Below are 72,089 nucleotides of genomic sequence, written 5' to 3'. Positions count from 1 at the left end.
CCCAAGTCCTAGAAGTGAAATCTAGTGAACTTTCCATAAGTTGAACTATTTGTGCAAAATTACAAAAGTTGTAAAAGTTACTAAAAAATGTAACTTGGTTGGATAGGAGTGTGAAATCTAACTAGAAACCTTTTAAACTTCCTAAATATGTTTTACATTCTCATATACCCAAGCATGGGTAGTTATAACTTTCCAAACCTTCATTTTCACCTTTATACAAAAATTACAAAAGTTTCTCACATAAATTTTAAAGTAAGTTTACAACTTTTGAGCAATTTTTTCTCTTTACATCTTTTGGTCAAATGGGTCCATCTAGGACTATTCTAAGACCCTAGTTAAGATTCCTATGACCTATTAGGTAAAAACATACCTAATTTCCTTATCCCTAACAAATTTTAACTTATTGAGCAACTTTTGGCTCATTGAGTAACTTTTGACCAACTTAGGAATTTGAGTGTTTTCCCATCCTAAAAACCTTCTAACCTTCCAAAATATACTTCCCCATGCTCAAATACCTAACCATGGATAGTTAATTTTTTCAAAACTATCATTTTTAACTTTTTACAAACATTGCAAAAGTTACTCAAGGAATTTTTTGAGTAGCTTTGCAACTTTAGAGCAATTTTTGCTCTTTACATATTTTGATCAAATAGGTCTATCTAGGACCATTCTAGGACCCTATTTAGGATTCCTACAACCTATTAGGTTTAAAAAAATCTTATTTTCCAAACCGTAACAAGATTTACCTTAGGATTCCATATTTTTGTAATTATATTCAATCTAATGAACCAACTAGATATTCTCAACATTTTAATGTTTTAAGTATTGCCTCGTCGTTTGACTCACAAACCTTCCAAAGAGTCTTATTATGTGGTTTTCCATAATATTTTATCAAGTCAATATTTGACATGACAACAAGGTTCACATAATGAAGGATGTTCCTCTTTTTTTTTCCAATCCTTGAATAACCACAAGTTAGGGTTTTTATAGAACATCATCTAGGCCATGTGTCGGTTATAACCACTACACCTATATGGTACTCTAAATGTTCGCCATCCATAAATGAGTAATCTAAATTATTTTCCTGGACATAATGCCACAAATAATAATTTGTCCCTTCTTCATCATCTTCAATTGCAATAATAAGAAAAACATGGTCTACAATGATAAATGTACAAAATATGGTCATTAATTAGACAAATAATTAGGTAAAAGTTATAAAGTTACATATCGAATTTACAAAGATATATATATATATATATTACTAGGTTGCACTAGATTAGACAAGTAGTCAAATTCAATGGATAAATCCATCTCTACCATTTCCAATGCTTGTGGGGGATGATAGGTGTTAATTGGGTCCAAAACTCATATATCCCATTTCTCCACCCATTCATTTGACTCACACCCATGTCAATTTTCCTCCACATGATGGACAATATCATGTAATTTTTCATGTGTGGATACTCCATGAACCAAATAAATCTACAAACCATAGACTCACCTTCCTTACCTAGACCCATTGTAGTGTTACACCATTGAACGATGCATTTTGTATCTATCAATATTTCTACATCTTTTTACTTTAGTTATTCATGAGATAAGACTCTTTTGATGCATGTATCTATTAGAAATAGGAAATACTAAGAGGGAGGGGGTGGTGATTTAGTATCTTGCAAGCTTTTGTTACCAAATGGATGCTATTTATTACTTTGAACCATGCATAATAAAGTAAACAAGTAATGTTGAATAGTAATAATAACCATGCATAAAGAGAACTGGTAACACCATATTTTGTTAACTTGGGAAACCCTAGCTAAGGGAAAACCCTAGTGGGGATGACACCCACAAGATGATGTACTAATATAAATGTTCCTTGTTAGAGGATGGATCCTGTTATGAGTCTATAAAATCATTTAGTACATAGGAGTCCATGTTAGGAGAGTTTGAATCTTTATTAGGAGATTCCAACCCTGTAAGGAGTTGTAGTACAATGGATGCAAAAAGAGTTCACTGACCAAACATGCACTTCCAATTACAAGAAGAGCTCACTGCTCAAACAATTAATTAATGCTCAAGTAAATAGATGCTGTACCTTCTTTCTAGTTGATCTCTAACCTCAACTCAATCTTGTATCACAAGATTGCTTCTGCATATCCTACAAAAATTCACTTTCAATCACATAATTCACATATCACTTCACACATGACTTCACAAGATGCCTTTGCATAAATATTGTGACTTTTTACAAATAACTGCTAGGTTGGCTAGGACCACAATATACTTTTCCAACTTAGAGTAAACATCTAGGATATCAATCCTAATTGGTAAAGTAATTATTTGTAAAAAAAATAATTTCTTTACTTTTAATTCTTCTATTTTGTTCACTAATAAATTGTGAATGTCTCATTTCCATACAATCTATACTGATGTTCAATGTTATAAACATCATCATCAACATGTATACTATTTTCATATGAGCTCTCTCTCACATATACCGTATAGAAATATTATACATCAAAAGATGAGTATCTTTATTTCTAAGGTTTTCTACAACATGTACATCATGTGTTTCCATTAATGAAAAAAAATGCATCACTACATATGGCCAATTTTCAATGATCTCCCCTTTGGAATTGATGCCAACAAAGTAAGGAAAATTGGTTAAGTAACAAAGCTTTATCAAAACTTACAAAAATTATTATCTATTACATATACTTCATATTAAAAATTCTCCCCCTTTCAATATGACTGCTAAGCACATAACTTACTTATATTTTCTTCTATAGCTTCTCGCCCTTTGACATCAATGAAAAAAGTTAGAATGTCCAAAAACTGTCAAAAAGTGATGTCTATCTGCTATCAAAAAAACTTTCAAAACTATCAAAATTTATGTCTTGTTGCCTCTATCTACTATTATCTTCATGCAATCATCAAAGTTTATTGTTATACTACTCATACCTTTCTCCCATGTGTCACTTTTCTACTTTGACAGTAGTGAGCATTACACATAAGGAATATGATGCAATCTCAACTACATTAAGATCAGAGTAGGTAAAATTTGAATAAGTGTCCTTTAATTTGATACATTCCTTCAACTATCTCTCAATGGCTGATATCTTCAGATCAATACACTCTCTAAATTTTGATAGTCTTCCTAGAACTTTGTCTTTTACTGACAACTTGTTTTGCAAACTCATCAACTTTGCAAGAGGGTTGTTGTATCTAACTAGTTAGATCTTCAATCTCCTTAAGCTTCCCTTGAATCTTACTATCCAAATCTTTGGTCAACTTATGAGATAAAGTGAATTTTATGTATAGTACCTTGGCAACTTGTTGACATTTTTGGAGTTCCTTGATACAAGTATCAAGACTCAACAAATTATTTTGAATGTTTTGACAAATGGTGCTAAATAGATTTGCATTGTGTGAAATTTGAGCCTTCGACTTAGCAACATTCAAAAAATTTATTAACTCGTATTCAAAGAATTTTACAACTACTTTACCTCTCTGTTTATGGTTGGCTTTTGTATGTTTAGCTATGAGGGTGTTGTGCAATCTGCCAGTCACCTCCATTAATTCACTCAATAAACTCTTGATTTTTCTATTCTTTTCAATTAACTTGTTCAAATATGAGATCAAGTTAGATTGATCATCATCATCACCAATAAGGTCAGAAAGAGAGGATAAGCTAAATTCTTTCACCTCATCTTTCACTTGTTTATTCTCTGCTAACATCTTTGATTTTCTCTCTTCCTCTTCCTTCTCCTCTCTTTCTTTTCTTTCTTTTTCTTTCTTTTCTACTTGCAAGTTTTCTTCTTTCAATTTATTCTCCTTTTCTTCTTCTATCCTCTTTTCTTCTTCTTTTTGTTTCTTCTCCTCTTCAAGCAATTTTATCTTGGCTTCTTCAATCTTCTTCTTTTATCTTCTTCAATCAGTCTCAACTGATCATTAATATCTTTTGAGTGGGCTTGAAGCTGATCAAAACTTGTGAAAGGATTATCATGAATATTAATTGTAACACTTGTTTAATCAATTTGCATAGTATCACCAGTTATTGGTACTTCTAAAGGTTTTTCTATAGTGGTAGGAACCAACTCTACCTCAATCATGATTTTATTGATAGCTGCAATAGTTTCACTTCTTATTAAATTCTTATCACCAACCATGAATAGAATTGGCCTCATTTTGTTTCATAGATAGGGTGCTAGTTTACTCATTAATTTATTAATTTCTTCTTCATCTTCAATCGGGCACATAGTTCTTATCATCTATTTCTAAAGTTTTATCTCTTCTTCCCAAACTGGTGTCTTCTTCACTATATGTTTTTCATAGACTTTCTGATTGACAAAAACTTTAGTGTCTTTAAGTTTCAAGTTATTAAGAATCATACATCTCACAATAGATATATCAATCTATTCTTTGTCAATATCACTATACAAATCATAAAAAATATTTATCTAAAAAAAGTTTCCTTCATTAACAATGGATTTGTTAATTTTCTCTATCTTTGGTTTCTAGGGTTGGCTATTTTTACCTGCTGGATACTTAGAAATAATAACCTTCACTGGCTATTTATTTTCTTGTTCCTCTACTTCTTCATCACTAGGATCTTCAATTTTCAAAAATGTCTTCTTTCTTTTCTCTAGTCTAGTCTCTTTCCTTTGACTACCTTTTAGATCCACTTTGTTGCTTCATTGATACTACAACATATGGGATACTCTATTTTATAGGAGTTTCTGCAATGGATACACTAGATGCTAAGACAACTGATAGAGGTGTCATATACATTACACCTTGTCCATCAGTTTGTTTCAATCTGGAGATTATTTCTCTAACTACATGTTATTCTTCTTCTGACATCCCAACCTAAAATAGTGCTTTCTTCATTGTTAGATTATGGTGACTAATCAAGAAATTATTGTACATACTTCATATTTTATCACGATTCGTAGATTTGTCTTTCGTAGATTTGTGCCGACATGTTATAACCCTAAAGCAGTTTAATATTTGTATAAAAGGTCTTAGGGTTAGGGATTGTAATATAGTGTGATTTGAAATTGCTTCTTGTGGTAGTATTGAGCTGTAAGGGATTATAGATTGTAATTAGGTTGTAATCACTAGATTGTAATAAAATTAGACTTGCTGTTTGGTGGACATAGCCCAGGGATTGGTTCAATCTTAGTGTGTTGTGTTCATTTCTATGTGATCTATTATTTTTCTGTTATTGGTTATATTTTCACGTAGCCTTTAGTCTTGTTTGTGGTTTTATCCTAACAAGTGGTATCAGAGTGAGGTTGTCTTTTAGTTATCCTCTGCAAGAAAGTCTCACGGTTAAGTGGGAGTCTCATGGTTGAGTGGGAGTGATGGAAGATGAGGATAAGCTAAGGGTTGACAGGTTTAATGGGTAGAACTTCCAGTTATGGAAGAAGCAAATGGAAGACTATCTTTATCAAAAGGATTTATGGAAGCCATTGAAAGGCAAAGCCAAGAATTAGGGATCTATGTCAGATGCTGAATGGGATCTTTTGGAAAGAAAGGCACTCAAAAGAATTTGATTATGCTTGGCACCATTGGTGGCATTTAATATTACAAAAGCAAAGACGATAGAAGAGTTGATGAAAACCCTAGTGATACTGTATGAAAAGCCCTCTGCTTCAAATAAGGTATTTCTCATGAAGCGTTTATTTAATATGAAAATGGCAGAAGGTGGATCTATTGTAGATCATTTCAATGAGTTTAATACTATTACTAGTTAGTTATCTTCTCTGGGTATAAATTTTCATAAAGATATTAGGGCTCTCTTGATTTTGTGTTCTTTTCCTAAAAGCTGGAATAGCTTGGTAATGGCAGTGAGTAATTCTATTCCTTGATCTAGTACCCTAAAATATGATGATGTGATCAGTGTTGTTTTGAGTGAGGAAACTCATAGGAAATCCTTAGGTGGATCTACATTAGGAAGTTCTTTGAATGCACAAAGCAAGAGTAGAACAACTGAGAGAGGAAATAGCTCTAGAAATCATGGGAAATTAAGACGAAAGTCAAAGGGGAAGAGGTCTCAATCAAGAGGACCAAACAACTATTGGTATTGTGGGAAACCAGATCATAAAAAGAAAGATTGTTGGAATCGCAAGAAAAATGAAGGAGATAAATCAGATGGAGAGAAGGAGGAAAATGTGGTAAGTAAAAAATTTGGAGAGGATACTTTGCTTCTATCTTTAAAAAGTGTTGATGATTCATGGGTTTTAGATTCTAGTGCTTCATTTCATGCTACACCTCATAGAGGTTATTTCATTGATCATGTCCAAGAGGATTTTGGGCTTGTTTATTTGGGGGATAATGAACCTTGTCAAATTGTTGAAAAGGGCAAAATTAAGATTAAGTTGTAGAATGGGAATCATTGGCTACTACATGAGGTAAGACATGTTCCAAGGCTAAGTAGGAATTTAATTTCAGTAGGGCAACTCGGTGATGAGGGTTGTGTAGTTACTTTTAATGATAAAAATTGGAAGGTTTCAAAAGGTTCCCTTGTAGTAGAAAAAGGTGTGAAAGGAGGAACCTTATATCTTTGTATAGGTCATATTGTTCCTTCTACTTTGATTGTTTTAGAGAAAAATGAACGTTCAGGAACAATTGTTGTAGTTGAGTAGGGGGAACAAATAGCTGCTGTAGATTTTGATACAGCATTGTGGCACAACAGACTTAGGCACATGAGTGAGAAAGGTATGAAAGTACTTTATTCAAAGAAAGTTTTACCAGGTCTAAAATGTGTTAATATGGATTTTTGTGAAAGTTGTGTGTATGGAAAACAAAAGAGAGTGAGTTTTGTAAAGGTTGGGAAGGAAAACAAAAAGTAGAAATTAGAGCTTGTGCATACAGATGTATGGGAACTAGCTTAGGTATCCTCCCTTGGTGGTTCTCATTATTATGTTACAGTTATTGATGATGCAACTAGAAAAATATGAGTTTTTTTTCTTAGATAGAAATTTGATATATTTTAAACTTTTAAGAAATGGAAATGCTTGGTTGAAAATGAGACTGGTAAGAAATTAAAATGTCTCAAATTTGATAATGGTGGTGAGTATTATAGTCATGAATTTGAAGATTATTGCTCCACTAATGGTATTCATAGACAAAAAAACTGTTCCAAGGACTCCATAGGAAAAGGGAGTGGCTGAATGCATGAATATGACTATAATAGAGCACGCAAGGAGCATGAGGTTGCATACTAGGTTGCCCTTACACATGTGGGTGGAGGCTATCAATATTGCAGTATATTTGATTAATAGAGGCCCCTCTACTCCTTTGGGCTATGGTATTCTAGAGGACGCATGGACTGGTAAGAATGTGAGTTATTCTTTTCTCAAGACCTTTGGTTGTGAAGCTTTTGCTCATATAGACTCTGAAAATAGAACCAAGCTAGAAGCTAAACTAAAGAAATGTGTCTTTTATGGATATGGCATTAATGAATTTGGTTATAGGCTTTGGGATTTTGAAAATCATAAATTTGTTAGAAGTCGGGATGTCATATTCAATGAGAAAGTGTTGTACAAAGTTCTGGTGCAGCAACATGAGACAAAAGAAGATGATTATGCAATGCTAGATGATACTCCAAAAGCTAATGTACCAGCCATTCCTCATGATGTGCAACAACCGCAACAAAAAATAACACACACCCCAGTGAATGTTAGATGGTCAACAAGGCAAATTAGACCTCCACAAAAATTTTCTCCCTCTTTGTATTCTATTTTACTTACTGATGCTGGTGAACCTGAAAGTTATGATGAAGCTATGCAGGTGGATACTAAGATTTAGTGGGAGTTTGCAATGAAAGATGAAATGGAATCTTTGCTAAAGAATAAGACATAGGATTTGTGCAAATTGCTTTTTATATAATAAGTGGGTTTATAGGTTGAAAGAAGAGGAAGGAGGTAAGAAAAGATTTAAGGTCAGGTTAGTTGTAAAAGGATTTGAACAAAAAAGGAAATTGATTTTGATGAGATATTTTCTCCCGTTGTTAAAATTACTTCTATTCATACTATTTTAAGTCTTGTGGCTACTAAATATTTGCATTTCGAGAAGCTAGATGTTAAAACAACCTTCCTTCATGGTGATTTGGATAAAGAAATATATATGGCTCAGCCACAGGGATTTGAGGTCAAAGGTAAGGATTACTTAGTGTGCAAATTGAAGAAAAGTTTATATGGCTTGAAGCAAGCACCTCGGCAATGGTATCTAAAATTTGACAGGTTTATGCATGAGCATGGCTATAATAAGTTTCATTCAGATTATTATGTATATTTTAAGAGGTTGGATGATGATAGCTACACTATTTTATGTTTATATGTTGATGATATGCTTGTAGCTGGGTCTAACATGGATCATATTAAGGGGCTGAAATGCTAGTTAGCACATGCATTTTCTATGAAGGATTTGGGGGTAGAAAAATAGATCCTTGGTATGAAGATTTGTAGAGATAGGAAGAATAGAATATTAAGGCTATCTCAAGCTAATTATTTTGAGAAGGTGTTGCAATGTTTCTCTATGGAGAATGCTAAAGTTGTCAACACACCTTTACCTAGTCATTTGAAGTTGACTAAGGAGATGTGTTCTAAGACATAGGAAGAGGAGGATAAGATGTCCAAGGTACCCTATGCTTTAGTTGTAGGAAGCTTGATGTATGCTATGGTATGCACTAGGCCAGATATTGTAAATGTAGTGGGAGTCATTAGCAAGTATATGAGTCATCTAGGATTTGAGCATTGGAATGCTGTCAAGTGGATTCTCAGATATTTGAGAGGAACATTCAATAAGTGTTTACATTTTGGGAGCTCTACTACTAATTTGTAGGGCTATGTTGACTCAAATTTGGCAACGGATATTGATACTAGGCATAGTACTACAGGTTATGTCTTTACTATTGGTGGGCCAGCCGTGAGCTGGATTTCTAGGTTACAGAAGATTAATGCTCTATCTGCTATAGAGGTAGACAAGGAGATGATATGGCTCCAATTCTTATTGGAAGAATTAGGACATCCTCAAAAGGATAATTATTTGTTCACAGATAGTCAGAGTGCCATTCCTCTTGCAAAGAATTCAGCTCTACATTCTAAGACCAAACACATGTAGTTGCAGTACCATTTCATTTGAATAGTTTTAGAGGATGGATAGTTAAAGCTGGAGAAGATCCATACAAATGAAAATCTAGTAGATATGTTGACAAAGGTTGTAGCAATGGAGAAGTTGAACTCATTTTTAGCTTCGGTTGGTCTTTTAGACTGAACATGAATAAAAGAACAACAGAGTCCAAGGTGGTTTGATCTAGTGGGTGCCCCATGTGGTAGTGGTATTGCTATAGGATCAGTCTCCAAGTGGGAGATTTTTTTTTTTTTAGTGTGGAGCTTGACCAGTCCCTAAGTGAGAGATTGTTAGGTTATGGTGATTGATCAGGAAAGTATTGTACATACTTCATAATTAGTGGGGCCAAAAAAAAATATTTGGGCCCTATTTTATCGAGATTCATAGATTTGCCATTTGTAGATTCAGGCTAACATATTATAACCTTAAAGTAGTTTAATATTTGTATAAAAGGGCTTAGGGTTAGGGATTGTAATATAGTGTGATGCAAAATTTCTTCTTGTGGTGGTATTGAGTTGGAAGGGATTACGAATTGTAATTAGGTTGTAATCACTAGATTGTAATAAGATCGAACTTGCTATTTGCTGGACATAGCCAAGGGATTGGGTGAACCAGATTAAATCTTGGTGCCTTGTGTTCATTTCTGTGAGATCTATTTTTTTTTTTTTATTGGTTATATTTTCATGTAGTTGTTTATTTCTGTCTGTGGTTTTATCCTAACATTCATTATACTTGCAACCTTCTTATGAGACACTTTCCCTAATGATGCTTGATATGCTAACTAAGTTATCTCCTTATATGTTCCAAATCTATAATATGCTCAATTTATTATGATTTCAACATTAAATCAATATAACCAATAGCTACATCATCACTTAACTCATAAACCAAGGACTCAAGAAATTTTTCTTGAGGTTCTACCACTTCAATATAGGTTACTTCTATATCCACCATAAAACATATATCTTTCTTAAATCTATCAACAATTGTAGGTGCAATTCTAAATCTCTATTTCATCTCATTCTAAAATGTCCTCATGATTGAATTACCACTATCCAAGATTTTCTCTATAAGATGCCTTCTACATACATTTGTTATGTTAGCCATAGTGCATCTCTCACTACTCATAATCTCTATGATTGATAAAAATGGAAATCTCTTAAGTACATGAAATAAGACATGATTAATTAGAGATTAGAATTTGAATAAATCTTTCTTAGTTCTTTTAATCTTCTCTAAATTCTCAAGGAGTTGTACTCTCAGAATCTCACTTAAATTCACTTGTTCCTTTTCAACACAAATCTTGAAGGCTATGCAAATAGAGCCTACTAACAACTCATCACTCTTGGGACTTGCACAAATAAAATATTCAATGATTCTTCTCATGAATCTTACATCATGCTCTTTGATGTGTTGATCACCATTGTCATACCATTATAAACTGCCTTAGTATCACTTTCAACCTTTTTTCTTAACTAATTTCTCACCAATAAGTACATTTCCTTGTTTGCTAACACTAGTAACCTCATGAATAAGGTCAATCAAAATGTCAACTACATCTTCTCCCATCTAAATCTTTCCATTATGAATTCTACTTAATATAATCTGACTCCACTCTTTGGTATCAAGTTCGCAATAAAAGTAATATCTAAGTAAGTCTAAATTCTTCAAATGCTCATATTTAGGCTTAACAGTTATGTCATGATTGAAAAAAATTTCCATATCTTTGTTCAAAAATTTTCCTCCCATATTTTCAAATTTACTAGACAAGTAGCTTCCTACATCTTCCAAGTAAACTACATTGTTCGGAGTGGTTGATAAAGCTAGATTTCAATTTTCCTCTGAGGGTTTCATAGGAACAACCTTTAATTTGGGTCTCTCAACATTGTCAACATTTTGAACTACATACATATCCATGTTTACACCAAATAGATATTTATCGAAGAATTTCTGTGCAAAAATGATAAATACCTTTTTAAACGTAGTGTTTTTCTCAAAATCACATTGTCAATTCACTTTTGAGTGCTCTAAGCTTTTAAGATTGCAATGTGGATATAATCAAGTTTTTACTCTATTTATCCAGCTAGAACTTGCATTAATTGCATACTTTATCAAAAAATACTTTATTAATTTCATTCTAAAATAAATATCTACTCAAGATTATCTATTTGATCTTCAAATGTTAATCAAGATTCACTATAGCTTCCTTTCATCATGATAATGCTCCACAAAACTTCACTCCACAAAATTTTCTATGAGAACATGGATTTCATCTTCTATCATAGAATAAACTTTCTCTTCTATAATTGTAAGTTTTATTTCTTTCACGACTTGTTTTGATAAGCTCTAAATATTTAATGTAAACTCATTTAGATACATCTTCTCTCAGCCTTCTTATGCATGGCTTGATCTATAAATGAAATTTCCAATTCTAGTGGTATCAACAAGCTTAATTCATCTTGGTTGAATCAAACTCAATTGCTGACTTCAATTTTCATGTCTCAGCATCATCTAACATTTCTACAATAATATTTAATCCTTTTATAAATGCCTCATCGATTTTTTCTTCAAGCTCACTAACTACATTTTTTTGATCTTCATTGTCTTACGCTATTCTAGAGTTACTTTCATGATTCCTTCTATCATTTTTGAACTTTCTTCAATTTTTGTTTCTTTCCATTTTGCAGTACTTTGTTGTATGTCTAAAGTTCAACTTCTAGGATTCTGGTAATCAATAGGTGCTTGACAATTATGGGCTATGGGTGCAAAGTTGTTACTCTTATATCACACGATCTACTTTCTTTCTTCATAAGGTCTACTTTCTCTTGATGTCCTCTCATTAGATATTCTTCAATCTATAGTGTTAGTATTTCTAAATATTCTACCATTTCTTCTATCATTATCAAATTTAGGTTTCCTATAATCAAATGCACTATGACCAATACCATGACACTGATGATAGTAAAATTTCATAACATGATTAACAGACTTATTTGTACAATCTCTTTTCATATGACAAATTTCATTGCATGAACAACACTTACCTCTAAATTAATATTTGGTTTCCTTAGGACATTCCACTTTCTTATGTTTATTCAATTTCATAATTTCTTTCTCTTGTTAAACTTCTTTTGATTTATTAGAAGATTTACTAGATTCAGTTTTATTATCATATTTATATTTTTCTTTTAGATTAGATCCACTTTCAAGTTTCTTCATAAACATGTTAAATAGATAACCGAGACTAGTCTTATCATAGGTAGGTCTTTTTACTGATATTGATTCATCAAGCCTTTTAGTTTTGAGAATTCATCATCACCATTTTCAAATTTAGTAGATTCAATTTGAGATATTCGATCCTATCCATCAATAGTCTAATGTATACTTTGGAGTCTTCATATCTATCTTTTAGCTTATCTCTTTCTTCAATTAGGAGATCAATTTGTTCAAGTTCCTCTTCAAATTTTTTTATCAACTATTCCATATCCATAGGGATGTTACTCACGTTGTTAAGCCTCCTTTGAGTAATTGTGCGATGATAGAAATCATTAGAAATACAACATACTAAGAGGGTGGGGGGTGGTGAATTAGTATTCTATAAACTTTTGTCACCAAATGGATATTATTTATTACATTGAACCATGCATATGAAAGTAAATAATTAATACTAAACAATAATAATAAACATGCATAAAGAGAACTCATAACACAATATTTTGTTAACTAGGGAAAACTTAACTAAGGGAGAATCGTAGTGGGGATGATACCCACTAGATGATGTGCTAATATAAATGTTCCTTGTTATAGGATGGACCCTAGTAGGAGTCTATAAAATCATTGATTATGTTTGAGTCCTTGTTAGGAGACTTTCAATACCTTTTAAGAGATTCCAACCATGTTAGGAGTTGTAGTACAATGGATGCAAGAATAGCTCACTGCCCAAACATGCACTTCCAATTACAAGAAGAACTCACTACTAAAACAAGTAATTAATCTTCAAGTATATAAATTTTGTACCTTCTTTTTAGTTGATCTCTAACCTTATCTCAATCTTAGATCACAAGATTACTTCTACGTATGATACAAAACTTCACATTTGCATAGAAAATTACTTCACACTCAATCACATAATTCACTTATCACTTCACACATGAGGTCACTAGATGTCTTTTCATAAATACCATGCACCTTTTCAAAAATTTCTGCTAGGTTGGATAGGATCTCAATACACTTTTCCAACTTAGAGTACACATCTAGGATGTCATCCATAATTGGTCAAGTAATTATTCTGTAAATAAAATAATTATGTTACCTTTAATTATGTTGTTATGTTCACTACTAAGTCATGCCTATCTCATTTTTATATAGTCCATATTTATGTATGAGGTTATACACATCATCAACAACATGCATATTATTTCTATCTAACCTCTCTCTCATAGATAACATCATGTAAAAAAGTTATACGTCAAAAAATACACTATTATAAACCAGTTTCATACTCAGACAATTTTTTGTTTACCAAAATCTAAGTATCTTTGTTTCTAAGGTTTTCTACAACATGTAAATCATGTGTTTTCATTAATGAAAACAATTATGTCACTACATATAGCCAATTATTAATAGCACCTACACCATCGTGCTTTCCCTTTCCATGTCAAAATTTTATGAAACTCCACATATATTGAATTCTAGACAACCTGTACATTTTCTTAACCAATAGAACATCTATAAATTCTTCAATTAAGATGTGCAATTTTCTAACCAAATAATGTGTTGGCAATATGGTATGCCCCATTTATCCAAATCCCCATAAAATAATTGAAAACAACCATGTACAAACTCTATAGAATGTGATCAATCATCACTAATGTAAAAATCATACTCCCTCAATATCTTCATCTCATCCTCTATACTTGTAGCTGAATCCATGAATATGTGAACAAATATGAAAACCTATTGAGAAGTATAATACTTTTTTAGCACTTTATTTTGTGGGTGTAGTGTGTAGTTCTTGTTGAGATAATGGGTGTTGCACACCTTACATATCATTATAATGTATAATTTAATTTTATTAAGTAATATTGCACCTAGATGGACGTGAAATATGTAAAGATTTCCATGGGATATACCTAAGGAGTTGTATTATAACATTGTGATAATATTTTATGTAATTATTTAATATCAGGGAAAAGAATTAAATTTACAATATTAAATGTGGGTCAATGGGTTATGTAGCACATGGTTTATGTAATACCACTTTGTGGTTTTATGTGACTTGCTACTATATTAACAACCGCAAGGGTAGTTATTGTAGAGTGAGAAGAAAGAAGGCAAAAAGGAAAAGCCAAGAGTCAAGTAGGACAAGGCTTGATATGTTAGCGAAGGGAACTTTTGTGAAGTTTGGAAGCATGGCATGGGATGTGTGGATTCATGCTTGCTCACATAGATTGCTCTGTTGTGGTTATGGCTTTGAAGGCTTCCATGGTTATATTGCAATGGTGGTTATTGCTGAACAATACATGGAGATGGTTACCTTTGGAGGCTAGGTTTTTCCCTCAATGATGGTTTCCCATGGTATATTGTCACATTTTTGTGCATATGTTGTCTATTCTCTTACATGTGGATTTCAATTGCATATTTATTTCAGATCTATTATGGGTTATGTAGAAATGATTATATTGTTTCTTGCAAGTTTCCTTACAAATGGTATTAGAGCTATGGTTTTATTATTGTAACCCTAGATTGAATCCATGAGAAATGATGAGAAGATAAAAGAAAGGACATGATATATGAGTTGATTATTTTAGATCAAAGGATTTTTTGTTTGGTGTTATCATGCGATATTGGTAGATTTTGGACATGTGAAGTTATTGGATGAAATGGATTTTTTGGATGTTTCATTTAAATGATTTTTTTAGGGGGAGTTTGCAGAAATGACCTCTTGAATAAAAACAAACCTCGCCATTGGATCTAGGTTGATGTTTCCATAAATTTTGATATAATATATGCCCTAGTTTGGCCATGTTTATATGAAATGAAAGATTTTTTTAGTTTCAACCCATGATGGCCATCAAATTTAATCATATCAAACTTTTGGTCACTAAAAAAAAATTGTAGTGAAAATGGTTAAAAGATTGTCTTAGTAAAATGGCCATAACTTTCTGTTAGGATATCCGATTTTATACTTCTTATAGGTGTTGGAAAGCTAATTTAGAACACTAAAACTTGGTGTAGGTTTGGTTTTGTCATTTTGAAATTTTTTCATGTTTTAAGAGATTGAAAAGTAAATGTTTTTTATTTTGAGCATAGATTAGAGCATAACTTGGGCATATGGAGTTAGGTTTTGGACTTTGAGTAGTCAAAAAAAGCTCTTGGAGAAGTTCTACACATTGGTTTAGATTTGGTGCAAGTTTGGCATGATTTATTTGGTGATATATTAATCTAAACAATTTATGGTATATATTGACTATGGTAGCATTATGAGTTTATGACATTATATGTTTTGAGATTTAAGATTTGATGCCATTATATACTCAGTTCATATTTCAAATTGGTCTAATGATGATATGGTTATCAATGTTTGGTTTGGATATGTATGATGACTTGTTGGGTCTACAAGCTCTGTAGTGTTGTAAGTTGTCTATACTTAAAAGTTGCATTTATAACTTGGCTATCTATTATTTTTGCCCATTGAACTCTCATTATTGGTGCATATTCAGATTGGTGGATTAAATTTGGGTTGTCTATGCCCTAATTCACATGATTTGATTTTTTTTTCCATGTAGAAGGGATGAGATGTTGTTACTAGGTAGAGTCATGGTGGAGAACTATGGTTGACTATTTCATGCTGACAGGTTGGACACTTTAAGAGTTAGATGCCCAATTCATGGATGTGATCATGTTACCATGATTTTTTTTGCATGACATGATTAGATATATAGGTACATCCTTTATGTTCATTGGTTTGGATTCTTGGTTTGGTTATGGTAGTATATCTTCTTGGTTGAGGATCATGGGTATTTGGTTTCTTTTGAGGAGCTCATGATGTGCACTTTGAGTTCTTTAGTGGTTTTATGCCTTGTTTGATTCTTATGGTTAGATGATGGTTTTTTATCATGATGTCATGGATACATAGTTTAGTGGGAGCTTATGACAATGATGAGGTCATAGTGTAGGATAAGATCCTAGTTTGGTTTATATCTTCATGGTTTGGAGATCTTGGTTTCACTTGGTACTACAAGTTTAGTTGTGTGAGTGTAGACCTAAAGGGTATTCATGTAGGAGATGGATTATATTATGCCATGGATGACTCGATACCATGGTTGAGTGAGATTTTTTGGCATTGATATATTTATTAAATTTTTGCAAATGTTGAAGATTTGTCTTAGATCCTATTGCTACAGAAGCATCTTTGACATTTGCATGGTGCACTTGGTTATCTTCATGGTATGTGAAGATGGTTAGATCTTGAGGACTCATGGGGTTCTTGGTTATCTTCATGGTGTGTGGAGATAATTCTTCATGGTATGTGGAGATGGTTTTGTTCATGGTGTGTGGAGATGGTTGGATCTTGAGAACTAATGGGGTTCTTGGTAAAGGTGTAGTTTATTCTTTTATTTAACATGTTATCCTTGGAATTAGGATGATTTCATTTTTTATGTCACGGTATACTCTTGATATTTATTTAGAGTTTTTATATGTTATGGTATGTTCATATGGAGCATGTTATCTCTTTGGTTGAGATGGTTAAGATCATGTTATCAAGTTTATGTTCCTATGGCCATGGCTGGAACTTTAACATTGATCTTGGTTTAGTTTCTTGGTATTGAGTACATTGATCATAATTTGGAATTGGCATGGATTGATTGGTTATAGGTGCTCATGGATACTTAGAGACATTTGTGATGTTGATTTCTCTTGGATTAGAGAAGCATTTGTTGGGATAGTTGATGGTTTCAACAAGAGAGTCTGAGGGGCATTCAACTAATATAGACTTGAGAGAAAATTGTTCTTAGATGAGTTTTGGTTGGAGACTTAGATAACTTGATGAGCATTCTCATTCCCCACTCTTGGTCTACTCAGTGGTTTGCTACTTGAGAGGTATAGCCCATTGTTTCTCTCAGGTGCATTATATTTATGCTTATCTTTCATGGATATGGATCTTGAGCTATGGTACATGATTTAGTTCTAGAGGATTCATTTGAGAGATGGTTTAACATTGGTTATCTCCATTTCGATGTAATGTTATGCTGGTTGAGTTTGGGAGATGGTTTTATATTGGGAATATTCCTTCATTTAGAAATGGTTATTCCTTGAGTTAAGAATGGTTTATGAGTTTCATCTTCATGTGAGAGGCTTATATCCATGATTAGTTATATGGTATGGTTTTGGTGTTGTTGAGGCTTCTTATTAGGATTTTGTGGAGGAGATCATAGTTACATAGTTTACATCTAGAGGTGTACATGTAGAAGGACATGATACATGTTATGATTTGTATGGTTTCTCTTTGATCTTGGCTACCTTCTTGGATGTTCAATTTTTCTTACGTTGGATTTGAGACTGGTTAAAGATTGTGATCACTAGTTTGTGCTAATGTATGTCATGTGAGAGATGACATGGTTATTTCTTTATCTCTTCCCTTTATTGGTTGTGGAGAACTTGCAAGAGCATTGGAGATTGGTTATGAGAGTTGTTCTTGCAGGTTATTAGTTTATATATGTGCTGTGGATATCCTTGATACTACATGGATTCACTTCTTTGAGATCTTGTGAGTAGATTGATTTTAGATTTGATGTTACCTTTTGTAGTGGGAGCTTCTTAGTATATATGTGGCAAGTTTTTCTCTTGAGGATTTTGATTGTAGGTTACAGATTGGATATGTTGATGATGTGAGATTCACTTGGTATATCTTTGGAGGTATGGATAGTTGCATGGATTTTGCATTTGTTGTGGGTTCTATTTTAGCTATGAAATTTTTGACAGCTACAGATTCATGTGATTACCTTTGGATTAGGTTTTTTGTTTCTGGCATTTCAGTTGGTACAGGATTTGATGATCTTCTAATGTGACATGTTGGGTGGCTTTCTCTTTGGATGGCTTCTATGTATGTCCAGTGGTAGTGGCATAATAGGAGGTGACATGATTCATGTTTGAGATGCTAGATACATTGATTTTGTTGTGGGTAATAGGATAGAACACTAGGTGTACTTTGATCCATGATGGTGGATGTGTTATGAGGGATTGTTCCCTTGTTCATTTATGTGGCTATAGATTGACCCTATCTAATATATACAACAAGTGGGAGATTATTGAGATAATGGATGTTGCACACATTGCATAATATTATTATATTGTATTATGTTTTTTTATTATGTAATGTTACACCTAGATGGACATGCAATATGTAAGGATTCCCATGGGATATACTTGATGAGTTGTATTGTAACATTGTGATAAAATTTCATGTAATTATTTAATATTAGGGAAAAGAATTAAATTTTCAATATTAAATGTGTTGTCAATGGGTTAGGTAGCACATGGTTTATATAATACCACTTGGTGGTTTTGTGGGACTTATCACTATATAAGTAGCCACAAGGGTAGTCTTTGTAGATTGAGAAAAAAGAAGGAAAAATAGAAAAGGTGAGAGTTGCGCAAGACAAGGCTTGGTATGTAAGTCAAGGGACCATTTGTGAAGGTTGAAAGAATGGCATGGGATGTGTCAATTCATGCTTTTTCACACAAATTTATTGGTTGTGGCTCTTGTTTTGAAGGCTTCTATAGTTGTATTACAATGATGTTTATTGTTAAATAATACATGGAGGTTGGGTTTTTCCCTCAACAAGAGTTTTCAAGTGTATATCTTGTGTCACATTTTTTGGGTATGATGTCTATTCTCTTGCATGTGGATTTCAGTTACATATTTATTTGAGATCTATTATGGGTTATATTTTTTCTTGCAAGTTTCCTTACAATTCTCTATGAAGGGTTGAGTAATGTAGGAATTTCTTGTTTTGAAATATTGAGTTCAATTGATTTGTTTGTTGGCTTTAGAAAACTAAGGAGATGAATATTAAGTATTCTAAGTTGTATTGAAGTGAACATGACAATGTGTAATATATAAATATAAGGTCAGGTTGAGGATTGAATGTGTGCAAGTAATAGAATATTTGAAGATGCTTAGAGGAAGTGAGTTTGAAGAATAAGAAGAGTGTCCTTGTGGAGTTGCAAAGATACATTTGATTAGGAAGCATCAAATATTAAATCCAAAATTGAGATTTGTAATGAGAAATTAAGCTGCATTAGAAATCAAATCTTCATATTGTTACTTTCTAACCATTGTAGTAGTGATCTAAATCTCTTAACGGAGTTGTCTTAACAACTAGTTGTAAATCCTCTAACAAGGTGGCAATTTTATTTGAAGTTTCTTGAAGACCTCTAACAAGACCACTCCTAATGGGGTGATTAAATTTTCTAATAGGGTCACACCTAATAGTGTGTTTTGTTACCTTTAATAGGGTTAGATCCTAATAGGATTTACTTCAAAAGAATGAAATTAGTAACTAGTTGCAATTGGTGTTTTTTTTGCAAATTGGGTTTCCACGTTAAATATTTGTGTCACTTATGTTCATGCTATTTCTTTTATGTATGTGCAACTAAGTTAAATTTAAGGTTAATCAAATTTATTCACATTAAGATTAGTATAAAAATTTATTGCCAAGTTATAGTTAATTTTCAATGCTTGATGAGTTGTAATATTTGAATAGTGTTAACTAAGTGCTTGTGTGCTTGCTAAGTAACAATAGAATACAATTTAATTAGATTTTATGTTTTGACATCTAGGTGATCTGAGATTTGTTCTTGTGGAAATTTATTCACCCCTCTTGGTTCAGAGGAACTTTGAAATGTAGGGCCCTCACCATTTTCAATTTTGTAGTGATGTGCTCCAAGAGAACTTTTGTAAGTAGAATAAAGGTCTAAGGACCTAGTTGTGTTTGGGCAACATTAACTAGGGGGATGGGAAGTCATAAAATGTCATTAGATTCAAGGAATTATTTTCCATGAAGCAATAAATGACATAGGATAGGCCTCTATCATAGGTAAGGGTCTCTAGCATGGAAAAGCCAAGGGATGGCCAAATTAGCAAGTAGAAGATGTCAAAAAATTGCAAATAAGAAATATTTGCAATGCAAGAAAACTTGCAATTCTACAAAAAGTAGTTGGTCATGTTACAAGAATCCTTCCAAACATGATGGAAGTCAATGGAAGCCCTAAATGGGAAGGAGAAACATGTAAGGGAACATATTTAAACTTCTAAAACCCTAAAGTTCTTGCTTGGTTGTGTCAGTGTACAGACTACATACTCGAATGTTGGTTTTTGACTGTAAGAAGATAAATTTGAGAGTAATGAAAGCTTTTGAGAGTTATTTTTGTTTCTATATCACTTTAGCACTATAGATATACTTTTTAAAGAATTTTTGTTTTTGGTATAGTAGGTGTGTTTGATTCATTTTTCATTGTTTGTAAATTCTTTTCTTTATTGTCAGCTTGTTGTCTTATTCAAAGCAGTTGGTTTTCAAAGAGATGTAACTCACTACCCCACTATGGAAATAATATGGCCTCTTGGGGATAGTGAGTGTACTCTATGTACCACCTCTTGGGAAAAGGAAGGACCCTCAAAATTTGGGGAAGAAATTTTGAGCTCTTGCCCTATGTTAGCCAAAGCATGCCTAGCTAGGATAATTTGACATTACAGAGTTCCAAGATAGTAGGGTTTTGGAGATTGCTAGAAGAGTGAACATAAAGATTGAATGGGGAGTAAGATAAGGTCCTTTGTAAAGAAGGATAGGTTTCTGTCAATTATTTAAAGAATCTATTTAGTCCAAACAACAGACTGGTCTTATAAAGGTCTAAAAACCCTTGAAAACCCTCAATCTTAGCAAAGGTATAATACGATAGTGTGGAGGTTTAAAAAATTGGAAATCATTTAGTTCTCATAATATTAATGGGGGTCTATGAAGACACATTGAATTACTTAGTGAAGAAAACTGAAGAAATCCCTAATTTCTAGGATAATTTATGCCATGAAAGGGAGGTGTTGAAACACTTTTAATTATCTGCATGACCCTACAACTATTGTACAAGAACTTGCCTAGGAAGGCCTAGTTTAGTTGGAAGCCTAGAGTGTTCTCCACCTAGGATGAGAATCTAGTAGATAGAAAGATGATATAGAAGCATCCTAGGTTGCATTGATATCCTACATGTTCTTATTTTTTCTTCCTATCAAGTTGCAATGTCTTGCATTATTGAGTTTTTGTGATTGCCAATAGTTTAGTTAATGCCAAGTTCTTAGTTGTTGTCGAGTGATTCCTTTTGTTGTTGAGTGATTCCTTTGGTTTCCAAGTGATCCTTTCATTGTAAATTTCTCTATGGTTACTCAATCTTTAAGGATGTCAAGTTTATTGTTGTTGCGGAGTGACTATTTGGATGCCAAGCTCATGTGGTTGCCAAGTGTAAGTGTTTTTGTAAAATCTTCATTTGCTGAGTGGTCTGTGTCTTGTTCTAGTTTGGGCTAACCTTGCTCATATTTAATTTTGGTATAGGTATTTAATATTTATTGTGAGCCAACTTATGGCTTTACATACATTTAATGTAAGGTTCAATTTTTTGATAGGCTAACTTGTGACTGCACAAGTACTTAAGGAGGCCTAGGATTGAGTTTTTGGAGAAGGAGGGGCAAGAGACTTAGAGAGAGAACTCAGAGGGTTATTGAAGGAGGATATGTGCCTAGAAATGTGAACTTATGTATGATCATGGATCTGATAATTGTATTTTTGTATCTAGTTGTAACCAAGAAGGCCTTACTATTGGGCATGTATGTTGATCATTTGATGAATCAATAAGTGTTTATAGATTCTCCACCATGAGTTGTTTTTCTTTGTGTTCTGTGTTCCTATTGTGTTAACTCTTTCATGGTGGTTTGGAGAGATGGGTGTTTTGTTGGCCCTAGTTCTTCACCCCTCCTTGCATTAGGTGGTATCAGAGCCTAACGTGTATCCTTGTGGAGATATGATTATGTAGAACCTTAATTGAATTTTTTTGTGGGGTAGTAGATCTAAGGATTTGACCTACAACTTTTAGGAGGTTATAATCTTGTAGGAACCTATTTTTTAATATGGTCGAGGTAGAGGAAATGAAAATAATGTAATATTAGATACATTCAAATAAATTGCAACTAGATTAGATGCTATGGAGACAACCCAGTGGAGAGTAGCACATCTTGATGATGTAAGTGATCATGAAGTAGTAGCACCAAACCCTAATCTAGAACCTAAAGAAGATCAAGATGAAGCAAAATTGTTGAGAGTGTTGTCTTTGGAAATTTCAAAGCCCAGTTCCTTATGAAGGAAAATTGTATACCAATGTTGTGTTGTACATTAGATATCTAAAATGGAGAAGTTACTAGGAAGATGAAGATTATAGTTACTAGGCCAAAAGGGCATGCCTCACTATGGTGGGAGCATTTTAAAACTAATAGAAAAAGGAGAGGAAAGGAAATAATCAAAACTTGGGTGAAGATGGTTAAAAAAGTGAAGAAAAAATTTCTCCCTGCTAATTACCAAGTTAGCTTGTTGATAAAGATGCAAACCATGAGTGTGAAAGAGTATACTAAGAAATTCTATAGTTTGAAAATTAGATCTGGACATATGGATGATGATGTTGAGAAAATTGCAAGGTACATAAATGGATTGAGGTCTGCAATTGAAGATGAAAAAATTATTTTAAAGTTGGTAAGTGTGGAGAAAGCATATCAATATGCCTTGAAAGATGAGGAGGTCTTAACCAAGAAGCATGAAAAAAGACAAAGAGGTAGAGGTAGATCCTATGGAGAAGGTGGTAGATTTGACAATTTTGTGCAAGACAAGGGAAAATATGAATGGAAGAGTGATGAAAACAACAAGACCAAATGGAAAGGTGGTAATTCTTACTAAGGAGGTACTAATACTTATCAAGGAAGAGTTAATTCTTATCCTAGATGTGGTTTTCATGGTAATTGTTTCAGATGTGGTAAAAAAGGGCATAGATCTTTTGAATGTAAATCTTCTAAAAGTGAGAAAGCTAACATAAATGTTTTGATTTAAGGAAACACTAGGTGTTCACCAAGTGGACCCAAGGCTAGATAAAATCTAATGGTGAGAAGAACATTATGTAATAAGGGAAGTGATGAGGAACCTATCCTTAGGAGAAGTCTTTTCAAAACCAGATGTAAGATGGCCAAAAAATGTTGCAAGGTAATCATTGACAGTGGAAGCTCTACAAATTTGGCATCAAAAGAGTTAGTTACAAAGTTGTAGTTGTAGAGGCTTAAGTACCCTAAATTCCTTGTGAAGTTCAAGATTGGACATTACTTTGATGAATTTGTGTGATATTATGCCTATGGATTATTGTAATATTCTATTAGGTAGACCTTGACAATATGATAGATATGCTATATATGATGGAAGATTGAATCAATACACTCTTCAGGTTAAGGAGAAGAAACAAATATTGTTGCCATTGATTGAAATTCTAGATCAGGTTAATTTTATTACAATAAAAGTTTGGATGGTTAATGGGAAACAATTTGAAAAGGAAATGACAAGGAACCAAGTTTGTTTTGCTATAATTCCTAGAGGACCAAGTTTTGATAGTAAGGACCGAGTGACATATGATAGTATTGACCAAGTACTAGAAGAAATTGTTGAATTTTTGAATGATTAAAAATAAATTGTTGCAAAGGATATTCCTGGTGGTTTACCTCCAATGAGAAGTATAAGCCATTGTACGGATCTAATTGCTAGAGCTAGTTTTCTTTAAAAAGCATCATAAAGATTGACACCTATAGAGAATGAAGAACCTAATAGATAAATGTATGAGTTGTTGGAGAAAGGTTCAATTAGAGAAAATTTGAGTCCATCTATTGTACCTACTATATTGACACCTAAAAAGATAGGAGAATGTGTATTGATTCCAAAGCTATTAACAAGATCACAGTGAAATATAGGTGTCCTATGTTAAGGATGGATGGCATAGTGGATTGTTTGAGTGGAGCAAAATATTTTACCAAGATTGATTTAAAGAGTTGCTATCATTACATCAAAATCAAAAAAGGTGATGAATGTAAGACTTCTTTCAAGACAAAAGATGGTATGCATGAATTGTTGGTTATGCATTTTGGTTTGACTAATGCACCTATTACTTTCATTAGGTTGATGAATGAAGTTTTGAAAAGATTCATTGTAAGTTTTTTATTGTTTATTTGGATGACATTTTGATATTTAGTAAGACTAAGGGAGAATATATTGATCATGTTAGAGAAGTATTGTAGAGATTGAAAGAGGACAAGTTGATGCTTAATCTGAGGAATTGTTCTTTTATGCAAAAGGAGATTGTGTATTTGGGATTTGTGATTTTAGCTAACGGTTTGAAGATGGATCCTAAGAAGGTAAAAGAAATTTTAGAATGGCCTACACCTAAGAATGTGGGTGAGGTAAGATCATTTAATGGTTTGGCTAGTTTTTACAAAAAGTTCATAAAAAATTTTAGTTCTATTTGTAATACTATGCCTGAGAAAATGGGAAGAGTTAGAAAGGAATTCAAATGGACGCATGGATCTAATACGAGTTTTGAGACTTCAAAAAAAAAGGTTGATGAGTTACCTATATGGGCTTTACCTAGTTTCAATAAGGTATTTCAAGTTGAATGTAATGCTAGTGGTAGTGCAATAGGAGATGTATTAAGTCAAGTAGGTAAACGTATAGCTTTCTTTAGTAAAATGTTGAATGATGCTAAAAGGAAGTATTTTGTGTATGATCAAGAGTTTTATTCTATTGTTTAAGCCTTGAAGAAGTGGAGACATTATTTGATTCCCAAGGAGTTTGTGTTGTATATTGATAATAAAGATTTAAAATACTTGGGAAGTCAACTAAATTGAATCAGAGTCATATGAAGTGGGCTGATACTTGTAGAGTTTTACATTTGTGATCAAGCATAAGAGTGGAGTTATTAATAGAGTTGTTAATGTATTGAGCAAAAGACATTCTTTATTGACTGAGATGAAGGTTGAAGTTCTTAGTTTTAATGAAATGAAAGAGTTGTATGATACTTACCATGATTTTTTTGAGGCATGGAGAGAGTCCAAAGCACCAATTTTGATAGATCACATAAGTAAGTATGATGAGCATTTCATTGAAGAAGGTATGTTGTTTAAAAGAATTCAATTGTCTATTCCTAGAAGTCTTATGATGTTGAATTTGATCAGGAAAAGCATAGTGGTGGATTGGGTAGACATTTTGGAATGGATAAGACATTAAGTTTTTTGAAAGAGAAGTATTATTGGTCACAAATGTATAAGCATGTTCAAACATTTGTGAAGAATTATGGAGTTTGTCAAGTTGCAAAAGGAGTAAGTCAGAATACTAGTTTGTATATGACTATTGTTGTTTGTGAGAAACCTCGGAGTGACATTAGTATGGATTTTGTTCTTGGATTGCCTAAGACAGTGAAGGGTTATGATTCTATATTTGTTGTTGTGGATAGATTTTATATGATGGATAATTTCATACCTTGTAAGAAGACATCAAATGTTGAGCATGTTATTGAACTTTTCTTTAAAGAGATTGTGAGATTGCATGGATTACCAAGAAGTATTATTTCTGATAGAGATAGTAAGTTTGTTGGTTTTTTCTGGAAGACTTTGTGGAAGAAAATGGGTACTAAGTTGAAATTTAGTTCTACATTCTACACATGGATAGATGGATAGAAAGAGGTTGTGAATAGAAGCTTGGGTAATTTGTTGAGATGTTTAGTGGGAGATAAGCCAAATAATTGGGAAGTGGTGTTAGCACAAGCTAAGTTTGCATATATTAATTCTATGAATATGAGTACAGAAAAAACACCTTTTGAGATTGTTACTAGAGTGTAGCCTAGAGGAGTATTGGATTTGAGGAATCTTGCTAGTAAAGAAAAGAGAAGTGTTGTTAGAGAAGAATTTTTTGATTTTATGGAATCTTTTCATACAGAAGTGAAGTTGAGGATAGAACAAAGTAATTAGAAGTATAAGGAGAATGTCAATAAGTCTAGAAGAAATCATGTTTTTGAAGGTGGTGATGAGGTGATGGCTTATTTGAAGAAAGGAAGATTTTATGTTAGAACATAGAGTAAGTTGAAGATGAAGAAGTTTAGATCTTGTAAGATCTTGAAGAAGTTTAACAGTGGAAATGCTTATGAAGTTGAATTATGATGGGGACACAACCCAACAACCAGAATAGACACAATAGAAAGGGGAAATATATTAACTGAGAAAATAAGCTGGTACAAACAGTGCAGAGAAAATAAACTCAAAACATGCCCTGCGGGCTTACAATAACATAAATCTAGAGAATATTTCTCCTTTTAGCACCTCCTCTCAAGCTCCAATCCGAACTGCCTTTTACAATGCCAGAAATCTCCTTAAATAGACCCCGGAGGGTTAAGGACTAGGAGTACATTCTAGAAAGTGCTAGTAGGCATCTACCGACAAAATAAAAGGTTCCGGAAGCTGCGTTAGAAGTCGGTGCAATTCTAGAAGAATCCAGAAATGGTAGCCGAACTTCCGGGAGGCATAACTTTTGAACCGTAACTCTGATTGACGAACCGTTTACATTTTCGGAAAGCTCTCAAAGTGCTCTATAGCCCTATGGACCAGCTTCACTCATCCCCCATTTTTTGACCCTTTTCGAGGTCATTTAATGCCCCAAACCTGACTCTGAAGCATTCTTAGGGGGTCTCCAAAACCCGAAAAACTGCAATAACTTTCAAACCGTGGGGCCTTTTGACCTGATTCTTTTTCTGGAATGCTCTAAATCTCAATTACATTCATCTGGCCAAGTCACACCTTCTAGGTCACCAAAATGATGGTCAAATTGCATGCTCCTATTTTTTCAGGATTTTTAAATGCACTGATAGTTGAACTATGAGAGTTGGAACCTTTATTTGAGCCAAATGGGTATCCAAAAATGCAAAGACATAAAATAGAAACTAAGTCTAAGTACATTTTTTTGGGTGACACAGGATTGCCCTTATACCTCTGGATGCTCCTGCATCAGACACCCAGGGTAGATTGAAAAGTGACCCTGTCACTTTATGGATGGTAGAGGAAATCCCAAATGGGAAACCTCAGCTGCTGAAATCCAAGTTGAGTCTTTGATCGGTCGTCCTTTCCATTTGACCAAATACTCTTCATACTGCCTGTTTCTGGTACTCCTACCCACACGATGATCTAGAATGTCTTCTATCTCCTCCTTCTTAGAAGCAGGAATTGGACATGGCTCTAAAACCAGCTCCTCATCAGTACCATCATCATGATACTCTGTCAAATCTGCAATGTTGAAAATGGGAGAAATGTGAATACCATCTGGCAGCTCAACCTCATATGCATTTCCTGAGTTATGTTTCTTCAAAATTTTGCAAGGACCAAATTTCTTCATTTTCAACTTGTTGTAAGTACCAACTGGAAATCTTTCTTTTCGTAAGTGCACCATGACAGATCCCCTACTTGGAATTCCTTATGTCTTCTCCTTTGATCAGCCCTAGCTTTATACTCTTGATTCATCTTGATAATGTGTGCTTGGACCTCCTCATGTAGACGCTTGATGTGTTCAGCAAAATCCTCAGCTTCAGCACTTGTTCTCTCCCCTTGTTCTATCTTCCTCAATTCTGGTGTAGTCCTTGGGCTATTCCCATATACAATTTGAAATGGTGATTTTCCAGTACTCCTATTTACAGATTTATTATAAGCAAACTCTACCTGTGGTAAAATCAAATCCCATCGCTTGGGCTTATCCCCAACTAAACATCTCAGCAAATTGCCCAAGCTTCTATTTACCACTTCTGTTTGGCCATCAGTCTGTGGGTGATGCGTGGAACTGAATTTCAAGTCTGTTCTCAACTTCTTCCACAATGTCCTCCAGAAATACCCCACAAATTTAGTATCTTGGTCAGAAACTATACTCCTTGGAAGACCATGTAGTCTCACCACCTCTTTGAAAAACAAGTCTGCAATATGGACAACATCATGAGTTTTGTGGCATGGAATGAAATGTGCCATTTTGGAGAACCTATCAACCACCACGAATACTGAGTCATTACCCCTTTGGGTCCTTGGCAATCCAAGAACAAAATCCATACTTATGTCCTCCCATGGCCTTGATGTAACAGGCAATGGCTGATATAGGCCAGTATTTTGACTAAACCCCTTGGCCACTTGACAAACCTGGCAACTCTGTACAAACTTCTTCACATCCTATGTAATTTGAGGCCAAAAATAATGTTCTCTAAGAATGGCAATGGTCTTATCCCGACCAAAATGTCCTGCCATCCCTCCACTGTGTTTCTCCTTAATCAGATTTTCCCTCATGGAACTCCTTGGAATGCACAATTGACTACCTTTGAACAACATGCCATCCTGAATCAAATAGTCTAACCACTTGGTTCTATCTACAGCAACAGGTTCTTTACAAGCTTTCCATGCTTCAGCAAAATCAGGATCCTCAGGGTACAAATTCTTGAGTTCATCAAACCCAACTACTTCAACCTGCATTGTTGTAAGCAACAATTGTCTCCTACTTAATGCATCTGCAACCCTATTAGATTTTCCACTTCTATGCTTTAACACAAATGTATAACTCTGCAAGAATTCTACCCACTTCCTATGCCTCTGATTCAATTTACCTTGGCTATTTAGGTACTGTAATGCCTGATGATCAGTATACAAAACAAATTCCTTTGGCAACAAATAATGCCTCCATTTCTTTAAGGCCTGAACTATCGCATAGAACTCTTGATCATAAACAGAATACTTCTTCTTTGCATCATTCAATTTTTCACTAAAATATGCAATAGGCTTACCTTCTTGGCTTAATACCACCCCAATAGTGCTACCACTAGCATCACAGTCCACCTGGAATACTTTTCTGAAATCTAGAAGTGCCAACACAGGCTGTTCAGTCACCTTCTTCTTCAGCAATTCAAAACTTCTCGCAGCTGCTGCAGTCCATTTGAACTCTTTTCTATCCCCTCTTATTGTATCAGTTAGAGGTGCACATATGCCACTGAAATTCTTAATAAACTTTCTGTAAAAACTAACTAGACCATGAAATGATCTTACCTCAGTAGCAGACCTTGGAGTAGGCCATTCCAAGATGGCTTTTACCTTTTCTGGATCCATTTTGAGACCTTCAGGTGATATAACAAATCCCAAATAGACTAACTCCCTTTTTGCAAAGACACACTTCTTTAGATTAATTAACAATTTCTCTTCCCTTAGCCTTTCAAAGACACTACGAATATGCAGTAAATGTTCTTCCAAAGTCTTGCTGAAAATTAAAATATCATCCAAATAGACAATAACAAATTTTCCCAAGAACTTCTTAAGTACCTCATTCATGAGCCGCATGAAGGTGCTTGGGGCGTTTGTCAATCCAAAGGGCATGACTAACCACTCATAAAGACCCTCCTTGGTCTTGAAGGCTGTTTTCCACTCATCTCCTTCTCGAATCCGTATCTGATGATAGCCACTCTTCAGATCTATCTTTGTGAAGTACTGAGCTCCACTCAAGCAGTCCATAAGATCATCCATCCTTGGTAAAGGAAACCGGTACTTGATGGTTATCCTATTTATAGCTCGAGAATCTGTACACATCCTCCACTCTCCATCCTTCTTTGGTGCAAGTACTGCAGGTACTGCACATGGACTCAGGCTCTCTCGAATCAAGCCCTTCCTCAACAGCTCCTGAACCTATCTATTTAGCTCCTCTGTTTCAGTAGGAGTCATCCTGTGAGCAGCCTTGTTAGGCAAACTAGCTCCTGGAATCAGATCTATTTGATGACTGATTTGCCTTACTGGTGGCAATCCATCTGGAACATTATCAGAGATAATATCTCCAAATTCTCCTAGTAAATCTGAAACTTCAAATGGTATTTCACTACTACCTTCTTTATCTTTTCTAGGAATCAAAGCATAGCACATGCGCTGATGTTTCATGCCATCTAAAAACTTCCTTCCATCAACAAGACAAATCCTAGCACTGCTACATACCTTTTCACCTTCCTTTTTCATGGGCTTCAATTTGTGGCGAACTCCATCCTTTGTCAGAGAGTATGTGTTTGCATGTCCATCATGTATTGCATGTCTATCAAACTGCCATGGTCTACCCAACAATAGATGGCAAACATCCATCGAAATAACATCACAAAGAACTTCATCATGGTAACTCCCAATTTTGAATTTTACTAAACATCGTTCACTTACCAGGACCTTATGATCATCTTTTACCCAAGAAATCCGATAGGGTTGGGGATGTTTCTCCCTCTTGAGCTTCAGCTTAGAGACCATCTCTTCGGATACCAAGTTATCAGTGCTACCACCATCAATGATCACATTACAACATTTATCCTCACACTTGCATCTGGTATGGAACAAGCTCCTCCGTTGTCCTGGTTCATTTTCACCACTTAGTAGGACTCTTTCATTTACCAAGGTCTCTCCTCTTTCTGCATCCTCTGAATGTGATGATTGTGCATCCTCATCCACATGAGCAACCCTAGCTTGGCCCTCAGCTCTCCTATCTGTCCTTCCTTGTCGTTGAGGGCATTCAAAGGCATGATGACCTTCTTCATTGCAATGGAAACAGGTACCACGGAAGCCTCCTCTTCCTTGCCCACGTCCTCTACCTCTTCCTCTTTGATTTCCAAAATCTTGATCACGGGAGCGGTTGAAACCCTCATTCCTCTGGTTCCTGCTAGTACCCTCATCTTCATTTTTCTTTTGAGTTTCATTGCGGCCTCCAGATGATCTACCACTTCCCCTTCCTCCTTGACCTCGCCCTCTTTGTCTTCCTTCAAACCTTTTACTCAGCTTCTCTTCAACTCGTAGGGCAAACTGGTATGCTTCTTCAACGCTGGTCATTCTTACCAGACTTAGTTCTTCCTGGATGCTAGGTCGTAACCCACTAATATAACGAGAAACCTTCTCCTTATTTGCTTCCGCATGCCCCGCTCTAATCAGGAGTCGATAAAACTCCTCTGTATATTCTTGGACTGATCTTTCTGCTTGCTTTAACCCATGCATCTTCTTAAACAGATCAAGCTCATAGTCCACAGGAATGAACTGCTTCTTCAATTTGTCCACCATGCGATCCCATCTTGTGATCTTCTCCTTTCCTCTTCTAAGTCTTTCCAGTTGAATCTCTTGCCACCAAATTTTGGCATGGCCTTTTAGTTTTGCCTTTGCAAACTTAACCCTATCTAGGTCCCTTATATCCTCATATTCAAAGTATTCGTCCAGTTCATTGATCCAATCGATCAACTCATCTGGTTTCAAATTTCCCGAAAATATACCCACTTCAATTGTAGGTCTTTTCCCAAACCTAGAAATGGCCCTAAAAATCCTTTCCTCTACAGGATTCAGAACTTCCCCGTCAACTTCCATTACTTCCTCTTCATTGTCATCCTCACTATTGTCATCTGCGACAATGTTTGCTCCTCTACGAAGCTCCTCTTGCAATGCTTGTACCTGTCTCTGGAGGGCTCTAACCTCCTCAGGATCAATAGCTCTAGCCCTTCCACCATGCTCTCTTCATGGAGGCATCTTCTAACTTGAACCCACAACCACACAGTCCTGGTGCAAACTGCCTCACAGTCGGCGCTCTGTCTACACACTCAGGAAAACCTGCTCTGATACCACTTGATGGGGACACAACCCAACAACTAGAATAGACACAATAGAAAGGGGAAATATATTAACTGAGAAAATAAGCTAGTACAAACAGTGCAGAGAAAATAAACTCAAAACATGCCCTGCGGGCTTACAATAACATAAATCTGGAGAATATTTCTCCTTTTAGCACCTCCTCTCAAGCTCCAATCCGAACTGCCTTTTACAATGCCAGAAATCTCCTTAAATAGACCCCGGAGGGTTAAGGACTAGGAGTACATTCTAGAAAGTGCTAGTAGGCATCCACCAACAAAATAGAAGGTTCCAGAAGCTGCGTTAGAAGTCAGTGCAATTCTAGAAGAATCCAGAAACGGTAGCCGAACTTCCGGGAGGCATAACTTTTGAACCGTAACTCCGATTGATGAACCGTTTACATTTTCGGAAAGCTCTCGAAGCGCTCTATAGCCATATGGACAAGCTTCACTCATCCCCCATTTTTCAACCCTTTTCGAGGTCATTTAATGCCCCAAACCTGACTCTGAAGCATTCTTAGGGGGTCTCCAAAACCCAAAAAACTGCAATAACTTTCAAACTGTGGGGCCTTTTGACCTGATTCTTTTTCTAGAATGCTCTAAATCTCGATTACATTCATCTGGCCAAGTCACACCTTCTAGGTCACCAAAATGATGGTCAAATTGCATGCTCCTATTTTTTCAGGATTTTTAAATGCACTGATAGTTGAACTATGAGAGTTGGAACCTTTATTTGAGCCAAATGGGTATCCAAAAATGCAAAGACATAAAATAGAAACTAAGTCTAAGTACATTTTTTTGGGTGACACAGGATTGCCCTTATACCTCTGGATGCTCCTGCATCAAATTACCTAATGACATGGATATATCTCCTATATTCAATGTTGCTGATTTATATAAGTATCATGAGTTAGATAATGATGTTGTGTTAAAATGTTATCCTAAGAATTAGATTCAAGAAGTGGAATATATATTGGGTAAGAGCACAAGAGGAAAAGATTACTATAAATATTTAGTGAAGTGGAAGAACATACCCATTGAAGATGCTTCATGGATTTCTCAATCTAAGTTGGATTCAACTTAGGTTGTAACATCTCAATGATTCAGGAGAATCATTTCTTCCAACCCTATTCGATTGATGTTGGAGCATCCTAGATTGCACTGTTATCCTACATTTTCTCAATTTTCCTTCGTGCCAAGTTATGATGTCTTGCATAGCCAAGCTTTTGTGATTGTTGAGAATTTAGTTCATGCCAAGTTCTTAGTTATTTTTGAGTGATTCCTTTGGTTATTGAGTGATCCACTTGGTTGACAGGTGATCCTTTGGTTGTTGAGTTTTCCATGGTTGTCAAGCATTAAAGGATGTTGAGTTCATAGTCGATATTAAGTGACTCTTTAGATGTCAAGCTTGTGTCATTTCCAAGTCCTAATGTTTTTGTTAAGTCTTTGCTTGCTGAGTGGTCTATGTGTGGTTCTAGTTTGAGTTGATCTTACTCACATTTAGTTTTTGTATAGGTAGTCATTATTTGTTATGAGTTGACTTATTGTTGTACATACATTTAATATAAGGTATAGTTTTGTGATAGGTCAACCTATGGCTACACAAGTACTTAATGAGGCATAGGATTGAGTTTCAGGACTAGGGTCAAGAGAATTAGAGAGACAACTAAGAGGGTTATTGAAGGAGGATGCGTGCCTAGAAATGCAAACTTATTTATGATCATGGATCTAAGAATTGTATTTTTGTATCTAGTCATAACCCAGAAGGCCTTATTTTTGGGCATGTATGTTGATCATTTGATGAGTTGTTGTTCAATAAGTGTTACTCTTCTCCTCCATGATTTGTTGTTCTTTTTGTTGTGTGTTCCTTTTGTGTTAACTCTTGCATGATGGTTTGGAGAGTTGGGTGTGCTATTGGCCCTAGTTCTTCACCTCTCCTTGCATCAAAAGAGTTGAAATTTTTTCAAGATAGATGACTGGGGTTAGGATTAGGGTATCTCTACATAGGAGGGATCCTATAGATCTACTTGGTGATCCTGTAAGATACCTTTGGTACCAGAGGTAGACCATGGGCATTGACTTGTGATTAGTTCAAACCCATCTCTCTCTGTCAAGTGGTATCAAAGCCTTATTAAAAGGTGTGGGAAAAGTAAGTGCAAAGAAAGGTGAATGATATCACCTACTAAATCCAATAGTTCTAACAAGATGGTGACCAATGTTGAATTGACCAAGGAGGTACAAGAACAAGAGAAGAAGGTAGAAGAGCAAGAGGAAGATAACAAGTATTTGAGAGAAAGATTGGCACAACCTAAAAAATTGTTAAGTGAAGTCCAAGACATAGTAGATAAAGTCAAGCACAAGAGGAGTAGAAAGAAGAGTAGGAAGCCAAAGAGAAAGAGATTGATTTGGAGGAAGATGCCCCAACACCAAATCCTTTTAACTAGAAGAGCCTTTCTTGAAGGCACTAAAAGTAATAAATAGTAAAGCCTTGGAAGGCATTCCCTACTTAGTAGAAGGATGGATCCAAACCTCATCATTAAATGTATTGAAGGAATGGAGAACCATTTTGAATGTGATGGTGTCTATGATGCTCAAAAAGTCAAGGTGACAATGTCAAGGTTAAGAGGTAATGCTCTAACCTGGTAGAAGTTTGTTCAAATAGAGAGGGAGAAAGAAGGGGAAAGGCCTTGTGCTATTTGGAAAGGAATGGTGGCTAATATTAGGAAAGCTTATATTCCTGATGATTATGAAATACAACTACATAGGAGAAGAAAAAATATTAGGCAAAAAGATATGGATGTCTACTCTTACACTGAAAAGTTCCAAAAATTATGCCTAAGGTCCAAGGTGTTGGTAGATGAAAGCATTCGATTGGCAAGATATTTGAATGGGCTCAAGAGGTCCATCCAAGAAGGCACAAGTCCTTTTACTCCTAAAATAGTCCATTAGTGCTACCAAATGGATCAAAAGGTGGAAGAGAGAGGAAAAAGAAAGAAAGACCATACATCAAAGAATAAAGGAAGAGGTAGAAATAGCAAAGGACATAGGGGAAGCTATAGAGGTAGAAGCAATGATAGTAGGTCCCAAGGTGAGTCCAAGCTAACTAAATAAAGTGGAGAAACCAGTCAAAGAGGTGGTTCAAGAAGAGGTTGAGGTAGAGTTAGATCATTGGGAGGAAGGTGGCCATCCTACTTTGCTATAATGAAGTGTTACCACTATCAGCAACTAGGGAACCCTGCATAGAGATGTTCTAAAAATGGATCAACATCACAAGGAGAAAATAAAATAGCATACATCCATGTACATGCTTCAAGTGTGAAGTCACCTTATATCTAATTGGATTCTGAAAGTGGTAAAAACTTAATGTTAAAGAGGATTGTAATTAAACACCAATTAAGGGAGAGCCAAGAAAAGAAGATCACTCTTTAGGGTGAGATGTAAGAATATGGGGAAGGTTTGCAAAGTTATCATAGACTCAAGGTCTACTAATAACATAGTTTTAGAAGAAGCTATAGCTAAACTCAAGATTCCTTGAATACCTCGTAGCACTCCCTACAAGGTCACCTAGCTAAATGAGAAATAGTATGGTTTGGTTAATGAGAAAGCATGGATTGAGTTCACCATAGGAGGATATAAAGACAAGATTTTATGTGATGTTTTACCCATGGCTGATATCACCTATTATTAGGTAGGCCATGGTAGTTTCATAGAAAATCCATACACAATGGTGAGCTTAACTCATACACCTTATGGAATGATGGGATGAGTTATAAAATTCAATCACTACTTGAATAAGATAATCAAGGGAGTGGACCTAATGTGTTGATGTTGAAGGGGAAAGAGTTTATGAAAATTCTTGACAAAGAAGAAGGAGTGGGTTATGATATTGTAGTAAAACCCAATGAGGAAAGAGAGAATAAGAAGGAGGACATACCTCATCAGCTGCTGAAGATTTTTGATGAATTCAAGAGCATTATATCAGATGGAAGACTTGTACTCCTACCACCTCAAAGAGCAATCAGCCATCAAATAGACATGTTTCTAGGGGCATCTCTTCCAAACAAGGTACCTTACAAGCTAACACCTAAACATATTAGGGAATACACAAAGTAAGTACAAGAGTTGATGGATCAAGGTTTGATAAGAAAGAGCATTAGCCCATGTTTTGTACCTCCTATTTTGGCACCTAAAAAAGGAGGAACATGGAGGTTATGCACAGACTCTAGAGCCATAAACAAGATCAAAATCTAGTATAGGTTTTCCATATCAAGGATTGAGGACTTATAGGATTCCCTAGGAGGGAAAAATATCACACCAATATAGTGTTTGAAATAATAGTCCACCAAGATAACTGAGAGTGGGGGGTGAATTAGTTATCCAACAATAAAAACACTTATCTTCTTCAAACAAACTTAACCATTTAATCGAAGTAAATAGTAACCATACAAAGATGTACATAAAAAACTACACCAAATATTTTGAATATGGAAACCCTTGATCAAAGGGAAAACCTTGGTGGGAATGATGCCCACATGATAATGTACTAACATGAATATTCTACTAGTACATTTGGGCTCATTTTTTGACCTTTATTGGTCAAAATTTTGACCCTATTTCTGACCAAACCTCGACCAAATTTGACCAACACATTGGTAAAAAAAAAATTAGTTAGAATTTTGACCAATACATCGCTCAAAAAAAGTTGAAATTGTGACCACATTTTCTACCATTCATTGGTCGAACTTTCGACCAATGCTTGGTAGAAATCTACAGGGCATTGGTCAAAATTTTGACCAATGCTTGGTGGAAAAGTGTAGGGTACTAGTCAAAAACTTGTTGGTCAAAAATTTGACCAAAGAGTAGGTTGGTCAAATTTTTGACCAATATGGTGGTCAAAAAATGTTGGGATTGTTAGGGCATTTTTCTGCCATTCATTGGTCAAAATTTTGACCAATGCTTGGTGGAAATCACCAGTTCATTGGTCAAAATTTTGACCAATGCTTGGTAGAAAACTGCATGGCATTGGTCAAAATTTTGACCAATGCTTGGTTGAAAACTACATGGCATCGGTCAAAATTTTGACCAATGGTTGGTCAAAAAAAATTTGCGGCTCATAGCTATTGAGCTCCACTTTAGCAATGGACCTTCCTATGAGATTTCCATCTAAGGCCTTTCTAATGAGATAATGTGTTATGAGGTCTTCATCAGTGGGATGGAACATGAATCCAAGAGGCAGTTGTACATCACCACTGCCTCCTGGATTCACGTTCCATCCCACTGATGAAGACCTCATAACACATTATCTCATTAGAAAGGTCTTAGATGGAAATTCCATAGGAAGGGCCATTGTTGAAGTGGACCTCAACAACTATGAGCCTCAGGGAGGGTTCAATTCCTTCCTTGATTATTCACTATGCATATAATCCCATACACCCATTTGATCTCAAATGAAGATATGTACTAAATTTTGAGTGTCTGTGTTGAGTGCTCCAAAACCATCCATTTCATGCCTTCATCTATACACAATGTCTTTCTAGTTTCTTTCTACTCACATGCCCATTTCATTTCATATGATCATCTAAAAATTGTGTCACTCTAAGCTCTAAACTATTTCCTCTTGATTGATTGGACTCACTAAGTTGGCTCGCCAACTTGCCTCACTAAGTCGACTATTCAAGTATGCTCGCCAAGTTGACTCTTTGAGTTTGGTCATCAAGTCACCCCACTAAAGTGCCACATCAAGGTCAATCTTTAGGTCTTCTCATCGAGCTCGCTCACCAACTTGCCCCACCAAGTTACCACTTTAATCCCACTCACGATGTTAGATTGTTAGGCTAGCTCCCCAAGTTAGTTTGCCAAGCTGATAATTGAAGTATGCTCACCAAGTCTGCCTCCTAAGCCAAGTCACCCCCACTTACCCCACCAACTCACCACTTTAAGTCAACTCACCATGTCAGCTCACCAAGCTGACTCCCTAGTCAGTTCGCCAAGCCAACGATTCAAGTATGCTCACCAAGTTGACTCTTTATGTTCACTCACCAAGTTTGCCCCCTAAGTCAGCTCACCAAGTCACCCCAACCCAGTCACCTCAACAAGTTGACTCTTTAAGTAAGCTCACCAAGTCGGCTCACCTAGTGGTTTTACCATGTTGCCTTGGCAAGTTGGCTTGTTATGTGTGCTTGCCAAGTTGCCCCACTAAGTTTCTTCTCTAAGCCCACTCACCATGTCAGCTCACTTGTTCGGCTCACCAAGTTGACTATTCAAGTACGCTTGCTAAGTCACCCCACCAAGTCATGTCATCAAGTTGATTGTTCAAGTATACACTTACCAAGTTGACTCTGAGTTTTCTCATCAAGTCACCTTGTTGAGTTGCCTCAACGAATTGACTCCTTAAGTCTACTCACCAAGTTAGCTCTCCAAGTCATCTCACCAAGTCGACTCACCACCTCATCTCACCAAGTGGGGCTCTCTATGTAGGCTTACCAATTTTCCCCACCAAGTCACCTCTTTAAGGCCGCTCACAATGTTGGCTTGCTTGGTCTATTCCCAAAGTCGACTCATCAAGTGAACTATTCAAGTATGCTCACCAAGTTGCCTCACCAAGTTGACTGTTTAAGATCGCTCACCAAGTTTGCTCACCATGTCACCGTGCCAAGTCATCTCACCAAGTCACCCCTCCAAGTCACTTGAAGCAAAGAAAAATTTGGTGTCATTCAAACTTACCATATTTGAAGGGATATAGTGGCTAAAAGTGCATATTTGATTCATGGCACTAAATATGATGGCTGGAAATCGCATATCAAACCCGTGTAGGATAATATCAGTCTTTCTGTTGCAGATCATACTTCATATCATAACTTAAAGTGGTCATTTACTAGTCCCAAAGTGGTCTACATAAGCCTACAATAGCTAGCTAACATTTGGATGTGATACGTGTTGATTATATGGCATTAAAACATATGGATTGAATTGTTACAGTTTGATTTGTGACCGATAATAGGTCTATAATCTCTCTTTTCAATCTTAGCAGTAAAACAATAAACTCATATTTTGCCATATCATTTAGCTGTACATGTTTTGATTCATTGCATAGTCATTTCCTTTAATCATTTGTAATGTGTTATCATAAACAAGCATCAAAGTGAGCTCATTCTCATGAAGAGGGAACATGAATACCAGAAATATCATTAGAACCATTTTCATTGAAGCTAATAAAACAAGCACATTAAGCTCTAAACCTTATTTGTGTTCCTCAAGTTAAATGCTTGCAAAACCAACCTTCAATAACACCATTTTTAGGTTGCATATAAATGTCCATGGCACTGTCCTCACTATCCTTACCAACATAATTATTTTTCAAGGGTGGAACTTACTTTTCATTTCATCCTCGTGTGCACCTACTTGCAATAGGGTGAATAGTGACACAACATTCCTCAATAGAATAAAAGCATTGGATTACACATCTAGTAGATGCTAAGTTTTAACTTTTTATTCTTTGATTGAAATTTTGCTTCAGTAGCAGTGTGACCTTTTCACACCTTCATAACCATTGTTGCTTTATGGCACTGTCCTTACTGTCCTTACCAACATAATCATTTTTTAGGTCTGAACAAGTTGAATTTTTTGACACTTAGTCAAGTTTCCACATCTGCTATAGATGGAGCCAGAGAGGAGCTTGATTAATGCCCTCATCTTGAGGCTCCAAACCCAAATTCGTCACAATTTCCTTTGTCTTGATAAAACAACCAGACACTTGTAAATTCTGAATAATGTTATGTATTCAAGCATCATCATTGTTAGTATTCACATAGCAAAAAATGTCTCTCTATTCACAAATTCATTTCCTATAAAGAGTGAATAGAGAAAGGAATAGTGGGTAACTGATGAACAAACATAGTGATGCTCTTAAAAAATGTTGTGTGGTAAATTTCAAAATGATATCCAGGATGTGACCAAGCCTACTTCGTGATGCTCCAGATTTTCCTATTCAAATATTGCCAATTTTTTAAATGCAAGGTAAATACCATTCAATCAACTTAGATTACTATATTATCCATATTAAAAGCTCTGATCATTGGGAGGACAAGAAGTGGAGCTTCAACACCTATTTGTTTGGGACAAAGTACTTTTGTTGCTTCTATCAACAATTTAAAACCTTATTAGAAGAACCACAAATGACATAGCCAATACAATATTCCAAGTCTCCTCTAAGATGTTCCTGACTTCTTTAACACCAGGTGACTACCATTGGCATTGATCATCTTTTGTTACCATTTTATCCATATTACAACTTTACTACTCTAAAATGATGTCTAATCAATACAAATTTAGAGCCAGTACTTTAAAATTAAGTTAAATCAGTCCAAGAGTAAATGCTAGTACTTTAAAATGAACTTAAATTGGTCTAGGAGTTAGAGTAGCAAACCCTGGAAAAAGATTCATGAGAAAACATATTAGCATTGATCTTCAACTAACTCATAATTTATTGTTTAGAATTGCATAACGTCTATCTTTATCCACATCCTCAATCACCTTTTTTTTCTCATCCACTGGTGGGAGTGGAATCTACAATCAGGTAGAAACCAATTCCCATTTGATCTCCACATGCATTATTTTTTTTTAGAAACAAATACGCAAAATAGTATACAATTTTTTATATTAGAGTTCATGCCTTGATTCTCCTCATCTTATTAGTGAATTTTGAATTGACTTCAAAGACATCTTTTTGTGCCACAGTTTTTGTATTTGGCTCTTTATTGAGAATTTTATGTTTCACACATGAAAGAGAATGTAGCAATCTAACAATATCTTCATCAGTCAAATTCAATTGAGTCTTCACTTCTAAGTAACTTAGCCTTTCAGATGCATTGAATAGAAAGAATGTTGATGCCTGCATATCATAACCACAGAGTAAGTTACACAAGAAAAAAGAAGTGAATTCTAGATATATCAAGGAAACTGACACTGATAAATGTGATGTATTCACTTTGCATATTTATGGTTTCTATAACACATCAATTTTAGTTTTCCTTTAAACAGATAGCATAAGTAGAAAATGAATCAAATTATCAATGTATGGTCATTAAAAATTAATGACATTAACCATTGCTTGAACTTATCCTACCCAACTAATTCTTAACCAGAAACTGGAAGAAGAAATTCCCAATAATGATTAGTATAAAATGATCTATAATGCCATTTTATATGAATCAAGGAATCTAACTATCAGCCAGTAATCAACCAAAAAGGAAATTACTTGGTAAGTAGTAACAACAAGTTCCATAGGCTTAGGGTAAAAATTCCCATTAATATTACAAGTAACCAAAGATTACATCCATGTAAGCTTTCTATGCTTTGTCTTTGTCTGATAGAACTACTTGAACACCTCTATGCATCTTACCTGCATTAAGTAGCAAAGGTCAAAATGTTAACATACTTCAAAAAATGGAAAATTTAAAAGGTATATTGTATACAAAATGGGCATACCATTTTTGCTAGTAGGTTAAGATCAAATGATTTGTAACTCGGCCAAAACCTAGTTGTCAAAACTGTCACAGTCAAGTCTATGCCAGGATGTGCTTGAGAATTTTCATTAAGATAATCGTCAAAATGCCCTTGGTTCTCCTTTGCTAATGTTAAATCTATGACCTACATACAAGAACACAAATTTTTACACAATTTACAATTAGATTAACTTCATTTATAAGAATCAAAGTGAGTTTTTTATTTATGTATGATGCAGCATACCATTCCCTCCATTTTAGAAGTAAACTGACCACCACACTGTTGATTCAGCTTTGTCAATATGCTTCTTTCATGATCATCATTTGCACTTTTATAAAAAAAAAGTCTCTGTGCAAGCTTCTTCCTACAATTTTGACAAATATTAATTATATATCGCAACACATAACAAGAGAAAGTCCTAAATTTTAAAATAGCATTATATGGATGAAGATTGTCATTCACGTCATGAATTCCAAATGTGTAAAGTTGTCATTCATGTCATGAATTCCAAATGTGTAAAGTTGCCATTCCTCATGCTTTATGGCCTTTGGCAGAGTCTGGGTTAATCTATACTTGATAATTCCAAACAATAGTCATTTAAATTTTTTTAAAGCAATTAAAACTAGACTAGTACAAAAATAAAATTGAACCATATATTAAGAATATGGAGTATGTAACTTGGACATATCAAAATAGAAAATGTATCATATTCTAATAAATAGAACTCTAATGTTATAAACATTGGATTAGATTGTTTGAAGTAATAAAGGTGAACCAACTAAATAATGGGCTAATAAAACATGCTTTATTGCTAGTGAGAAGCATTCAAAACTATATTAATGGTATGTTAGCCTACACACCCATATGCTGGGTCAGTTCAACCATGGAAATTCCCAGGGTCCTATCAAATGGGTCATACCAGATAACCCTTCTATTCCACAAACCTGAATGGGTGGTCCACATTGACTGTCCAAGCAACTACCTCTGTAGGGAATCGACACAGCAGATGCCTATGTACCAACTTTTGGTGCGTTCTACATTAAAGAAACCTATTTTGAAGATATTGCCTTGTACCAAGAAACCTTTTGGATAGAGAACTACCTATCAATTGAGTCAATTGTTTCTTTTCAATTTGTATAATATGTTCTATTGAAACACACATTAATTACCTCTTTTGGCTATTATAATTAGATGCCCTAGTCTTCTGAGGGTGACCTTGATGGAAAACCCCCTATGCTTGTTTGGCGCACAAACATAAGTGTTCAAGATGTCAATCAAGCAGTTCATCACTTTCTAAGGAATTTTAGGGATGATCCTTTAGACCTTGAGGGGGAATACATGAGGCTCTTGGAACAGGTTCAAATTTGTCCCTGCTGGCTTCTTATGGTTACCATCTAGTCTCATTTCAAATTATTGGTTGAGCACATTTGCATTTGTATTCACTTCATTTAGTTGATTTCTCATTTAGACAATGGAAGTCAAAGGTGATTTTCTGAATATTGATGCAATGAACATCTTTGAATATGATGAAGACCTTTATGGCAAGATGGTTAGATATCCTCTTCAAGTTCTCGCCATTTTTGACATTGTATTGATGGATGTAGCTGTTCACCTCAAGCCTTTGTGGGAGAAGCACATACAAGTGACTGAATCGTATTTTTTGAAAACTATGTTTTGTTAGTTAGTATGTTTTTATTTAATGACTTTGTTGTTTCAGATTTTGTTTATTTATACACATAAATATGCCTCAGACTTATATATAACTGCCATTACATTCATGCAAGAATATTCAATCTTAGAGATACAGTTAACATGCAAGATCTAAATCCATCAAGTAGGAAATGCTTTTTAAAGTTATGTCTTCATTGTCCAATGCTATTTGAAAAATCTAATAAGGGGGTTTTGTTGTCTTTGAAATCTAGATATTGAGAAAATGGTTTCAGTCAAAGGAATGATAATTCGGTGCAGCTCAATTATACCAGAAATCAAAGAAGCATTCTTTAGGTGCCTTGTTTGTGGATATGCTCCAGCACCAATACCTGTTGATAGAGGTGATTCATTGGATTACAATTGAACTCTGAATATAACAGTTAATTGTATCTTCATTGTATGTTATGTTTGTTTCTCAATTCTATTTTGCATAAACTATGGTGAAGAATCTATAGCTTTAAATAGATTCATGCTTATGAAAGTGATCTTAGAAGCTTTTAGATTCCAGGATTTTGCAAATAAGATTGTGACATGGCCACTATTGATCTGCTCTCTGTAACCTTAATTGGAACTAATAGGACACCGTACATGAGGTTCTTCTCACATTGAGATGTTTGCTTAATGAAAGCTATATATGAGAGAGAACATTTTTTTAGTGTGAAAAAATCCCTATATGAGAACTTTCACACCAAATTTTATTCTCATATTCCATGAGAATCTTCTATTGAATTTTGTCAAATGTATTTCATGTTTTTAAAAAAAAATCTCATATTTTTGCTTCACTATGTACAATGGTACTTGCTTTCTAAAAGTTTTTTTGCTGGATTTGTATTCACATCCTATTTTATGCTTCAAATGCTCAGGTCAGATTGATGAACCTACACATTGTGCAAGGCCAGAATGTGTTGCTATGAATTCTTTGACATTGATGCATAATAGATGCAGGTAGGAACTTTTTGATTTTAGTTTATGCATGATTTGAAGCTACATTTTCAAGACTCTAAAGACAACTATATCCTTTTACTTTGTGGTTAGGTTTGTTGATAAGTAGATTTAAAGGCTACAAGAAATGCCTGATGCCATTCCAGAGGGGGATATCCTGCACACTGTTAGCTTGTTGATGCACGAAAAACTTGTTGATGCAACCAAACCTAGTGATTGAATCAAGGTGTGTCTGACATTACATGATATACAAATTCTACACTCATTTTTATTTCCTAGTGTTAGCATTTGAAGGTTGACATTGGTTTGTTTTTGTAGGTTACTAGGATTTTCAAAGCTATGACAATTAGAGTGGGACCAAACCAAAGGATTGTGAAATCTCTATTTAAAGCAAAGCTTTCAAGCCTATCTTAGTCCATTTAAGTTGGAAATGAGGACCTTAATGCTGTATTCTATGATTTCTAATTCTAATTTGTAAATCATTTGCTGGTGCAGACCTACATCGATTGCCTTCATCTGAAAAAGGCAGACAAGACAAGATTGCGAGCTGAAGATCCAATGGAACATGATACTGTAGACACCTAAAAAACGTTTAGAAAATAAAGTATTTTTATTTTCTAAAAAATTCCTGATGACATCATCATTTATTAATTATTTAATTATTTAATTATTTAATTTATTTTTATGCCATTAAATCCCTTTAACTTAATTAAAAATATTTAATTAAGAAATCCCTCCCAAAAATGTTTAAATCTTATTTAAACATTATTTCCTTATTTATTAATTATTTAATTAATAAATTGACCAAAAATCCCAAAATAAATAATTTTTTTTTTTTCCCAAAACTTGGCCAATTTCCTTAAGACCAATAACCTCTTCCAAAATCTTCTAATCCTTCTTTAATTTCGATTAAAGGCTAATCTCATCATTTCCTACCCCTAATCCCAACTCAAAATATTTAATCAAGATTAAATATTAATCCTCATGTTTATTAAAAATATTTTAATAAATATCTCCTCAACCCAAACCCTTGAAATAAATAAAACTTTATTTATTTCATATAATCTTATCCTAGGAAGTTCTAGACTCTTCTAGAAAGTCTTCATCCTCATCCAAAGCCTAGATTATTCTAGAAGATGTCTTTAACCCTAATCCTAATCCCCTCCTAACCTTGTCACATTCCCTAAACATGGGTTAAGACTTGCTAACTCAAGCCAAAGTTAACAAATATCTCCTCCTTCACCCACCCTCATTAAATGTCATCCACTTGCCTATCCCTAAGCTAATCCTAAACCATCCTAATCCATCCTCTAATCATTTGTATAAGCCTAAGCAAGCTTAAAACCCTCCTAATCAAGTCCAAGTTGAAATTGCTCTCATCACCTCAAAATATCTCAACCATAAAACTTCATGAAGCCCACTAGGCCATAAATGACTCTTCCAAGCCCTTTTATTGCTCTTACAAGTCATTATGAGGGTCTTTATGAAGATTTTATCCCTTGAGCCTCCTTTGTTGACTCATCCTTCCCCTTTCCTCCATCCTCTCACCATGTGACATGTGTCACTCCTTGATTGGCTATAAAGAAGCACAATCCATGTGCTCTCCTCTCATGCAATCTGAGCCTTCTATAAGCTTTTTCACATCCTTGCATCCTAGCCCTTGATCCCTCAAGCCCTTTGCCTATTTAAGGAATCCTCTCCCAAGTCATTTTAACACAATCCATGAAGTAAAGTCATAATGCCATTTTAAGAAGCCATTTTACATCAAAGCCATCTATCCACACAAAAAATCCACAATCATCCATTGAAGCCTTTGGAAGCATATTGAGCATACATCCTATCCATTTAGATAAAGCCACTCAACAAGAGAGCTTCTCATTGAGAGAGCCCATTAATGGCTCATATTTTCAATTGAGAGCTCATCTTAGTCTATCTTGAAGTTTATGAATTTTTTTTAGTTTGTAGAAGCTTTATTTAAATTTGGTTTCTATTAGCATACTAACATTGCTCATATACATTTTGGCACGCCTGGTGGGACCCCGCATGGGTCATCTTCATTAGCTTTTTTAGTCAAGTTTTGTATGTCATTTGCTGATTTTGGCTAATTTTTCTTGTTTTTGTGACTGGTAGGATTGTATAAATTGGTTTTGTAGGTCCACATGAGCATGAAGAATACAAAGGAACTCATAGTCTATCTCATAGTATTTGCAGAATTTTCAAGCTTATAGGTGGACAAAGCACTTGGAATTCTTCTTCCTCTTCTTGTCTATATTCTTCTTATTCCATCTACTTCTTCTTCTTCTTCTTGTGGGAGATCTTGGCCAATTTTTTTTTTAAGGAAGCAAAATCATACACACTTCTTTTTAGTGCTTAAAATGAACCCCCAAATCATACTTAAATCCATTGAAAAATTAAAAATTTGCAAAAAAGAAAAAATCTTTTAACAAGTGAAACTAAACCAATCTAATCATTTGCATCCTTGCAACATCAAGGTTTTAGATTCATTCATGCAAAATTAGGAACACTTCATTTTTGGGAATTTAAAAAGAACTTCAAGTTTCCATTTCAAAAGGTTCAAAATCAACACTAAGTGCACACTAAAATCTAAATCAAACTCAAAGCATCAATCAAGGATAAAATGAACCTCATTTGCAAATATTTTAAAGTTCTTTTAAAAATCTCATCAAAACTAAGAGTCCTAAATGGTTGCCAAAAATTTTCCTAAAAGCTTTGCTATTTGTTCCAAACAAATGTGTTGTTGCAAAATTTTGAATGTTTCTTAGGTTTTTCATGCATCAAAACAATCTAGGAATATCATTTTCGGGCTTAAAATATGCTAACTAGAACACAAAATCTTGAATGAAAACCAAAGTCTAAAGAGTCATTTTCACTTTTGAGTCCAAAACAATCTTGAATGATCTAAGGTTAAAAAAAAGCACTTCAAAGTTCTTAAAACAACACACAAAATCTCAATCTTGAATGCTCAAAGGAACAAACTTGAATGTTTAATCACTTGTCTTTGAATGCATGTTGCTAAACACACTCTTGAATGCCATAGATCAAATAATCATCTTTTGGAGCATAAAAAGAATCTACATTTTTGTAATCTTTTAAGTTATAAAAACAAATAAAAATGCTTTGAGTGAGTTTGTCGTTGGACTCACCCTCTTTAATCACCCATCAATTTAACCATTGGTTGCAATCTCAGTGCCATCTATGGGGATGGGTCCACCTAAGAGGGTGTTAAGTGCTCCACGCAAATCAAACTCTACTCACTTGGGTTTTTAGTGGTTTTTCTAAGTTAGAAAATTCCTTGAATACACATTAATCTCGCTCACACTTCATTTGGGCATAAAAATTAGACAAATCTTGACGTGGAGGGCCTCTGAGCGCGTGCTTGAAATTGAATCTCACACACCTTTGTTTTGGCCTTAAAATAAACTCACACTCAATCTTGAATGCCTTAAAGAAAAATCAATTGATACTTGACATGGAGGGCCTCCGGGCGCACGGGTTTACCTTCTTGTTGACCCTAACTCTTCTTCTTGTTCGCATTCTTCGATCAATTTTATTTTTGTCGACGCTTCAAAGTTGGAATAAACATTGTATCTTAAACATGAGTGCTTGCAAAGTCTAGATCAGAAAACTTAAGCATTAGTTGGTAAAAGAACAAGCGTGTTTTTTAGCCCAAGATCATCCAAGTCTTCTCTCCCCTTGTCGTCTTTCGAGGCCATCTTGGGTGCATAAGATTAGGATCCAAAATCTTGTCTTATCTTTTTAGGAGGCCTGCTTGGGGATTTCATCACCCCTTGGGATGACCTCAACTCCAGCATTCTGACAGAGTATAAAGATCAGGAGGTGAATCCAAAGACACCTCTCTTGGGATCAAAATTTTGTCACTCGGGCTAAGCCTCAAGGAACTTTATACCCTTGAGAAGTGAAAGAGGAGAAGTGGGTTACCGCTCCTCTCGGCTGTGTGACATCTTTTTGGTTTCATCTACGGATTTGGGCCTCACGTACCTTGTGTATATTGAGGACTCCCTAGCTATAACAAATTTCATCCTCGTAGAAAGCTTCCTAAGATGTTGGTGTGTTTGACATGCTTGCTCAAAACTTTTGTCTGCTTGTTTGTTCATAGCTTTTGAATGAATGTTTGCCAATTTTGGTCGAAATCCCAGAAAAGCAGAAATCTCCCAACTCAAGGCATACTTAGCGTAGTCACTGCCTTATCAAAAAACATCCAAGCTCCCTCGATGCAACTGAATCTATCTAGTTCTTTGCCTTAGAAAAATCCCAAATCCAAAGTCCATCCAAATCATCCCCCCAGCCCGCTAGCAACCCAATCCAAAATCACCCAAGCCTTTAAGGAATTGTTGTTACTCTACCAGAGTTTGCTATCCAATCAATCTGACTAATCCACTAGCCTCACCAAGGTTATCCCTTTGACAGAGCATTGTCTAGGGTAATCCAGCTTTGTCACTTGTATCGCTCATCACCTTGAGCTAAAGGTTGGGATCCACAAGTGGTCAATCTCGTGTCATGCCATAGGATCACTAGTCTATCCTTAAGTTGACACAATCACCATGAATCCTGCACATAGGAAAGCAAAACTCTCACTTTTTGATAGCATACGCTTGAAGTCTTCCACCCACAAGAAAGCCAAAAATCTCCAACCAATCCTCCTTAGGTCTGTCATACAACTTTGACTCTCCCTAGGAAATCTTCCATCAGCCAATCCAAAATATGTGCTTAATCCAAATCCAACCATGAGCTTCCATGTTCATCCATATGCAAGACCCCATCCCCATCAAACTCATCATCAAAGCATGAAGTACCAATCCTATCATGATGTGTTTGGTCGTATTGTCCTTGCTCCTGCCACCTCCTATTCCAATGATGATGAAAATCTTGTTGACTATGATGGGTATATTGAAAGCCTTAGAAAAATTCCCCCAAGCATCCCCCAAAATCCAAGAGTTATTCCAAACTATCTAGTCATGCCATCCAATATTCCAGCTTCCCCTCCATCACCCCATCAACCAAGCTTCCAATCTTCCACCCCCATCACACTAGCTATTCCTGTCAATCCACCTCCACCTTCGACACACAAGTCTCGAAGGAATCTCCTAGAGGAAATACAAGAAAAGTCGCCTCCAACAGTCGATAAGCCATGTCATCTAATCCAACCATATGAAGTAGTCAGTGATGAAGCTTCCCCATCTATAATATCACCTCCATCTCCCATAGCTATCATCCCCATACCATCCATCAAATTGCTTAAAATCCTTCCACTTCCCACAAGCATCAAAATCCCACCACCTGTCAAATCCCTCCAAATCCTATCCACATCGCCTCCAAGCATTTCCCAAATCTCTCGTAATGAACCTTATGCATCCATCTTCTACTCACCCATCTCCACTACTGAATCTCCCATCTATCCATCCGCTACCTTTGAAGAATCCATCCCTTCATCTCCTATCGCACCATCCACTCCAAACCAATCCTATCAAGATCCTGCCCAAAAGCATGTTGACATCCCCCAAAGTATAAATGAAGATATCATCATACCATGTCTTCCATCCATAGTGCGGTCACCATCTCCTCCATCTCCAAAACCTCAAGCCATATCTCCTCCACTACAAGATATCTTGTCATCCCACCAGCTACATCAAGATCCTATCCTTCCATCTCCCCTGCTCCATGCTTCCATCTTACCACCTATCCAAGCTATTCCACCATCTATAATCTACCCTCTTGGTTCACTTACATTCATCCACGGTGGCCCTCTCTTAGCAGAAGAATTAAGAACAATATCTCCCCATTGCAATACACCTAATAAATCACTTCTACCATTTTCTGCAAGAAAAAAGTTTCCTCAGCTTGTTCAAATGCTCAATCGATGGCATTATCAAGGTCAAGGTTTAGGACCACAAGAGCAAGGAATTAGAGAGCCTATTATTGCACAAAAAAATCTAGGATTTCATGGTCTTGGATATGTATCCAAAGGCTCACCATCTAAAGGTGTTGGTACACCACACCCCCAAACCAAGCCTATCTCCAAGCCCACCATGCTAGCCTCCCATCACTCCTTCAAGAAATCTTATGTCATCCCCCCTCCACCATCTTTGCAACCCAAAACAACCTACCATATCCCCCCTTCATCCGCTAAATCCATTTTGGGTCCCTATGTCCCAAAATCTACCATCCTCCATCCTCCTATCAGCCATCATAAAAATCCTATTCCATCCATTTCTATGCAAGATCAACAAAGGCACATATCAGGGCACATCATCCATCATCATCCCCCTACATGCTCTTTCATATCATGTCCATCTCACAAAGCTACTCCTAACCATCTTCCCAAAGCTTACCACAACAATGTAAATGCCAACTTCAAAATGTATAAAGCTAAAAATCCATATCCTAGGCAATCATATGTATATTCTAAAAGACATACTCCAAAAAGGAAAAATCCAATCAAAGAATGCAAAACAATGCAAAAGCCTATGAAAAGAAAATCCAAAACCATGTGGATCCCCAAGAAAAAATTTGAAACCCAATACATAATGGCATCCACCATTGCTAATCCCCCATCTAGTGACTCATGCCCCCCATCTCCTAACTCCATCTTGGGTGCCTATATCCCCAAGCACGCTTCCACAAATCCTCCATCATGCCCGCATCTACCATCTATCCCCCATATGCTCTTTTCACACCCGTTCCAACATGTGCCAATGTTGCTCTTGCAAGCATCCCCATCTCATGCTCCTTTCCAGCATTTTCATCCCTCCATCTCCTACCATCAATCCCATCTAATCCGATCTATTGCATAAATCACACATCCAGTGTACCAACAGCTAGCAACAAATTTGAACATTCCAACAGCCAGTGAAAAATACCAAAGAAGCCAAAATAGCTGAAGAAAGCCAAAATCATTCCAGCTAAGTCCAAAGTCAAAAAGTCAAAAAAGAAAAGAAAAATAAAGCATCCACTGGTGAAAACTTGGCAATTCAAGTGCCTTGGACAAGTACCATGATGAAAACTTGGAAAACAAGCGTCATGCGTAATCCCGCCATCCCTAGCTTAGCCTATCACCCTCATGCTTTTGGTCATCTCTTGACATCCAACTCCATCTTCCAATCTATCCACCTATCCTCCATCCTCTAGCTTCCATCTCACACCATCTACTAATCTTATGCAGCTTCAACCAATCATCTCAGCTATCATCCATCTCCCTAGCCCCTTCAGCTTTTTCCATCCTAGCTTCAATCCTATCACATCTATCATAAGACCTCATTCCGCATGTTATCTTCTGATTGGGGGCACTATATTCCTTGGAGATCTTGTCTTGTCCATCCTCCCTTGTCATTGGTATCTAGCTCTAGGCTATCCTCATGCAAACCCAATGTCATCTCTTTATATCCATCATAATCCTAGCTATCTACCATCCTATCTAGCCATCTCATCCTACTCCTCTAGCTATCCTTGGTCACAAAATCTCTCATCATCATTGGATGCATCCTACCAAATCCTTATCTTTCGCTATCACCCCACCCTTAGCTTTTGCATCTTGCACAACATTGAACCATTCCGCTATCCTATCATCCTGAGCTTTAGCCCACTTGTAAATATCTTGGTCTGTTAGCTTGTACATCCTCTTTAGCTTAGTACCATTGTATCTATCCAGCTTTCGTGTTAGTTCCTCCTTGATCAGCATCTTGCACACATTGCACAACCCTTGGTTAGCTATTCCAATGCATCCTTTAGCTAGATTTCCTATCACCAAAGTGTTATCTTTCGTAGTTCAGCTTGCCAGACGCATCACTCATCCAAATCCACTAGCTTAGGTGCTCTCCGATAGGTCCTTGCAAGATATAGCTTTCCTCATGTCTGATCTTGGTCCGTTAGTACCTTGTCCTACCCAACTCGTTGGCAAACGGCTTTCTTTTGGATTTTCACTTTCTTTTGATTTGGGATCTTCCCTTTTGGGTCTTGAAGTATCTTTTCCAAGCAATCTCCTTGTTCCCTCCTCAAGGTTGCCATGATCTTCCATATCATGGTATACTGTGAATGGGGCAATTTGAGTGTAAGGTCTTGATCAGGTCTTTCATTTGTTTTTCTTTTCTGCTTGTGGGTTACCCAGTGTCAGTTCCACTCTGATTCTTTCGAGATTCATGTGTGATGCTGGGGTAATTCTTGCGTGTTTGTTTTGAGTTAGTCCGTCAGTCCTCTGGATAGTTGGTGAAAAGGCCTTAATGTTCTTGGTAACCTTGGCAATTAACCAACAGTCCTTTAGCAAATCAAGTGCTCAACTACATGGTGGTACTTCTCTTTGAAGTATACCCCCTGCTCAAAAAGCTTCAATGGTTTTCCTTCATCTCCATTATCCCCCATCCATATCCAGCATCCATCTCTCCTACCCCAGCTTATGCATCAGTATCTCTTTGAATCACTCCTCACCTTTAGCTTTAGGGATCCACAATCCTAGTCTTAGGGATCCACCAATCCAAATCAATCCACCAAGCCTCATCTTTCGAGATCCACAATCCTAGTCCTAGGGATCTCCGAAACCCATCTTCCGCCAATTTGACTCTTTGAAATCCTGTTGCATCAGCATTTTTAATCCCCTCATCCATCTCCCCATCCTAGATTCCTTTTATAGCGCTCCGCTCCTTCATCCTCTGCAATCCCTGAGATCTTAAGCTTGCTTCCTCTTGTGCCTCTAATTCTCCCTTTATCATTCTCGCGTAGTGAGAGTTTGAGCTAACCAAACCTCTTCTCTTAAGTAAATCAGAGTCTTCTTGCTCATCTCAGATTATTGTACTTTTCAAGAAGTCGTCGAGCCTCGCTTTCTCTCCCCACCGCCTTCTTGAGGGGGCATCTCACAGTCCATTCTCTCCTCTTCTGCTCTAGCCTTGGGCATCTTATTTTCTTATCTTTGATGTCATGCCACTTGCGGCATCACATCAAAGAGGGGCAAAATGTAGACACCTAAAAAACCTTTAGAAAATAAAGTATTTTTATTTTCTAAAAAATTCCTGATGACATCATCATTTATTAATTAATTAATTATTTAATTTATTTATTTATTTTTATGCCATTAAATCCCTTTATCTTAATTAAAAATATTTAATTAAGAAATCCCTCCCAAAAATGTTTAAATCTTATTTAAACATTATTTCCTTATTTATTAATTATTTAATTAATAAATTGACCAAAAAATCTCAAAATAAATAATTAATTTATTTTTTTCCCAAAACTTGGCCAATTTCCTTAAGACCAATAACCTCTTCCAAAATCTTCTAATCCTTCTTTAATTTCGATTAAAGGCTAATCTCATCATTTCCTACCCCTAATCCCAACTCAAAATATTTAATCAAGATTAAATATTAATCCTCATGTTTATTAAAAATATTTTAATAAATATCTCCTCAACCCAAACCCTTGAAATAAATTAAAACTTTATTTATTTCATAAAATCTTATCCTAGGAAGTTCTAGACTCTTCTAGAAAGTCTTCATCCTCATCCAAGGCCTAGACTCTTCTAGAAGATGTCTTTAACCCTAATCCTAATCCCCTCCTAACCTTGTCACATTCCCTAAACATGGGTTAAGACTTTCTAACTCAAGCCAAAGTTAACAAATATCTCCTCCTTCACCCACCCTCATTAAATGCCATCCACTTGCCTATCCCTAAGCTAATCCTAAACCATCCTAATCCATCCTCTAATCATTTGCACAAGCCTAAGCAAGCTTAAAACCCTCCTAATCAAGTCCAAGTCAAAATTTCTCTCATCACCCTCAAAATATCTCAACCATAAAACTTTATGAAGCCCACTAGGCCATAAATGACTCTTCCAAGCCCTTTTATTGCTCTTACAAGTCATTATGAGGGTCTTCATGAAGATTTTATCCCTTAAGCCTCCTTTGTTGACTCATCCTTCCCCTTTCCTCCATCCTCTCACCATGTGACATGTGTCACTCCTTGATTGGCTATAAGGAAGCACAATCCATGTGCTCTCCTCTCATGCAAGCTGAGCCTTCTATAAGCTTTTTCACATCCTTGCATCCTAGCCCTTAATCCCTCAAGCCCTTTGCCTATTTAAGGAATCCTTTCCCAAGTCATTTTAACACAATCCATGAAGTAAAGTCATAATGCCATTTTAAGAAGCCATTTTACATCAAAGCCATCTATCCACACCAAAAATCCACAATCATCCATTGAAGCCTTTGGAAGCATATTGAGCATACATCCTATCCATTTAGATAAAGCCACTCAACAAGAGAGCTTCTCATTGAGAGAGCCCATTAATGGATCATATTTTCAATTGAGAGCTCATCTTAGTCTATCTTCAAGTTTATGAATATTTTTTAGCTTGTAGAAGCTTTATTTAAATTTGGTTTCTATTAGCATACTAACATTGCTCATATACAAATACCAATAGTGATAGTTTTTCCTCTTTTCAAGAGGGTGATATTTCACCAGTTGATTATGAAGCTAAGGTATAAACTCATACTTTTTACCTTTTGTATATAACATAAATTTTGCAAGCTCTAGAATTGAACTTTAATTGCCAATTTCCAAATTGAGAAGTTGAAAGAACTATCTCGCATGCCCAATATCTATGAGAGGCTAACTAGATCCTTAGCTCCGAGTATTTGGGAGCTAGAAGATGTAAATAAAGGGCTCTTGTGCCAGGTATCTTTCTTTGCATTCATGTTCGATTAATTGGTATCATGTTCAAATAACCTAGATTGTCAATGATTGACAATATCCAACTTCCTCCAACATTGCTTTCTAGGTGGAGTATGTTTGGTTTTAGAAATGAAGTTCGAGAATTTATTTGTTGTCACTCAAGTATAAAAGAATCAAAAAAAATGCTTGCAGGTTTGATTTGATCTACCTAGTGCTTGATATAGCTGATGAACAAACAGACAAGTGCCTTGCAAGGCATCTTCTTTCATTATATTATGATGAGCCAGAGGTAAGTTCTGATTTGGTCAATACTATGTAGTAATTAATGGGGGGTCCAATGACCTAATATTTTTTATGTGAACTACATTATGATTCTAGGACCAAATGCTAGATGCATTCGACCTCCCGACTCTCACTTCATATATCACTTATACAAGACAACATATACATCCTAAGATATCTGATGAGGTAGCATAAGATCTGATTCGTGGTTATGTTGAAATATGTAGGAAGGGAAACTTCCTTGGAAATAGCAAGAAGGTTAGCTCAATATATTCTCAAATTCAATTTCTATATAGTATGCTTACAAGTTACACACGTGAAAAAAGTAATAGTATATCTCATACTTCTACTGGAGAATGCATCTAGATGCAGGGCAATTCTCATGTTATATTAACTTTTTCTCCTAAATGAATTGTATAGGTTATCACAATGACTCCGCACCAAATTGAAAGCTTAATAAGAATAAGTGAAGCCTTCGCCCACATCAAATTCTCTGAGTGGGTAAGAAAATCCTATGTAGACAAAAGTGGATTACATTGCTGAATATTTTAAAGCCAGATTGAGGCAATAAAAAGATATCTTACATTCCAATTCTACAAGTTGAAATGTGTGATGTGGTAGAGTCATTCTAGCTTCTTGAAGTTGCACTTCAACAATTTGCCACCGATCATTCAACTGGTAACCATTGTGCATCTTAGGAAATGAGGATTGTCAGTTCATTTAGTTGTATATTAAATGCATTATCATCACAAAATTAGTTAGCTGTGAAAGAACTATGTTAATTGGAAGCCACTGAATGCATTTGAGTTTCATGGTTACAGGGACCATTGACATGGATCTCATAAACATGGGAGTCTCAGCCAGTGAAAGAATGAGATGAGCCAATATTATTTCATCACTGAGGATTCTTATCATGGAAAGGATGCAGGTAGGGGGATCATCAACCCATATTACCGAGGTAACATTTTTTATATTGCCCTAAATAGTGTTGAGAAAATTGTTGGTATGACACCTAACCAGATATGAATGAATACAATCATAGTTGATGGAGGAAATGCACAAATTGGGATCCAAGGAAGTCAACCTGAATGATGTAAGTAATTCTTTGTTGTGGGTAAATTTCAAGCTATTTCCAGCTTCATTTTCTTGGGGGAAATGATTACATTATGAGTTATGTTGTTCAATTTCAGATTCATAATGCAATTGGAAACCTTGTGAGTGAGGGGTTTGTTACAATTCATGGGGAGAATGTGAAGAGGACCTAAAAAAGTTTTGAGGATGATATGGCCCCTATAATAATTAGTAATGAAGTTTTTGATAAGACTATGTTTAGTGTGTTGTGGCAAACTGTTTTAATATGCCCTGAGCTTCATGCTCTATAGTACATCGATGGGTACTTTCTCTTGTAAAAAAGTCCAAAAAATTGAAGGAATCCAAAGCCTGGGTGTACTATCTGTGACAAATACAACCACTGAGGTGATGATGGATATCTTATAATTCTTGCTCAGATAAGAGGATGATAATTATAAATTATGAGAATCATTTTTTTTCTTTTCTATCAAGTTTTGGAGTGAGGAAAAAGTAATTGCAATTATAAAGGTATTTTTTTTCAACCAACGTAATGGAAAAAGTTCATTTTAATGTTCACAATGGCATTTGTCCTCTCCCTCTAGTTTCACGTGGTTACCTAAATATAAAAAGAATTAAATATAAAAAGGGCAATTTATTTTAATCTATATTTTAAATTAAATATAAAGAGGAAAAATTTGAATCTAATCTTGATGTAGTGATGATTCTATGGTGGTGACTTCAACAATTGATAATGCTTAATATCATCATCAGCTTGTCTTCCATACACACCAATGATGTCAATCATGGTGCTGTGAAGACTTGGTTTGCTATGAATAGCTACAAGGTAGAAACAACAAAAGTGCAGAATGCAGATAAATTTACTTGGCACAATGCATCGTATGCTCTACTATGAAGCAACTACAAGATGTGAAAACACATAGCTATTAGCTATTTCTCTAGATATGATCATAAGAAGTTTTCAAGATGTAGAACATTGTTATTATAAAATTGAAGCACTTATAAGGAAAAGGGATGGAAAAAAAAAAGATGGCGAAGAATCATTATCAAATTGGGAAGTCATTATTCAAAATTTATGAATCAAAGGAAATCACAATGTAAAAGATATTATAGAGGTGAATTCAAAAGCTTTATAAGAGTCTAGCAATCATGACCATGATACATCACAAGGATAATCTCTAATAAATGCTACCCACAGTCGGTTTCAAGCCAGAGAATTTAGGAAAGAATAGGGATTGTTTGAAATTACTCAGATGCAGTACTGATGCAAATTCATTCTACAGTACTGATGCAAATTTAATTTATTCAAATATATATCTACTATTTTAAACTTACAGACTGAGATTTATATGCAGTACAACTAAATGTTTCAACTAGTATACAACCAGCCCCACCAAGCTGAAGCAATTGAGTGTCATGAATACATTCTTGATAAGAAAATATAATTATCATAGTACATAGTACAACTATTTTTTATAACACTCAAATTTATGTTTGAGATTACAAATTCTCTACTTCAAATCTGAATTCTTTGACAAGAAAATCAATAAAAACTAATTATCTGAGAGTTTGAGCTGTAGATCCTACCATGGCACAAGGAAGTCTAGTTTATTTTTCTTCCTTCAATTGACTTTCAATTGGACCAATCTTAGATTGCTCAAAACCATTTTTCCTCCTCCTGCAATCCAACAAAGAGTGTCTATCAAATCTAGCAAATTTATAAATAATCAAGTCATATACACAATCATGTTCATCTCATTTCAAGATCAAAAAATACATAGCTAAATGCAGTCGAATCATGGTGTCATTACAAACAAAAATGCATGTTGAAGGAGATTATACTCCAAAGTTCAATCAAGGGTCAAGATAACTAATTGCCTTAGATTTCCATATTGGAAAAGATAATCCAAGTTTTGGGGCTAGATATCATTAGTGTTGAGTTTGTGTAGATTGAACAAATGGATAATGGTTAGATTTTTCTACATGGAACTGAAAGACGTTGTTTGAGGGTTTGATGAAAAAGATTTGTTTTTGAGAATGAATATTGATGTATCTTTGAATGGGATGAAGGAGCTCAGTGACAAACTATTTGCCAAAGTACAAGAGAAATGAGTTATCTTTAATTGCCTTAAATTTTCTATGTGTTGAGTTTCTCCTCAATATAGAAGTTGTTGTGAAGGTCCTCCAAGAATGAATAGGAAATGAAATTGAAGAAGTACAGGAATCTCCAAGGTAAGTTTATAAAGTTTCTATTGAATTTTAATATATTAAAATGTGCAAAGTAAAGTTCTGCAACAAAGATTTATGCATAGAGTCATTGTCTAGATTTGATAGTAAGGTAAAGATAGGATTGTGATTATGGTAAACCCATCTAATGATAATACAAGGAAAATTTGGAATGTGTTTGGTCATTAATAGGCTTGATTTTTCAGAACTATGCATAGAAGCTAGCATGTGGGAAGTCTCCAATTTTGACAACTTGATAGTACTAATTTCATTCAACTTCTTTGACAACATTTTTGAGCAACTGTTTTAATTGTATTTTTAAAATTTATAGTTTGGAGTTTAGCTATTCAAATTATTTAAATAATCTTAAGTATAGAATTATAAAGAGTCTTTAGCAATTCAAAATGATAATTTTTACTTCTAAAAATCTCTACTATATTTACTTACCATTGTTCATTTTTTGCAGATTACCTACTTAAGTTTTCACTATGATGCATGAATAAGTAAACATTTGGAGCTTTAGTTTTGCCACATTTCAAGCCTTGTGAACTACTTTTGTATCATTTGTAGTAACAAGAAAATCTCTACTTTCATTTGTTTCCATTGGAGGATCCAATGGAGGTGAATTGTGTAAACTGATTTCAGTTGCCACTTGCAATAAACGTTCCTCACTCATTTCATCCATGGAATAGTTGAATTTCATTTCATCATTTCATTTCAATCAACTTCAATTGGAATAAATAACATTGTATGGTCTCTCGAGCGAGGCTGTGGAAGCCTGTCTGAATCCATCACCTCATAGCAAGCTTCAAATAGATCAAAATTTGGGCAAACATTACAATGCCAACACCGCCTAAGAATGGGAATAGTTGAGAAACCATCAAAGCAATACTGAATAGATGAAGTATTAGTATCTTCTTCAATAATCCCCTGGCCATTGCCTCTAGTGGCAACACTTATGTTTGAAGGAACTAGCAAAGATCTGTTATCCTCTATCACACCATCTATTGCCAACATTGTCTACTTTGGGAAGGGAACCTGAAGCAACTTCGAAGACATGGCCAAGCTGGAAGAGAACAAAAAATAAAGAATTTTAGGCATTTACGAATGCAATTATCCCAAAAGAGTCAGTTTTCCCTAAAGAAAATACAAACTAAGCATATTTGAATATCATTGAAGCAAAAACCTGCAGGATGTTTGAACTACCTCATAAGGAGGAAATAGAAGCCTTTTTAGTAATGCAATAGCAGGTGCAATAGTAGAGCGTGTGAGTGCTCACTATTACTATCATCATCATCTTCTTTGTCCATACTAGCCAGTTCACCATCTGTCGTACCATCATCTTCATCTTCATCTGCTGATGTGGCATCACACTCCATTGCGGAAAATTGAGCTCCCTGATTGATTGGATTAACTAGTGCATCTGTTTTCTTTTTAGTAACATTTGACTTCAACTTACAAATAGCAGATCCACTACTACAACTAGTATTTGACCATGGTTTTTCTCTGGATTTTTCCAAAACATGTTTGTTAGCACCACATGCAACCAACAGAGATATCAGGAAGCCAAAAATAAAATTCAATCCTTCAAGTTGAATTTTTCATGCATAGAGCTTGACCATTATATTAATTGCACCCTTGACAACATGCTTTATGGTAGGCTCACCATTTTATAGCTGAACTAAGAAATTGAATTAGGCTTTTGCACTCAAAATATAAAATGACACAAATGCTTTCTCTAGACTAATAAGCATTGCATCCATAAAATGATCAAGAAGCTCTCTAGATTTTAAATGAGATGATGGTAACAAAAGAGCATTTATGAAAGCAATTGTCAAGTCCCTTACTGAATTAGCAATTCCATGTGTTGATGCAATACCTGATGATGATATAATGGTATATTCTAACAACCTTTTCTCCAACCATCTAGCCAAAGTAGGAAAATCCATCAATAAATTTTTTTGTTGCAAATCCTACTTTATGTTGAAATAACTAGGATCATCAGTCAAAAAGTTGCAACACCTTTACACTTACTGATTCACTATGGCATCCATCCAAAGAATCAACAAGAGCTAAAAAGTTGCCATGTTCTCCTAGAAAATTTCTTAACTTCAACTCGTTCAACATATTTGATTCCCCAGCATGACCCAAACAATATTTAAGCACATCAAGCTTATTTGGATCCACCCTAAGATATTCCACTGTATCATCTGCATTTTTTATTACATTCTCTTGTATAGCTAAGTATATATCCTTCAAGTTCATTTCACTTACCAAACCTTCCATATGCTTGATTACAAACAGATCAGCATAGATGTGCCTCTCTTCATTTTTTGGAATCAAAGAATTTAGGAATGACTCACATTTATCGTGTATACTCTCAAACCGTCTATCAAACTTCATGATCATTGTAACAATAGTTAATAGTTAATGTAGGAGGTTTGTTAGGATTTTACTCTCAACCAAAAACTCCCATAACTAATATGATTACAAAGTGAAAATTCTCATGGGAGTGACATTTCCCAAAAGGTCTTCAAGAAGCTCAAAGAGGTAACAAATTCATTATCATGCATAATGAGAAAGAAAACAAGACAAAAACTAGTGCTTCCCTAATAAAAAAGTGTTTATAGAGAAAGAAGAAGAGAACATACCCAAGATCTTGTGTTGCTCTTGAGAATGGTGATGTTAACTTGAAAGGCTTCAGATAAAACAACTCCTCTTCTTAACTAATAACTCTTTGTGTGTGATATCTTGCCTACTACCAATGAACATGACATTGTAAGAAAACTCTGAACAAAGATAATATTTCATGAATATCACCATGTGTTTCTACACATTTTGCCAATTGATGATGTAATAATGCCTACAATATGTCACCATATAATACTTAACCATAAGGGAAAATAGGACAGTGCAAAGAGAGCTCCTGGATTGCTCCATGTAATTTTCCAAAAAGCACAAACCTATTGAATCCACTTCATTTCTGAGTTTCTACATATGAATATTATATCTTGTATCAAAATTTATATGGACCATAACTATTTAATTACTTGTAAATTTGGATGTTGTTTGTGAAAAGAGGATTTAATATAATACATAATTGTGCACTAATTCCATGTTTCCCATAAATTATGTCCTGCACATAATAACAATTTTTAAAGATAGTAATAAGGAGGTCCTGAAGCAACCTGTGAGGGTTTAACAAACATTGTATACAGAGGGATTAACAACAAAGACTGTATTAAGAGGGATTGGACTTAAAAATAGAAAAAGAAGCATTTATATCTCTAAATTATCAGAGGATTGAACAAAGCCCATATAATTTTGGAGTTTCTGAGATGGAGTTCTAAACATATAAAAGGCTAGGAATGTTAGCCAATTCATCTAAGAATATGGGTATTAAGGGTTGAGATATGTGTAGCGGTAGTCATGAACATTGCTTTTTCTTTGCATTTTTCCTACATTTGATAGTTTTCTTAGGGTCTATCACAAACATCCAACATGTCTGTCATTAGACTTCATGGCAAAAACCCTACAAACGACACAAAAAAAAAAAGAACATGAACCATCCAAACATCTCTAATAGCTTGTGGATATCCCAAAGATGCATAAGTGCATGACTTGTGAAAACCAAAAAGATAAGACTAACTTGTATAACAAGTGAATAACCAAAATGATTTTAGGTCTATGTTATGTTTGACAATGATAATAATATTTGGATTCAAGTATGAGGAAATTTGTATCAATCAATTAATTAAATATCATTTGAATACAAAGAAGATTTTAAGAGATTCAAGAGCATAATTTTAAGCCAAATTTGTGGAAGACCTAAATTAGACCTAAGTGAACATACATGTGAAGGCTTATTTTGAATATGAGGAGCAGATCTAAGGCAAAAATTTTATGAAGGTATATTCCAAGTTTAGAGCATTTATTGAAAAACACTATTTCAAATCTTAGTGGATTATTATAAGTAAAAGGTAGATTTATTGAAGACTTTGAAAGAGATCTAAGGCAAATCTACCTACATTATAAACACTTTTCATTTCAAAGGTCAGTTCCTTTTGCATTGCAAGATTTGGGGTTGGTGTCTCTTGTTAATTCAGCCTACAAATTTGTTTGAAGTTATATACATACATACATATATGTGTGTGTGTACATACACACACAATTCACCTACAAGGATTTCCATGCTAAATAGTATATGCATCTTGTCTTCTTTTGTTAGACATCAACAATGTGAATGCTTTCTACATTGCTTTCAGTTGACTAAATATATATAATAAAATATGTAGGTTTCTATGCCAAACTAACTCCAATGTGGACAAATATCTAATAATTGGGATTTAAACTAAGCAAGAACTATATGTTCAAGAAACCAAAAGATGACTGCAATGAGACTATTACAAGCGAAAAAACTTTAGTCTTGTTAAAGAGAATTGGGATGTGTGTTTGAAGACTTAACAAATTTGAGCTTCACTTGGTTTCAAGAATACTATAATATTATCTACTTAACAAGGCCAACCACGTGAGGGTGGAAGCTCATTTGGCCTCACCCCCCTCCACCTAACATCAATCTAAAGTACCCATTATCATCTAATTATATACTTCATTCATTCATTCATCCATTTATGAACTATAACATTCAATCAATATAATCACATAACATGCATTAATATAATATAAAATTCATTAATACACAATACTAATACAAAGTTCATTAACACTTAACAATATTCATTAACATAAAATAAAAAATCTATATTAATGCGCATCATTCATACATAATTACTTAAAACAAAGTTCTTTCATTATCCAACAAGGTTTATCAAAGAAGATTTTTAAAACATCATTTCTTTTTTTTGTTTTTCTGAGCTCTCTTAAGAAAAATTCTCATAGGTACATCCATATCTACTTCATTCTCCTACTCTTTTGTCATGTGTAATGTCAAATTATGATGGCTCCTTCTCTTTGAAGGAGCAGGAGGTTGCTACACTAAAGGGGGCTCTATTGCAAGAACAAGTGAATGCGATAAATTGGCATACTCTTTTTCTTTTTCTAACTATTACAAGTTTGTAATTAAGTACAAGTACAACATAAAATGCATTTTTCTTACCTAAAAATGCCACATCATGTACATTAACATTTTGATCTACCACCGTGTCAACATGTTGAACACTTGGAACATGGTCTAGTCCTTCAGCATGATGTTCAATATGCTCTAAAATATTCAAAAAAAGGATACACATCAAATTTCAATTGAAGATATTAAATTGTATTCATAATTGCATAATTAATTTCCAATAGAAAATTAATACCTCCACCACTATAATGCACATCATGGCTTTCATCAAGAGCAGGTTCTGTGGTAGGATATGAAGGTTGTAGTAAAATGTTATGCACATTGTTATGTTGTCAATTTACATTTAAAACTAATACCAAAAAAAAATCTTCTCAACTATTTAATTTCATTTACTTTTCATCTGACCAATTTACCTATGGGATATCATTTGGTGCACTGGATTCTTGGGCAAGGCTTACATATTCTTCATGTAGGCGTGTAACCACAACTTTATAGCCTTCCTTCAAGGCAATTTTTCTATCTTCATCTATGACCTCCACATTGAAATCTATGCCTTGTGTTTTTTGCTTGATAACGTCAGTTTTCCATGTATGGTTTCATTAAACAAAACTATTTGCAACATTATATTTTAAAAAAAAAACAAAATTCATTGCTCTACTTACAAGTCAAGACTACACATTCATATAGCCTCTGGAGCCAAGTTTGTGTTGGCCAACCTTTTCTATTCTCGCTTTTCTAGCCATGGATGTGTCCTGCAATATATGAAAAATTTCAAACATCTTAGATTATATATTTACAAATATCAATAATTAGTGCATGATTACAATGTACTTAATACTATAATGACATACCTCATTTTGCCCTGTGCTACTTCATTATCTCTATCTTCACATAGCCTTTTCTCCTTTGCACCTTCTATTATTTCATTCCACTCCATCGGTGGAATCATAGGAGGATAGTTGTACTCTAGGTTATCCTTAAGAATCCTTCTATATTGATCCCTCACATTCTTTATAGGCTTTGTTGCTCTTTTCAGAAGTAGGCCAGTGTCAAAAATGTTTTTCCCAAGTTTCTCCTCAATGGATGCAATTAGCTAATTTTTTAATTCCCCAGCTTGTAAATTCCACCTTTTTAAAAACAAATAGATTGTTAGATCAATAACTTTAATATATTAAAATAAATAGAAGAAAATAAAATTTATGTAGCAATGATATGAAACTACGTACCTTTACATATGGTCAGTCCAAATAGTCTCAATGTCATATGAAAAAGATGTTCAAAGAAAGCATTATTACCTACAAAAACATAAAGGATTTATCAGTCCAAAATGAGTAATGCAGAAGTAAATTAAATTTACACTTTAAATAATATCAATTTTAAAGCACCTGGAAGCTTACATTCTCTTAATGGAAACATAGTTTTCTTATTCAGCAACAATGTCCCTTCATACGAACTAGTACTAATCACACGAACTACTCCGAGAAATGGATTAGCTTCAATAGTACTACTCTCTATTGCTCTAACAACTGAAACATCATAACAGTTAAATGACAATTTTAGTACTGCTCTCCGTTGCTCTACCTCCCTTCCTATTTCCATGTCTCTCTATGTGTGGCTATATATATATATATATATATATATATATATATATATATATATATGTATATATGTATGTATGTATGTATGTATGTATGTATGTATGTATGTATGTATGTATGGTGTGTATATGCATGTGTTTGTGTGTATGCAAGCTTCTATAGACATCATTTAAGCACTAATATGCTACTTCATTATTCATCAAATTGTAGAAAGACATTACAAAATATAGCAAAACAAGGTTTTACCAGTTCTACTAGGCATAGACAATGATCTTTGCATGGTCCTTTTAGTCAACAATGCAGCAAACAATAGTGGATCACCAACCAAAGGAGGAGTCCACACTTCATCATGAGCTGAAGAATAGAATATTGTTAGCAAAGACATTTTCAATGGATAAAGATCAAATGGGATACTATCGATAAATGTCGACTAAAAAAAAGGTAAGTGTTATAATGTTGATCAAAATAAACAAAGTATTACTTACACAAAGGTAATGTGAAACAACCCTGACCATGTTCAGCATGTGATGTCACAACTGACACATATGTCTATATAGGAACACATAAAATTAGAGATCATGATCCATAAGATACTATAAAATATTAATATCTATTAAACTTCTATTACTACTTTAGTCGAATTACTGCTTACTTTCAAAGATTGGATTCTACGGTCCAATTCTATTCTCGGTGCCTCTTTCTCCTCACTTCTGTCACCATTGATGATAATTTGAACAAGCTCATTAGTGTATCTTTGTTGGGTGATGAATACAGGGTCAATACTAAGGCCAATGTCATGTAGATATGACGCCCGTATTTCAGACTGCATTTGATCAACAATCATTGTAGCTTTTTCCTATCATTTGTGACATCAAATATTCGTATACTTTCATCAAAATAACTCCAAAGACATAAAGAGAAGAACATAATAATAGGACTTTTTTTTCTATATTAACATTAAAATTTATAATAATTAATGTTTACCTCTACTAAAGGTGTCTTACATGGTGCATCCATATCACCCTGTGAAAAAAATTAGTAAGTCTTAGAAATCAGCAATGAAATTAAAGTAATAGACTTACCAAAAAAATATTAATAATAAAGTAGATTTTATATGTAAATCATTTGTCTTAAGTTAAAAATTTAGTGTAACTAATGTTTATATCTAAAAAATATTTGACATGTTCTAATTAATGTTTATATGTGCACATATGATTTGGAAAGAAATATTTGGTCATACAAGACCCCATCATAGTTGACATTGATCGTACCTAAAGATTTCATTGCTCATCATGATTATCATCCATGTCATCATCATCATCATCATCATCATCATCATCACCACCATCATCATACTTGTCACTTTGATTGTCATCGTCACCATCACCATCTTCATCACCATCATCATCCTCTTGATCACTATCATCATCATGACCATCATCACCATGATCATCACCATCTTCGTCACCATGATCATGATCTCCATCAACATCATCATCATCATTATCACCATTATTGTTAGCATGACCAAAATCATCACTATCTTCTTCTTCTTCATCACTGGGTAACTGTCGTTCCTGATAATCATTTACTTCCTCTTGTGCTTCTTCAATATCTTTTTCTTTGATCACATTATACTTTATTGGCCTTCCTCTTGGGTCATGTCTAACAACAAATGACCAACCTAGTTTGTCTGGAACACCAAAGTAAAACACTTGCTCGCATTGACTTGGAAGAACATAGGGCTCATCTTTGACTGGCTCAAATGACCTTGTATTAATCATAGTAAATCCAATATTGTGTTCAATAGCAGTCCTATCGAGATCATTTTGATTCATTCATAACCTAAACCATTTGAGAAAAAATAGAACTATTTTGAATGAATTAAAGTCACACTCAAGTATATCATCCAAAATGCCATAGTATCAATTTTCAAATTGTTGAGGATGTATGTCAGTTCTAGATGAAATATTGGTGACCACAAAGATAACACTTATCCCAGAATCACACATTTTTTTCGTTTCATCTAAATTTTTTGTGTGGAATTTATAGCCATGGTAGTACATAGCTTTGTGGTGTTTGACCTGCAATTATTCAAACATGTCAAGAATCTTCTCATTGATCTGTGAGTTGACATTAAACTTATGTCTCATGATTAGTAATCTTATGCATACCTTTGTATCTCTTAAGCCATATATTATATCAAGTACCATTGATGTAACATTGGGATCTCCATTACAATGAGCTTCTTTAACCAATGATGCAACACCATCCCATGTTAATGACCAACCATTTTCTTTAGACTGTTCAATCCACACTGTCATACAATCAAGATTGTTTTCAATATACAAGTGTAGTGTAACTCACTCATGACCAACTATAAAGAAGAAAATTACACCACTTAGAAACAACTTATATATATATTGATGATGGATAAGAATTGTTAAATTAAAAAAAAGAACTTATAATTACCTCTCACCCTCCTCAATCTACCTTTCCCTATCAGGTACTCCACTTTGAATTTTTCATTACAGTTGGGATCCCAAATGCGATCTGGTATATCATATATCCCTCTATCATAGAACCCTCAAGACGTTCTCTTTGTCAAACCAAGCCCTTCATAAATTTCAAATGCCTCTCAACCATCCACATTGATCTAGCTTGTACAGGTTCACACAATTCAATCTCCTCAACTTGATGTATGAGGTAGTGTTCTTAAGCATTGAAAAATGTTGGAGGTAAACACTTTTGCATTTCACACATAAGCTGTGGAATTTTTCTCTTCCAATATTTTATATCTTTTTAATCAATTTATTTAGATGATAACCACCTAAACGAGATTCAACATGCAACAACACATAGAGGAGATTTCAAATAAAATTATGCAATAGATTTTAGATAAAAAGCTACAAATCTAAGAAAAAACACTCTTCTAACCTCATGTATTTTCCAAGATCATATAAAACTTTTTTAATATTGTTACCAGACTGTTGTGGAAGGGATAGAGGTAGGACAAACTACAATCATTAAAAAATAATCATTTCAATATATTATTAAATAATGCAACTGGTACTACATTCAATCTTACAAATATATTGTAAATAGAAAACAAGACTTACCTTGAGGAAGGTATGTCAATCATGTGTCAACCCTGGCCCAAAATCACCTTTCTTTGATAGAAGAGTTCTTATATTTGCAGCAAATCCTATTGGAATTTTTTTTTTTTTTATGACTTCTTTTAAAGCATCACTTTGTTTCTCTGTTAATAACCAAGGAACGGCACTTGTATTTATGTGATCTCCATTCCTATTTGATTCAATGAAAACTTTTAGTGCATGATTAAATTCATGAATGTAAGTACAAATTTTAGCAATTTGTTCTCTTTCATGCCTACCATCCAACATTTTCCATAGTGTCATTGTTACATTCTTTCCAATATGCATAGCATCAAACAAATGTGTGATTGGGAGGTCCTTGTAGTGTGGTAACCCACTGCATTGAGCAGGATAACTTTTCATTCCTCTAGGAAGTTGGTCATTGATTCCTTGATGACCCTCACGAGCATCAATTACAGCATCAGTAAATATAAGACAATATCAAAATACAAATTGTAAACTTCAGATGACAAATTGAACATTACCTTGACGATTTAGTCGATTGTATTCCAACTTCCATAAATGAGGTGTCATTCTTTGTGGCCTTGATGATGTCTCTTCTTTCCCATTGAAAAGATGTTTTTTGACAATTCAATGCCTATGATTATTTTGGAAAAAGTTTCTAAACTCATCAAACACCTACTTTCCTAAACTTCTTGAATGACAACATTTCATTTGCGGACCACAAACTAGACATGCAAATTTTTCCTTTGTCTGAAGACCTAAAAGATCATGTATAATTGGATCATGTACAATTATCATGCACAACTTAAGCATTCAATAGTAATGTGTAAGCACTATAACAGATCAAAAGTATGTGATCTTAACAATATAAAATATCACAAAAATGAGTTAGCCCAGGGGCATCATGTATTGTCCATACAAGCATTGCATGGAATTGAAATTGTCGATGTCCTACCCTTCTAGAGATGTCATAAATAGTGATGCCATTTCATAACTTCAACAACTCATCAATTAGGGGCTCAATAAACATGTTTATATCTTTAACTTGGTATTTACATAGCAATTGAATGAACATAAACATTACGAAATTATTATAACCATTTTCATGCACTATTTATAAATAAATTTAGATAACTATAAAATAAAAAATACTTGGCACAATCATTGAAAACATTATGTGCTCCCTCTTTATGGACATCCAAGGAGGAATGTTATTGTTAATAACAAAAATACGCCATACTGAGTAAAGAGATCTCATATCTCCATATGGATTGACACCATCCGCCGCCAATGAAAGTTTCAGATTATGAGGTTCTTCTTTAAAGTGTGACCATGTTTCTTCTATCTCTTTAAATGCAGAACCATTGGTAGGCATTCGCATAATGTCATCCTAACTTCTATTGCATGTATGGTAATCCATAAATTGTGCCCAGCTAGCACACCTAAATAACTGTTCAAGATGTGGAATAATGGGAATGTACTGAAGAACCTTGTAAGACACTTTTTTGGTTATTTGATCTGATCAATATCTACTAACATGACAATCAAGACATTCTGTTGCAAATTCATGTTGTTTATGATATAGAATGTGATCATTGGGACATGCATGTATTGTCTGATACTTCATTCCAATCTAATCCATAATGTTAGATAATTCTCGGTACGAACGAGGCAAAATGTTTGATGGTGGTAACAAAAAGTCACTAATCAACCTACAACAACAAATATGCATTGTTAATATAATGAATAGTAATTTTATGCTAACATTCAAAATGACAAAAATGACATACCTTAGCATATGTGACATTGCTACATTGGATATACTATTCATAACCTTTAAGTTCACCAACAACACTATAGCTGACAGTAGAGTTGTTTGGGAGGCTGGGTATAAGGGCTCGTGTGCCTTCTCAAGTAAAGGTATATCAAGACCATCTTCATCATTATTATCAAATTCACTAGTACCATCATTGTGAGCCTCTTCATCACTTTCCCCAATACCATCTTCTTCAATCATGTCCTCTAACACATTATCATCTTCTTCCATGGGAGTGTTATCTTTAGCTTGGATATTCACACCTCCATGTTCCTCCAGTAGGAAATCCACATTCAACAATTGAGAAAAATCATGGCCCCCTTCAACATGACCATATTGCCTACAATGACTCTGGGCTGTTGTGATTAGAATTCTTTGATTCTTTAAACACTTATAATTTTTGCGAGGACAATAACATTTATCAGGTTTTCTTTAGAACTGAGCCCACAATGCAACAATTGTCTCATTATTTTCTTCTGTATTCATATTGTCAAGCGTGGTCTTTCTTCATAGGAAAATATACCTACAAATAAATTGGAGATGTTGTGATTAATTTTTATATCTGCACATATGGTGTTTGTTAATTAATGTTTTCAAATGTAACTAAAATGATTACAAACATATCAAAAAGGACCTTCAGAGGGTCTTATTACATCAACTATTCTAACATGGTCATGTTGGTTATCTTGAGACCTTAATGTCTTCTCATGCCTTCAACCTTAAACTTGATGCTCCTGCATCATTCTCCCAAGGATCAAGGAAAGTTGGATCATCATGGAATTTAGTAGGCAGACCTTCTAGGAAGTTTCAATACTTCAACCTTGTAAGTGTCACATCAATGCAATGGGTACTAAACAAATAATTTAAGTTGATCAAAAATGGTTGTTATGAATTCAAATTGTAAGCATCACCTCAATGCATTGGGTATTAAACAAACAATTCAAGCTGATGAGTATGGGTTTTTATGAACCAAAACTCATGAAATATGCATTAAGTCCATACCTGCTATTTACAATGAGTATGGGTTTTTTTTCTAAGAACATATATGTTGTCTATAGTAAGTAATTTTCTATATCCTCTAATAAATTTGAAGCAATAAGCCAAAGTCACACGGTTGAAGATGATCATTGTCCCGTTAAAGCGTCATTGTTTGATAAATTGTTGCATTGAAATATGATCTAGAAAGGGCCTTTCCACATAGTATGTTGGCATTATTTGGTAATCATCGATCATGTGGTTATTGCAAAGAGGCTAAGGACCAAACATGGAATCATGGAAATAGTGCATGGATGTACAAGGAAAATTTGTTGCTCTTTAGCTACTGATCTTGCCTTGTGCTTGTCAATTAAAACATTATTTTTAAACTTGATCTTAATACATTTTATAATCAATGGCTTTCTATCCAATGTCTATCTCTCAACTCAACACATTTTTTCATTTTTCTTTCCCTATTTCTTCATCATAAATATTTGGTTCACAAGCGCTTATGGTGTTCTTCTTGCTAAGATTATGAAGTGGATAATGACTTTCAATCTAGATAATCAAATGTTTGGCTCAACTTTTTTGGGTAAGTGTGATGATATGTAGTGCACTATAAATTTTATCTTCAATGAAAGGATTAGCACCTCTAATTTTCAAATGGTGATCAACCAGAACTAGCTGACAATCTAACCTTAAAAATGCATTTTATGCCAAATTCCAATCACAGTTAAAGACATTTAGGTATTGGAAAATGGCAAGATTGCGTCTTATTTCAGATATGCAATAAAATGGGCAAGAAATGTGGAAGAACGTTAAGTTTTTATCCACCCAAACATGAGTAAAATTTTATAAAGTGAATGTATTTTTAAAAATAATGTCAATTCCCTTCAAAATAAATATTTTGCATGCAATTTACTTGTTGAAGATATTTCAAGTTCAGAAACTCTTTAATCACAGGATCTACAATAGTTGGAAGCTTTGACCTGTCTGTCAGTTGTGGCTTGGCCTGTGGCAAAAAAATATTCTTAGTATATGCATCTCAACATTTAAAAAATACATCAAGCAATTCAGGTCAATTACAGTCTATAAATTAACTAGCATTTGTTTCTTCTTTAACATATTCGAAAATCAAGTACAAT

General features: G+C 34.8%; 1 pseudogene; it reads right to left on the bottom strand.

Moving 5' to 3' along the window:
• Nucleotides 1-40,380: 40,380 nt before the first annotated feature.
• On the bottom strand, nt 40,381-60,762 carry LOC149537480 (cullin-1-like; annotated as a pseudogene).
• Nucleotides 60,763-72,089: the final 11,327 nt, after the last annotated feature.

The sequence above is a fragment of the Cupressus sempervirens genome, chromosome 9, assembly GCF_028749045.1.
Source record: "Cupressus sempervirens isolate cs-2001-9-10 chromosome 9, ASM2874904v1, whole genome shotgun sequence".
Lineage (NCBI taxonomy): Eukaryota > Viridiplantae > Streptophyta > Pinopsida > Cupressales > Cupressaceae > Cupressus > Cupressus sempervirens.
This window is presented reverse-complemented; position numbering and strand designations above follow the sequence as displayed.